Here is a 71698-nt window from a genome sequence, read left to right on the forward strand (position 1 = left end):
GCTTCCCCACCGCCCTTTGCCATCGCGCTGTGCCCCTCCTTGCTCTGCCACGCGCCCCCGCCGAGCCCAGAGCTGCCCGCGCGGCCGCCACCTCGCCGCCGTGGTGGAGAGCTCGCTGCAGAAGCTGCCGCCTTCTCCTAGCGCGCGCACGGGCACTACAAAAACCCCAGCGCTCCATTCCGCTCGCCCTTTCGCTTGCTCCTCGCTCCCACGCCACAGAACGCCGCCGCTCCGCAGAACGCCGGCGAGCTCACCTCGCTGTCAACCCGCCTTTCCAGAGCAGCTCCGCCCACACCAACACCGCCAATCGCTCCGCCTCACCCTCGCGCACCTTCCCGACTACTTCCCGTCGACCAATTTCCACCGGAGCCCCCTCGCCGTCGTAGCGCGAGCTCCACGCCGCCGTCGAACCCACCTCTGCGCAGCTCCTCTGCCCGCGCTGACACCCTAGCGAGCTCCACCATGAGCCCGCGCAGCTCCCAGACCACCTCCCCTCTCCCAACCCTCACCGGAGCACCCTCACCATCGTTTGTCTCCGCCGCCGTTTCCCTGTCCGCCGTGGACCGCCCATCTCCGGCCATCTCTTCGCGAACCAAGGGTACCTAGAGCTCCGCCTCGGCCTCCTCTCCCCTTTCCCCCACCTATTCCCTCGCCGCCGGCGAGCCTAGACGCCGGATTCGCCTGTCAAACCACCGCCTCCGCTCTCTGACCCAGCCAAGGACCTCGGGTTGAGAAGAAACAAAACCCCAGGGGGTTATTTGAATAGCCGTAGACTCAGATGAATAGTATCTTCAGGGACTCCTCTGTAATTTTTGCAGTGAATTTGAAATTCCATAGAAATTCATAGGAAATTCAGAAAAATATAAACTTTGATGTTTTGGAATCCTTGAGAGTATCTCTTTGCAGTAGAATCAAAATATGGTGTATGTTTGTTGCAAGTTTTTGCTGTACAAGTTGTTTTGTGTCACTAGGTACATAAAGACTAGATGTTTTATCTTTTTCTTAACTGATGATTGAATCCATGTCTTGTAGTAAAATTTTTATGGTAATTTGTTCTTATGACACTAGTATTGCTATAAAAATTTTGTGGTCAGTTATCATGTGTTGCTATTTCTTTGATTTAATCCTTGTTTAGTAGACTTTAATTATGATAAATAGTTTATACCGATGAGAAATCATGAAAATATTTCTGAGTGATCTCTCTGGATAGTTTAGCTTGTACATAAAGTTTGAGCCCCAGTTCCTAACGAGAACAGGAGATAAAAATGAATCTTGCTAATCTGATGTCTGTTTTGTTTATTTTCTCAGAATTGATTATGTGTAGATAAAATCATGAAAAATTCACAGTAGCTAACTCACCCTTGAGTAGGTCTACTGTTAATTTTTGAGCTTCTGTTTTACTTTATCTTAACCTGTGTAATTCAATCTTGTTCTAGGTGAGGTCTGAATGATTGAATTGTTATGAATAATTGGCTACATGTTTTGGCATGATTTTTACAGAGTAGCCTATTCTGTTCATGTTCTGTTTAGGGTATTTTTTCTAAATTTATTACTTTTTGTACTCTGAGTTGTTTATTTATTAGCAAACCTTGATTTAATTGCTATAGGAATCAACCCCCACTTACTTTATGAAGTTAGTATAACTTGCTTGTGCTGTTGATCATGATGCCTTGAGTAGTTAGATTTGTTAATTAACTACTCTATAAACGATTGCCCATGTGTGTTTATAATACTGTTCTTGCATTACATATAGATACGACTGCTTTGTCGGACGGGACGTACGAGCTGATCCCGGATTCCGAAGGAGGTGATCTCGAAGCTCAAGCGAACACCGCCGTACTAACTGAAGCCCCGGACCAAAGTTCGGAAGAGCCTAGGGCTGAAATAGTTAGCGACTACCGAGAAGGCAAGCCCCGGACATAAACTATATTTCAAATTATTATCTTTTACTGTTATTACTTACTTATGCATTTACAGTTCTTAGGATTTGAATTGAAACCCTAGATGCATGATCCTAGGAACCTATGTACTGAACACTAGACTTGAGTTCGACTACTTGCTAAGCTTGTAGGACCGGTAAAAGTCGAGTGATTGCCTGTCACTCGCGAGCTCTATAGGAATTGCTTGTTTACCTTTCTTTTATCAATATAAGGACGACGGACGGGGTTGTGTTCGATATCATGACTTTATGTGAGACCCCGTCTGTGTTGATGAACTTGCTAAGGTCGCGGTGTGTGGTAGCGGTGGTTAAGTTTTTGAACGTACGAGCCACATACCGTAAATATGGTACGTGGTAAGCCTAGTAACCGATTGGACCGGGGAGTGGATATACCTTTCACTCTCTCTTAGAGATAGGTTTTATTTATGTTTATGTTGCGCAACACCGCGGCTGCAGGGAGGAAGTTGGTGCCCTGTAGTCGGGGAGAGTGACCCTATCCACAAGCCGGAAAGAAAGGTAAACGGTTGTTTGGGAACGACCCGACAGTGTTCCAGACGTGTGTGTTAGGTCTACCTAGCCAGGTTAAGAAATTCGATTCGAATCGTCTGCTTCTCACAGTTTGGGACTGCTTGATCCCTTTGCCACACAGAGTAATAAGAGCAACAATATTATGATCAATCTTGATGTTTGCTTAGAAGATCTACCATGTTTGGATAGTAGTTGCTTACATAGAATGGTTAATCAACTAGAATCTTGAAAGCTAAAACTTGAAAGTAAGGACCTACTCTTTATTGCTTTTCAGCAAAAGTAAAACCAGAGCCTCACAAAACCTTGCATAGTCTAGCTAAAGTGGGCTACATATACCCATTGACGGTTAAGTCTTGCTGAGTATTAGAATACTCAGCCTTGCTGTTGAAACCCTTTTTCAGGTATGAGTTTTGAGGAACAGATCGCTAGCTTGACCTATCCTTGCTCTTTGCCTCCTGGCTGGTTCGTAGAGTGGGATACGTCTTCGGCCGGCAATGATCATGACGAGTGATACCATGCTTGGGCTAGCCTGGTATACTTTTGCGATATGTTGTAGCTGCCATGTTTTATCTTCCGCTGTTTTAACTCTGAAGTTTTACACTTAAGGCTTGTATAACTGTTTTACTAAAGTTGGTTTTGTAATAATGGTTTGAACTGGTTTGTAATCATTATTATGCCTGTGTTGTAAAATTGTGGTTGTAATATCTCTGGACTCGCCTTCGTGCGGGGTATGCTTGTTCGATCCGAGAACCGATGGTTGTATCGGGACGTTACCCGACTAGACCAAGAATTATTCCATTTGAAGTGTGTATGAGCTGGTGTTGGCTTTATGGTGATGGCCTGCGCACTTGAGCCGGGATAATTCAGGTGGTTCTGCCATAGGGATGGCATGGTGGCAGCGGTCCAAGAGGATCCAGGGGTCCCATGATCAGCTGCTCGATCTACATCAAACACTTCGAGCGATGCCTATGCGATCTGGGGGCAAGTGTAAACATAATGCCCAAGGTAATATATGAAGCACTTGAATATCCTGCTCTTTCCCCCAACAACTATGCTCGTACAGCTTCAAGATTTAACCATTCGGTATCCCGAAGGGATAGCCAAACATGTCTTTATATGAGTACGAGACTCCTTCATCCTTGCCGACATTGTGGTAATGGATATGGAGGGCGACCTCGGAGTCGACCTCATGCTTGGGCGACCTTTCCTAAGGTCCGCCAAGGCAAGGATCGATGTCGGAAAGGGAGAAATCCGCTTCCACATCGGAAGGGAGGATATGTTTTTCAGGTTCAAGAAGAGGGAAGAGCAGCGCTTCATGATCCAACAAGATAGTGCAGGGCAAGCACTCTAGGGTGCACCAGAACCCCAGCCAGAACACCATCCCGCTGCACCTAAAAGAAAGAAGAAGGCAAAGAAGGTGTGGCGGAAGGTCTAGAGTTCGGCCTCGTCCAGTTCTCCAGGATGAGCCAATGAATGGTAAGAATGATGGAGAAAAGTTGTGCACATCGGACTATAAACGACGCGCCCTTGCCAAAGGTAAATTGGTATTTATCTCATATTTGTTTTCTCCGCCTTTACAAATTTTCTTTGCACCTCATTTGTTTTTCCCCACTGCATGTTTGAAATTTTCAAAATTGTTTTCTGCACATTGGAATTTTTCTTGCACTTTTCTCTTTATACAAAAAAAAATATACCAAAAATATTTTCTGAGTTTTAAAATCCTTATGGAAAAATAATTTGGACATCTTTTTTAGCAAACTTTTGGCCGTGCACCATATTTTCAAAGTTTTTGACCGTTGAGGAAGCACCTGGCCAAAGGGGGGCAGCAGGGGGCCCATCCTGGGGCCGGCCGACCCAGGGCCAACAGCTCCTGGGCCCCACCTTTTCCAATGGCTACCTGACTGTTGCGGCTTGTCTCTCCTCGGGTGCACTCGTCCAGTTTCTTTAAATAGAGGCCGAGAGGTTTGTTGAGCTCTCTCATGCTCACACACTCACTCACACTCCCTCTCACACATTCTTGCTCGGGTTACCTTTGGATTTTGACTCAAGTTTGATTACAAGAACACTCTCTCTCATTTCTTTGCAGCAAGATTGTCTACACACTTTGCGGAACAACATTCGGGTAAGAGTTTCATTTCCATTTCACTAACGTAACCCGAATCGAGTTGTTCTCGTTTGTTCTTGTTCGTTCTTATTGCAAGCATGAGAGGTGCAGGATGGAAGATTTCTGGAGCTCTCAAGAGGATGATGAGGTTAGGCTCGTCCCGTTCACAGGGTGAGTCGAGCTCTCCTCATTCCCCCGAACCTGCACCAACACCGACCACGATGGATTTTGAGCAAGACGAACAAGAATAACAATTTGAGGAGCAAGCTGCAGAGCCGCAAGCCGAGGACATAGAGATACATGAAGATGATGCACCGTACCTCGACTTGCGAGATGACCGCGAGCGTCAAGCCTACGCCATGATAAAAAAATCGAAGCTTTGGTCATACCAGAGCCTTCGATTCGGACATTCTCGAGAAAACAGGTATGGATGTTGACTTCGCTCGTGTTTGGCATGCGATTGGATGGGATGGTTTTGTGCCCGTTGAGGAGAATGGTTCTCGTCTCCTCACCATCCAGTTTCTTTGCACTCTTCGGGAGGTGGATGATGGTGTTTCTTTCCGACTTTTTGGAGTTGAACGCTATTTCAATTGGAGAAATTTCAGGCACCTCCTTGGTTTTAGCGCGTGCTTGCCAGTTTCCCTTGCAAGAGCTTGCCGCGGTTTTGATCGACATGAGTTTTGGGGTTTGATTTCGGGACAAGTTGTTCATGGCAAATTTGCACCTCGGTGCAATGACATTCAAAATCCGACTCTTCGTTTGATGCACAAGTGCGTGGCTATCACTCTCTTCCCAAGAGATGATCCATGACCAGTGCGGAATGATGAGTTGATGATATTATATGCCATGGTCAACAAGATCCGAATCTCCCCCTGCACAAGCAATGGTTAAGCAATGGCTCACAAATTTTCAGATGATGGGTCCTATTGAAAGCATTTCTTTGGTTACCCGCATCGCATCAAACATGGGAATCTTAGATGGGAACCCCGTTCCCTTCATTGAGGAGCCCCGTGTTATGATCGATGAGGCGTATTTGGTTCAAGGCCACACGCTCAAGAAAGGCCCGGATGACTCCTTGATTTTCTTTTCGCTTGGTTATGCAAATGAAATCCCATTGCCAAACGCGGGGTATCATTTGTATAACTGCCATTCGCTAACCATCCCTCCTGTTCTACAAGAGGAGAGCCGCCGGCATAGTGTTTCTGGTCTTCCTGGCAGGGTTACAAGAAGCAGGGCCAAAAGGGAGGAATTCATGCAGCAGCAACCTCAGCCTCAACCACAGCAACATGAGGCCAGAGGTTCGTCATGGCAGAGTGCCAGCTCCACCGAGTGGGCACGACAGGCCTTAGGCCACCGGTCCACCAGCTCCAGCTCCAGTGGACCCCCGCGACGTACAGCTTCGTCCAGAGGTTTCGCCACTCTAACTCGGCAGATGGGCAAGCTGAACATGCGCACCACCAAATCGACGAGTCGCTGGGCCAGCACATCGAGTCAACTCAAAACTAGCGGCGATACACAGGCGAGAGGATCTGCAACCTGGAGCAGCAAACCCAGGAGGAGTGGAGGGCCTACTACCGTTGGGCTGGGTTTAACCCCAAACAACAGCAGTGAGCCTGAAGCTAGCTTGGGGGAGGACCCACATGAGAGGTACCTTATATCAAACTTTACCTTTACTGCTTTCAAAACCTTGCATGAAACCAAACAAAAATTTGCAAAATTATGAAAATCCATAAAAAATTGCATAACTAAAATCAAATAAAATTTGGCAAAACCTATGAAATCACAAAAAAATATTTACTTGCTTTCCAGTATGTGTAGTAAGCATGTGTAACTTTTTCCTTGTTGAGATGATGAATAGTTGCTCTGTTAGTTCCTTTCATATTCCTAGTTACAACCTTGTGCTCTCCCTAAGTTCTGAGTTTGGTGGCTAGTTGTTCAAACCTTAAGCTTGAAACTTGTGGGTAGCAAAAAAGCAGAATTCGAATCTAGGTTGTTGTGGGTTATGATATGATTAAAAAGAGTTACTATGATCTTCTCCTACGTGATGCTTGATATCCTGGAGTTGTTTTTTTCAAAAAAATACAAAAATAAAATAAAGTTCCTCGGTGATATGCAATTCCCATCCAAAGCCATATGAGTTACAAGTTTGAAAAGCCTTTCCACATATGCAACTTGTCTTCTCATTGAGTTTTGTCAAATTGTTGTGACCCTTTCAGAGAATCACTTCATACGTCCATGATCAAGATCACGTACACGTTCACTCACATGCTATACTTCTACACTTGGAAGATAGCAAGTACATCCATCCACCCACAAATAAAACTCCATGTTGTACCATGTCTAACTCTCTCCAAAGTTATCATCATAATGTATGGGCTATACAAAAAGAAATAAAAGATGCATACCCAAAGAAGGTATGCCACATGCCCACAAGGCATGTCAAAAAAAAAGAGAAGAGAAAAGATGCATATCCAAAGAAGGTATGCCACACACCCACAAGGTGTGTCAAAAAAAGAGAGAAAAAGAAAATAGAGCCCATACCAAAAAAAAATTACAAGGGAGAGAGAATTCATATAAAGGAGTTCCATCTATCATCCACCAAAAATATCCACACACTTGCACATCTTGATCAAGGCTTATGACTTGTTTCTCCTTTGGATCCGGTCTTTGACTTAGCAAAATATGAGAAGCAAGTTTGCCATCATATCCTCCATACCTACAGATCCACCAAAAAGAGCCATTAAAAGTAGGATGGAAAAGAAAGGTGCATAAAAAGGCATTGGTGAGGAATGAAATACTTTTGAGCGATCCGAGAGATCACCCGAGGAACTTACAAATTTCTTTTCAAAACTTTATAAAACCTCCGGATTGACGGTTGAACAAAGGAGTGGTAAATGGTACTCTACAAGCCGTTCTGACTCTCATCTGCCAAAGATGAGGATCATGCTATAAGCCCCATAGGAGTAAGGTAAAAGGTGCGAGCAAGGCCAACTTATTCAGAATGAAGGTAAGAACACTCGGTTGTGCCTTGTGCATAAGTCAGGAATGCGATATTGTAGCAACTCCTGATCAACAACCTAAGTCTAAAACTTTGCTCGGGACGAGCAAAGAGCTAGCTTGGGGGAGTTGTTGACGGTGCTTAAGTGCCATTTTCACTAGTCAACTATACTCAATAATAAAGGAAAACTACATACCTTACTCACATATTTGTATCACTAACCTTGCTCCACAGTTGTTTTCGAGTTTTGTACATTTCAGATGAGCAGGAGCGGAATAAGACAAAAACACGCAGCAGACGCCATACAACTACGCAGAATATCGCATCCGGCGTCACACCCTTACAAAGAGGGCCCACATGTCAGAGGAAACGGGGCCTCCACGCAAGATGCACCAGAGGATAAGGATAAGGATCAAAGAATATACCATCCAGTAGAAGATCAAGCCGAGAGGCTGTGAGGTGGGGTCGGCCGACCCACTGGGTCAGCCGAACCTGGCCTGGTTCCCGTCCAGGTGCACTTCGAGGAGGAGTAGCTGCCAAGGCACCTGATCACCTTCCATATGTGCGTTGGTGGGAAACCGACCTCTAGAGCAATAAATAGGGCCTCTCCCCCCCCCAACACACACACTCTCATTCCACCATTCCAAGAAGGCTCTCCTCTCTCTTGCTCTCTTAGCTAGGTAGTGGAGCTAGGCTTGTTCTTCTTTAGCGAGCAAGTCGTCCTCGGAGTCGTTAAGCGATCCTCGGCTCCCGGTATGGCTTTGTATCCGATTTGTCAGACTTCTATTCATAATATAGAGATATGTCATGGTTGCTTTACTATCTTGATAGTTTATCAATTCATGCTTAGTTCGTTCATGAGTTATGCAAAGGTCTTGATTAGGCCAGATGATCCGGGTACGGATAGTGGTTCATTGTGCTTTCGGGCTTACTCTAGTGTTTTACTCGTCCATCTGAGGGGTGGGAGACCTGGGGGCACTAGAGTAGTGACTTCATACACGGGCGTGGTGCTCAGGTATGCGGGATCCTTTGGATATGACCGTGCTCCATGGTGTGACTGGGGTAGACGGTAGATGGTGACAGCCCTTGTCCGTCCAGCGTAATAGCTGTGTTGCGTTTAGCGTACTCTCCGACGTTCGGGTTCGGTGTAGGAGTTCATGCAAAGAGGTAATGGGACTGGATGTACTCCGGTGCGGGTCCTTCTCCCCGCTATCTAGGCACCTGCAGTCCTAACCATGTCCTAACATAACCCCAGCTTTGGATAGAAGCACTAGGACACCTAACCTAGCCTAAGCTCCAGCTGACTTAACGTAGAGTAGAGTAGTTCCTATGTTTTATCATTTCTCTCTTTTATTCCTTCCTCTTGGAGTTTGGATGTGTGCTGTGTCGCATTACCCTTGCTTATTATTTATCTGGACTCACCCCTGTTAGAGTTTTGCCTATTGCTTGAGGCACAATGTCATGGTTAATGTTAAGTGCAATACCTTTGCCGCCGCCATCCTTTGGGACACAAATAAATGATGATACCCTTACTCTCCGGGTGAAATGCTACAACAGTATATCCGTGCGCTTGCGGATCCATTTGTAATCGTATTGATTATACCACGAGAGTGTCACCCCTTGGGTGCAGTTGCTAGGATGGGTTCGGCGCCCTCATTTCTAGTGATTGCACTAAGGACCGCCAACAGACAATTCCGAGGTTGTTACCGAGGTCATCGCAAACCCGGTATCGACTTAAGAAATGCCAACAGTAGCTTCCTCGTCCTCCACCATGTCAATGACTACTTTAGCCGCCACTTCAAGATCAGCCAACTGCTGGGATAGCTCCCTGATCTGCTTCATATCACTGACCGTCTGCTTGTCAGCATCAGCTTTGATCCTGGTCAGCTTCTCCATAGCATTTGCGTAACGATACATAATATTGGTCAGATCAGTCACCTCGTTATTCTTTCGCAACAACAAGCTTTCGAGCTCTGTCAAAGCAAGGAAAACATGAGAACAGAAGAAAACTACTCGAGGGACATAGAAGAAAGAAGAAAATACATTTCTTCTCCTTGGCAGCAGCCTTGACCTTCTCCTGCAGCTTGGAGGCCTTCTCCTTCAGAGCAGAATTGTCCTGCTCCAAAGTCTCCACCCGGGCTTCCAGCAGCTTGACCTTCTCCAACTGCTCTTGAGAAGACCTCTCAAGAGCAGCCATCGTTTCAAGCTGAAGCGACTGGTCAGCCGTCAGCTGGATATGCTCCCCAGCCCGCCAAAGGAACTCTGCCTGCTCTGCGACTTGTTTGGCCAGATTCTACCAACAAAGCATGATCAACACAAAGTACTCGACAACAACACAAAAATCCGAGTACAAAAAGCAACTTACAATGAGAGCAGAATGGTAGCTCAGGATCCCCTGGGCGACAGCAGTCAACTCTCCGACCGGTTTCTCCGCCTCCCACTGCGACGAATCCAATGGAACCAGATCAATGTTGGCGGCAGAAGGAGGACTCTTCGGCTGGTCCTCAGTCTTCTTATCCGAAATATACAAAGATAGTCAGCAAAAGCTCGACGGAAAAAATGAGTCGACCACATCAAGACTCTCACCAGTACCAGCGGTAGGAGGTTCCTTGAATGCTTCCTCAGCCACGGGACTCCCCACCGCACCGGCAGCAGAATCGCCCAACTGATCATCCCCCCGCAGCGGGCTAGGAGACAACTGGGCAATGTTCTTAAGGGAATCAAAAATCCCCTTCTCCGACTAATCAATCCCAAGAGCATCAGGATTGCTACAAAAGGAAGAAGTACTCGACACTTTAATCACAAAATCAAAGAGAAAATGCAATCGGCCAACAGCCACACTTACTGAAAGGAGTGCTTCAGCACGAATTTCTTCGGCTTAATAAACTTCGGGACCACGTTCTGTCCCGAAGCGCTTTGCCCCTTAGCAGAGCCGCTCCCACCGGACTCAGCCGCACTGCAGGAGGCAAGTCCGCAGGGCTCACTACAGAACCCACTGTCTGCCTCTTAGAAGAGTAAGGAGGCCTGAGAAAAAGAAAAGCCATCAAGAGAAGGCAACAATTCAGAAGGGTACCAAGCTGTACTCACCTGTCGCTACTCCCAGCAGAGGCGGCGCTTCGCCCCGCCCGCTCCTGGACGTCCGACACCGGCCGACATGCCGAAGGACCTGCAAACAAGATTCAACTACGATCAACACAAGGATCCAAAGGCAATTTCAAATCAGAATACAAGGCAAAAGAAGTCAGATGCACACTTGAGTCAGTATGCGCCAAGGGCACATCTTCAGGCAGCGGAGGACTACTCTGATAATTTTCGGGATTAATCTGCACAAAAGATACCGAATCAACTCGACTACTCGACAAAAAGTACTCGAACTACACTTCAGTCGACTATTCGAAATAGTACCTCCCGAGGAAGCCTGAAAGCACTGAAAGTCCCAGCAATATTGGCCGTCCCTGGCACGTTCTTCAGCAGTTCCAACACCTGATCCTTCAGATCATCCTCAGAAATTTTGGTTCAGGTATAACGGGAAGGATCCGCCTCTCCCGCATACTGAAAGCCCAGATTGACCCACTGCTGCAGTGGCTGGATCCTACGCATCGACCAATGCGCAATCACAGAAGCACCGCAAATCTGGTGGTCTGCCTTCAACCTCTCAATCTCCCCGAGAAGAAAGTTAACCTGGTCCCCCCCCCCCCCGCTCCCCTTGGAATTCCAATTCGACTTATTCACAAGGGGGCCAAGAGTGCGAAGAGGAAGGGAAGAAGAAAGATTCCTAATATAAAACCACATCGACTTCCAGTAGATGACCTTGCCACTCAAATCATAGGGGATATACTTGGGTTTCCTCCCCTTACAAAATTGCAACCCCCCCAACTACATCCACCTTAGATTCATTGGGATGAGGTTTCAGATGAAAGAAATACTAAAACAAATCAAAGTGGGGCACGATCCCCATAAAGGCTTCACACAAGTGGACAAAGATAGAGATATGAAGGATGGAATTAGGGGTCAAGTGATGCACTTGAACTCCCCAGTAGTGAAGGAGGCCATGGAAGAAATCAGAAACGGGAAAACTGAGGCCCCGAAGAACATGAGGAAGAAAAACAATAGACGTGTTTCCTCCCTCACAAGGAAAAGACTCCCCCACGGATCCACGCCAATGGATCACCTTCCGAGGTTGAAGAAGATGACTCTCAACCAGATTCAAAAGATGGGAGTCGGTGCACTTACTCGACTTCCACCCATGGACCTCCGTCTCACCAACGGCAGCCTTGTCCACCTTCCCCTTCGCAGCAGACCTCTTCGGGCCATTACGATGAATCTCTCTCACTTCACGCTCGGGGGCTAGCGGTGGCTAGTTTCTCACAGCAATCGAGGGCGAGAGCAGATGAGTTTTCGCGGCAGCGGAGAAAGAAGAGGAAGCGTGCTAACCCTAGATTTACTAGAGCGGTTAAATAAACAGAGACAGGGGCAGTACGGTAAAAAACTGGAAGGACAAAAGGCGTGAACCAAGTTCTCAGAATTATCTCAGCAGCAACCCCTGGACTCATTCCAAAGGAAATACAATTACAAGGATTACATCCCAATAAGAAAATACACAGATCTCAACGGTTTCACCACTCGAAACCACTCAATCTCAACCTCAAGGAAAACAGCCCAAGGGCTGATAGAAAGATACAAAGCTTGTTACTCCCAGAAGGAAGCAACCAAGATACATCTAGGGAGGAAAAGGCTTGTTGTAAGAAGATATGGATGGATCCAGAACATCGCAAATCCTCTTCTTGCACCTGCTCTTCTCCCTGATATGTTTTGCAACAAAAACGATGCCATCTCTCCAGAGGCCATCGGGGGGGGGAGACAACCACAGTTCCCACCCGAAAAAGCTTCAGACATGGATTCCACCAGCTCACCACAAAAACAACCAGGATGGCTACGATGTGAGGAGCAAAGGCGGCAGCCTGAGAGAAAACAAGTGTTTGTGCTGCTCGCAAACACTCTTCTAGCACCTACAAGGACAAATCAAGTACTCTCATCAAGAGGTCGAGTACTCTCCAGTGATGAACTCCACTTGGAAACCATGTCTGCAACTGCAAGAATGAAGATTCAAGCGCAACTGACCCTGCTTAAATAGAAGAAGCAGCAGAGCTGCAGCTCAGCCCGTGACATCCAAGGACAGGGAGGCTCACGGGCGAAACAGAAAAGATTCTACAAACAGTACTCGCCATGTGAACCCACGGGCAAACAGTACACCGCACTGACACCTTTTCAGAAAATTCGCTGCAGCCCGGATGACTTCAGAAAGATTTTGAGAGGACAAAAACACAATTCTCCTGGACCCTTAACCCCAAATCAAGGATTTGAATTCAAGGCTCGGGGGCTGCGGAATACGTATCATAAATAGCAATTTTTTTCGAAAAAAGTTCCAGACTTCAAACGGAAGGTTGAAGAACCTAGAAGACTGAGCTCATCCTCAGCCCGATTCATCGAATCGATCTAAGGCTCGGGGGCTACTCCTTATGGAGCGCGAGTCCATCGCGCACCATATATCAAGACTGATTCGGGGCTTGAGCACCTCATAGCCACGATGCAGCCAAAGAAGCACTCGGAAGACTACACAAAGCACTTGATGGACTCCGAGGATGGACAACCTACTCCAAAAGCACTCGGAGCGCTCGGCTACGCAAGCGGAAGTCCAGTTCTCGAAGTACCCGATAGATGTCTTCAGGAGCACTCAATGCCTGCAAGCCTCAACTACGAAGAGCTCGTGAGAAGAAACTGATATCGCCAACAATCGTAACTCCATCGACTACCTCGAATACCAACCTTTCTTTGTTCACTCAAAGTCAAAGGCACGGCGAATCGAGTAGTCGGGGCTAAGGGACATGTGCCTTGCGGCCCTAGAGATAAGCTCTCTACAACCACCAGGAGTCATGAGTCCACAAAATTCCCTCATCCATAAAACGACGACTACTTCGACTACTGCGGTACTCGATCTATGGATGGGACAAGCTCCCTATCTCCCAAAAGGATTTTCACTCGTCCATGAGACGACTTGTTCAACTATTGCGGTACTCGATCTACGAATGGGATAAGCTCTCTATATCCAAGAGGACTTCCCCATCCATGAAATGATGACTATTTCGACTACCACAGTTCTCGAACTTCGGATGGGACATGTTCCCTATCTCCTAAATGGACCCGCTCATCCACGAGACGTGAATTAATTGACTACTACGGTACTCGATCTGAAAAGAGAAGACATCTCAAAAAGAGCTACTCGTCCTCAAGATGGAAGAGACACAATCTCTACACCCACACAAGATGGACAATCAAGAAAAGCTCTTATAAAAGAACATGTCAACTCGTCGACCCAAAATTCATAGCCACATGGCAAAGAGAAGATACAGTAGACCCTACTGATCTATCAGCTTTACAATCTGGTCGGCCACAGGTTCAGCCTCCTCTACAAACTTGACAAATTGGTCATGGTCACAAGTCAAACACATGCCATCGCCAAGCACACCTATCTTGGCCCAAGGCCAGTATGATTTGACAAGACCAAGAGCCTGCGCTACACAATTCCTAGAAGCTTCAGCCAAGCACTCGGCAATCTTCTGAGGAACCCTCTGCAGCCGATCAGCCAAACTGCCATCAGACTCCTCGGCGGAACCTACGGACTCGACCACAGTGCGAGCTGTCACCCGAAGTTCCTGCAACTCCTTCTGGTGCTCCTCAGTACTGTCTGCAGCCACAACAAAAGGGACATAAGCACCCGTATGACCAAAAAGGAAAACCTCGAAACACAGATCAAGAGGTTACTTCGGTTCTTCTGGATCACCTCCATCAGCATCCTAACCCTCTGCTCGAGCGCGGCTTTGTCTTTCTTCAAAGCAGCATTTTCTGCCTCCAGCAGAGCGATCCTCTGGCGATCCGCCTCAGTCGCTTTCAGCTTCTGAGACTTTAGATACAACCGATTGGCAATTTGCTGCAATAATGCAGTCAGTCTACAGATAAATCCCACAGAAGGAAAAACGTACTCGACAATAGTACTCACCACAGAAAATTTGGTAAATTCCCGAACAACAGACTGGAATTTCTTCATGTTCCCAGCCGTTAGATGCGGATCATCCTCAAGCCGCTCACCATGATAATACTCAAAAGGAGGAGGGGATGCCCTAATCTCCTCCAGGAGGCTATCACTCGACTCCTCGTCAACTCCTGGCGAAGCACCTACTGTCCTATCCTTGTGAAGCAGTCGAGCAAATGGAAGAGCCTTCGAACCATTGTAATGAGGTATGATGGGCTCACCAACAGGAATCTTCTTCGAAGGCTGCGATCCCGCCCCACCAGCCCTCTTCGACGACTCCGCCATATCAGGAGCGGCAATAGCAGGAGCTATTCCCTCCACCACTCGCCTCTGCTTGGGCGCAGGACTAGGGCTACAAACAAAAGCAAGGGCATCAGACAGACAGCTCAGAACGGGACAAAAACCACTCGACGAGCTACCTGACATCGCCGCTAGCCCTCCTGTTCCGCACAGCTGTCCTCAGTTTTTTGAGACAACTAGTGCCAGCTTCAGCCTCAGGGCTCTCGCCCCGAGCCAGGGACCCGACCGCCTTACCCTTCATATCTTCTGCAAGGGCAGCACCCCCGTCAGAATCGTCACCCGATAAGCTATCGAACTCAGCTGAATCCGGATGAGAATCAACAAAGGGTTGATAAGCACTTGGAGTCTGGTGAGTGGACGAGGCACTTCAGGCAGTGGAGCATCACTCCGGAACACAAGCACATCACTCTATAAGCAAAAGCAACAGTGAGCAACAAACACAAAGAAGAGAAATTGGCAACACAATTTCCAAAAAACTACTCGAAGAATCAGAAAGTTACCAGATTCGGCGGGTGCTTACGACGATACAACTTAGGGAGCTCGGGCACGGAGTCGACTCCGTCAAAAAGGTCATTTAGAATCGCCATAGCCTCATTCGGATGAATCACTCCCGAAGAAAATCGAGAGAGGTCATCTAGGCCAGAATATTCGAACCCAGCATGGCAACGCTTCTGCAAAGGCTGAATTTGTCTTCCAAGCCAAGAAAAAGCAACCATTGCGCCAGTCACCCCTTTATTCTTCAGAACTGCAATCCGTTGCAACAACTCTTCCTCCTGTACTTGAATATATCCATGATGAAACCATTCATGACAGTGCTTGGGCGTACCAGGAACTCTGTCCAGCAGCGACAGCACTTGATTGTCTATATAAAACCATTCGGCCCTCCAGTCAGCAATCTGACGACAAGGAGTATACAGAATATACTTCCCCGCCATCTCAGATCAAAGCTCAAGATTGGCCCCACCAACCATGGCAATATTCGAAAAATTCGGATAGGAGTTCAAGAAGAACAGACTCTTGAACAAATCAAGGTGCGGGTAGATTCCAAGAAAAGCCTCGCACAAATGAACAAAAATATAAATATGGAGAATGGAAGTTGGAGTCAAATGATGAAGCTGGATCCCCTAGAAAAAGAGGAGACCCCGTAAGAAGTCGCAGACGGGAATCCCCAATCCGCGTTCGACAAAAGACATGAATATAACAGTTTCCGCAACCCTTTCATACGGTCTATCGTGTCCCTCAGCCGAAAACCACTGAACAATAGACCGAGGACGGAGAAGTCGACGACCGACAAGGGATTAGATTGTGGTTTCTAACAACTTACTTTTCCTCCAACCATCCGCAATCGTCGCCTCCTTCTCGGATCTCTGGTGCTTAGACTTCTTCGGCGCCATCCGGAAGGTCACGACCCTCTTCTCACGCATACGCTCGGGGGCTGGGAAATCAAAGGAAGACAAAACACGAAGCCTAACACAGAAGACTAGAGAAATGACCGGAGGCAAGAGCAGATGAAAACACAGATCGGATCTCTGCCATTAAATAATCAGGACAGTGGCATTTCCGAAAATACCAGAAAACCCAAAGGTCACAAAAAACGCCTCGGTTTCGGAACCTTAACCCTAAATCGAGGGATTTCAAGTCAAGGCTCGGGGGCTGTGATACAAGTCTCATAAATGGCAAACTTTTTTTCAAAAATAGACCTGAAGACAGAAATGACACTCATCCTGATCCATCGGTTCAACTTAAGGCTCGGGCGCTACTCCACATGGAGCGCGAGTACATCGCGCACTATATCAGAAGAAGAAATTCAGGGCTAGAGCACCTCATAGCCTCGATGCAGACAGGGAGGAACTCGGAAGACCACTCAAGGTGCTCAAAGTACTCCAAACCTGAGAAATAGATTTCAGAAGCAATCGAAAGCACTCGATGGACAACTTCAGAAGTACCCAATGCCTGCAAAACTCGACTACGAAGAGCTCGGGGGCCTGTCAAACCCGGGGCAGCAGGACTGCTCACGGGCGTGCGATAATTCTATAGTAGGGAGTACTGCATGGGTACTTCCTACCTCTACTATAACTACTCGTACAACAGTAGAACTAGACTAAGTACAAGGAAACTACCTATTGGCGCCTACCAACGTCACCTGGCGATGACGCCCGCAGACGCCAAGTTGGGGTGGTAGTGTTTCATGAACCACGAATAAATCCGCAAGCGTACGGAATACCGCTGTAGCATTTTACCCGAGAGTATACCGGGGTGTCATTTATATTTCCGCAGGGAAGGCGATGAGTGAGAGAGTATATATATTAGTTTGTGAGCTCTATCTAGATTGGATATTCTCATGCATAAACAGGGGTAAGATAATAACATGGTAGGAGGTAGTGTGACACACACACAAACTACCCTCTCGGATAAATAAATAATAGAAAGATAAAAGATGCTTTAGGCCGGGAGCAAGGTAAAAGTCAGAGCTCGAGTCAGCTGTACTAGGCTAGCTATATTAAACTACACAATAGGGAGATCGCTATCGAAGAGACGGGAGGAGCCTGTACACCCCGGCGACTTTTTGTACCTCCTACCCCCCATACCGAACGTGGAGGATTACTAAAAGGCTCAAACAGGGCTGTCACCACCTGCCAGCTACCGCTACGAACCGTGGGTATAGTTGACATCCAGCAACACTAATCTAGACACCATGTCTACACTATTAAGGGATACTCTAGTGTCCCGCGCGGAGCCCCCACCCTCCGGATGGATAGACATCACACTAGAGCAATCATACGAATACTGGAGCAGTTGATAGAGTTCTAAGAACAAAAGACTAACCATCTCTAGCACAGGGCGATCATACAATGCAAGCATAGAATGATAACGCAACCATGACAAGAAGCATATACTCGATAACTCAGAATATACTTCAAACATATATCGGTAACCACAGTCTAATTCTATTACAAATGACCGAATATTACAAGAGAGAGCTAGAGATGAACCCATACCAGACTCTTGAGCAACACCGGCGACTCGATGACTCCTAGACATCTCCTAAACTCCACTAAGCCTAAAGACTATGCAAGGAATGCAAGAAAGGAGAGGTGAGTGGTGTGTGGTGTGTGTGTGTGTGTGTGTCCTATTCTCTACCCCCTCTCTTGTATTTATAGGAGGGAGCCACCAGCCGCAACACCCCAAACCGACCAAACGGAGCAACAGGGAGGCGCCACATGGCAAAGTTGAGGCGGTGGGGCCCATGGGCCTGGTCGGCCGACCTATATGTCGGCCGGCCTGCCCTGGCCGCCAACCGCCCCCAACTGCTGGGGGTTGGGCTTGTCTAGGCCTCCTTGTCTGATCCACGCTGGGGTTGGCCTGTCTTGATTTGTTTTTCTTCGGTTCTTGGGCTACACTTGGTCCATTTGAGCCTGAATCGGTACTCTGATATTTTTTGTGATTTTCTGCTGGGCCAAGGTGTGCTTGCAACCTGCATATTAGCTCAAAAACACAACTTGCATATTCTAGAAGGTAAAGTGTTGTTTAGGGACTTTATTGAATATAAGTACGTGTAAGAAATGCAAACTCTCATGATTTTCTGATCAAGTTGACACCTGGAAATGGTCGTTAGTGAGCAGTCAACAAGATCCCCCAAGCTGTCCTTTGCTCGTCCCGAGCAAAGTAGGACAAATCAGGTTGTTGATCAGAAAATCACTTTGACTTGTACCTTACCTGTCATGTCATAGTCTGAAGCAAAGAGATTCATCTTTAAGCTCAAATATGTTGGTTAGCATACCTTTGCTCAATTACCTTACTCTCTCATGGGGCTTTTCAGCTGTCTCCTTGTCTTGGGCTGTTGAGAGTTAGAACGGTGCATAAAGTAATACTTACTTGTTTCTAGATCTTCAATCCATCTGGAGATGCTTTTTGAAAGACTTTTGAAAACATGGCAAAGCTCCCAGGATAACTCACTCGAGGCACTCATCTTGTATCTCTTTACCAAGGCAGTGTTTGCCTTTGATCTTCCCTACTACTATAAGCCTTTGTGGAGCTCAACGTAGGATAAAAACAGGGCACACTTGTATTCTATTTATTATAAAGTCAAAGAGAGGATCCATGGAGAAACAAGTCATGCAATCTCGACCAAAAGGTGCAAGTGTATGAGTGGATGGATGGATATGACTTACACCTAATGGCTTTTCTCTCTCGAATCATCCCTATGTCTCTTTCTTCTCTCTCTTTTTTTTTGAGACATGGCTACCCCTTTTTCTTTTTCTCTCTTTTTTTTGGGTCATGTTTCTTTGGCATGCCATCTTTTCTCTTTTTGGGGCAACCATAATCTGACTTTATTTTATTTCAGGGATGTTCTACGAGAGAGATCACCAAGACATGAAGCACTTATTATGTGGAATGAATGGGTGGTGGTGCCAATTCCCAGTGTAGGAATGTAGCAATTGGATGGGACGTGTGCGTGCTTATGATCGAGGAAGCATGAAAAGCATCTCTCTAGGGTCACACAATTTGACAAAAATCAATAGAATATCAAGCAGCATATGTGCAAAGGGTTTTTCATGGAATATGACATATGTCTCTGGTAGGACTTTACATATCACTAGGGAACTTGCCTCTTTTTTAAATATTTTTTTCGAAAACAACTCCAGACTTCAAGCATCACTAGAACAAGCTTGCACAACCTTATTTACCATATCTGAACTCGCAACAACTTAGACTTGAATCAAGCATACGCAACCCATGGAACTTTCAGGTTCATTGACAAGATATTTGCATAACCAGCAGATTTAAACTCAAGAGAACTCTTATTTTCAAACCAGGCACAACAGACATGATAGAGCAAAGCAAAACTCATCCTTTCAACTTATCAGAAAGAGTTAAAACATTCTTACCGCGCATCATGAAAAAGGGAAATAAAGCAGTAAATTTTTATTTTGTTTTTGAAAGTTTTTTTTATCAAATTTTATTGAAAGCAAATAAAGGGATACAGTTGACTTAGGGGAGGGAACCTCCCCCAAGCTAGCTCTTGATTTAGGGTCCAAAAAGCAGGACCTTTTTCCATACCTGATCAGGTTGAGGTCATTTCGTCCGTACCTGGAGAAGTAGTAGCGGTCGATGACGTCTTGTTCTTCTTGCGCCACACCTTCTTGGTCTTCTTTAGTGGCGTAGGCGGCACAGGAACAGGATCCTTGGGCGTAGTAGCCCTTGGTTTACCCTTCTTCTTAGACCTTTTTGAGCTCATTGGATCTTCTTTCATAAGTGTCTTCATAAAAGGTATAAGACTATCTTTCTAAGATGGTGTGACTTCGACTTCTTTGATTTTCTGAGGATTTGGCCCAAATTTGACTCGGATCATCAAGCATTGCTCTCTGTTGGGTCGGAAGTCAAATTTCTCCTCTTTACCATTCATATGGAGTTGGATTTCTCCGGCCCCAACATCAATATGCGCATCTGCTGTATTGAGGAATGGCCATCCTAGAATGAGAGTAGTCTCTTTCTGATTATCCATATCAAGTACCACAAACTCGACTGGGACGAAACAATCCCGAACTCTCACTGGGACATCCTCAACGACTCCTTCTGGGTGCCGAACTGAAGAATCAGCCAATTGCAATTGCATGGGTGTTGGTGTCAACTCTGTATAGCTGAGTTGGTCAAATACCACCTTCGGCATCACGCTAACACTGGCCCCCAAATCACATAAGGCTTTGTCGAAGTTCTATGTCCCTATTGAACATCTGATAGTAGGGAATCCTGGATCCTTTTTCTTCTCGGGCAATTGTTGAAGTATAGCTGCACTGCATGCCTCAGTGAGCTTGATTACTTCGTAGTTGGCAGCGGTCGCTTGTTGTTGATTATGTCCTTGATATAGCGAGCATAGGTCGGAACCTTCATCGCATCCATCAAGGGTACATTGATGTTCACTTGTTGTATTATCTCAACAAAGTGGCTGAACTGCTCGTCTGTACTTGACTTCTTTGCTCTCATAGGGAATGGCAATACTTGAGTGTCATAGAATTCATGCGGAGCCGTCTTCCCTTCATGAACCTTCTCGGGTTCCTCCTCCCGAGGTGGTTCTTCTGCCACTGGGCTTGCCTTCTTCCTGTTAACATGGTTCGGATAAGGCGGGTCTTGAGTAGTTTTACCTCCTCGTGTGGTTATCGCCTTAACGTTCTCCAAATTAGGGGGCATGGTAGCAGCCACTTGAGCTAGTTGAGTCTCAATCATCTTGTTGAAACTCAACTGGTTCTTGATAGCAGTGGAGAATCCATCCATCTTGGCATGGATATTCTCCATAAATTTGTCTATAACGGCCAACTTCTTCTAAAGGGACTCATTGATCTTCGCTTGGCCGTAGATAAGATCAATCAAGGTAGGTTGGTTAGGACCGAAAGAATTCGAATTCCCATTACCTCCTTGATAGTACGGGCGTGGTTGATTCCGCCCCTGACCTCCTTGTGGACAAAACCCATTGCTGCCACTGAGGAATAGAGCTTCTTCTTGGGTTTCTGGGCAATTATCACCCGAATGTCCAACATTCCCGCAGACCTCGCATGTCATGCGAGTCTCCAAGGCTTGAAGTGTATGCAATTGAGACTTATGTTGGGAATAATCCTCAAATTTCTTGAGGAGGAGATCAATCTTCATAGCCAGCATGTCGGCCTCCTTAACGGAGTGCATACCTCGCTGGCCTTGGAAACCATCTTCTCGATCAATGATGTAGCTATTTCAATGATTAACGAGAAGAAAGCTCCACCCGCAGCGGCATCCATATGATCATGAGATGACTGTGTCAACCCGTTGTAGAAGTTCTGTAGAATGAACCAATTATCCATTCCATGGTGCGGACACACTAGAATGTACTCCTGAAGCCTCTCCCAAGCCTCCGGAATTGACTCATTTGACGCCTGCTGGAAGTTCGAAATCCGACCATGACGGGCATTGGTTTTGCCCGTCGGGAAGAACTTCGAGAGGAACACCTTGGCACATTTGTCCCAAGTATACACAGCAGCCTTGTTAGCATAAAACCATTGCTTTGCTCTCCCCAAGAGAGAGAATAGAAACAGACGGGGCCGGATAGCATCTTGCGATACATCCTTGATAACAAAAGTACTGCAGAGCTCCAGGAACTGCTGGAGATGAGCGCTGGCATCCTCATTGGCCTTGCCACAGAATGGGCTGGCCTACACCATCGTAATGAGACCCGTCTTGATCTCGAAATTTTCTCCTCCGGTGTTAACCTCGGGCCCGGTAGGGACCTAATTAGCAGACGGAGTAGAGTAATCACGGAGTGTCTTCTGGGCCATAGCTCTAGGAACTGACGATGATGCAATGACTGGATTGACTACCGAGAGTGATCTCCGAGGTGATACGAGACGAGCTCGCGTCCTCCTCAAAAGTGACTCTAGATCGGAATGAAAGTTTTGCGGCAGATCAAAACCGGTCATACACTACCCTGTTTTCATATCAACAAAGACAAGAAAACAAAGCCAAGTTAGCCTGTTTAGCAAGCGAATACCAATTTTGATTTTGTTCACAACTTTTATCTACATATTTCACTCTGTGCCATTCCCCAGCAACGGCGCCAAAAATGCTTGTTGGCGCCTACCAACATCACCTGGCGATGATGCCCGCAGACGCCAAGTTGGGGTGGCAGTATTTTATGAACAACGAATAAATCCGCAAGCGCACGGAATACCGCTATAGCATTTTACCCGAGAGTATACCAGGGTGTCATTTATATTTCCGCAGGGAAGGTGATGAGTGAGAGAGTATATAGATTAGTTTGTGAGCTCTATCTAGATTGGATATTCTCATGCATAAACAGGGGTAAGATAATAACATGGTAGGAGGTAGTGTGACAAACACACAAACTACCCTCTCGGATAAATAAATAAAAGAAAGATAAAAGATGCTTTAGGCCAGGAGCAAGGTAAAAGTCAGAGCTCGAGTCAGTTGTACTAGGCTAGCTATATCTACACTTTCTCATTGGTTAGCTCGTCAGAGATTAAACTACACAACAGGGAGATCGCTATCGAAGCGACGGGAGGAGCCCGTACACCCCGGCGACTTTATGTACCTCCTACCCCCCATACCGAACGTGGAGGATTACTAAAAGGATCGGACAGGGCTGTCACCACCTGCCGGCTACCTCTACATACCGTGGGTATAGTTGACATCCAGCAACACTTAGCTAATCTAGATACCATGTCTACACTAGTAAGGGATACTCTAGTGTCCCGCGCGGAGCCCCCACCCTCCGGATGGACAGACATCACACTAGAGCAATCATACGAATACTGGAGCAGTTGATAGAGTTCTAAGAACAAAAGACTAACCATCTCCAGCATAGGGCGATCACACAATGCAAGCATAGAATGATAACACAACCATGACAAGAAGCATATACTCGATAACTCAGAATATACTTCAAGCAGATATCAGTAACCATAGTCTAATTCTATTACAAATGATAGAATATTACAAGAGAGAGCTAGAGATGAACCCATACCAGACTCTCGAGCAACACCGGTGACTCGATGACTCCTAGATTTCTCCTAAACTCCACTAAGCCTAAAGACTATGCAAGGAATGCAAGAAAGGAGAGGTGAGTGGTGTGTGTCTGTGTGTGTCTGTGTCCTATTCTCTACCCCTCCCTTGTATTTATAGGAGGGAGCCACCGGCCGCAGCACCCCAAATCGACCTAAAGGAGCAACAGGGAGGCGCCACGTTGCAAAGTTAAGGCAGTGGGGCCCATGGGCCTGGTCGGTCGGCCTGCCCTGGCTGCCAACTGCCCCCAATTGCTGGGGGTTGGGCTTGTCTGGGCCTCCTTGTCTGATCCACGCTGGGGTTGGCCTGCCTTGACTTGTTCTGCTTCGGTTCTTGGGCTACACTTGGTCCATTTAAGCCTGAATCGGTACTCTGATATTTTCTGTGATTTTCTGCTGGGCCGAAGTGTGCTTGCAACCTGCATATTAACTCCAAAACACAACTTGCATATTCTAGAAGGTAAAGTGTTGTTTAGGGACTTTATTGAATATAAGTATGTGTAAGAAATGCAAACTCTCATGATTTTCTGATCAAGTTGATGCCTGGAAATGGTCGTTAGTGAGCGTCAACACTACCCGACCCACTTGGAGTAGAACTCTAAACGTACTCGGCTAGGACTTTCCATGTAACCCTGTTCTCCCAGACTATATAAGGGCGAACAGGGACCCCTCCGAAACATCAAACAATACCAGAGGGAATACAAACCACCACACAGGACGTAGGGTATTATGCTCCGACGACCCAAACCTGTCTAAATCCTTGTGTTCCTTGCACCATCGCGTTCTGATCTCGGCGAGACCCTACTCATAACCACTCTCCTCGGGATACCCCTCGGAGAACCTGACGGTAAAACACCGACAGGTGAGGAGTTGCTTGCAGACTGTGACTCGGATTAGGATGTCTCGTATTCGTTCCATGTTATTTCTGTAATGGACTTTGTATGACTTTCAGACTTTAATTTCGCATACAAAACTTATGTGTTAGAGACTTTAATTTCGCATACAAAACTTATGTGTTAGAGACTTTCAGGCTTTGTATGGTTGTTAAATTGGGACTTTATTTTCTTTTGTTTGTTACGCAATGCAGTGCTATCTCTAATGTTTGAACTATACTTTTACGATTTAACATTGCATGGTAGATGGATAGAGCTTTGGAGACATCTTAGATACGTACACAAAAAAAGCAATGGCAGATGGGTACATAATTCGGGATTGCTTCGAAAAGTACATGACAGCTACAACATTAATAGATAATACAAGAACGATACATGATAGTGCAACAACAAATTTCATATTCTCAATAGAAAATGGAATTTCATCTACTCTTCCAACTGGTTCTTGTAATCTTGTTCTACGGGTTATTTCAACAACCACCTCCAAACAAACCACATTTGCACGAGCTACTATATCCTTGTACTTTCTCCAATGCATCTCCGATTCCAATGTCAACAAAACATAATGTGCTCCAGCTTTACCACAATCAAATCTGCCCCTCAGAGATATTTCATCAATTCCACATGAATGTTTTGAAACCACCCGGTCTACCAAATCCTTTAGCAATGGAGGACTATCAAACAGTACCACATCCTCTATCATATTCTCAAACTCTCCATTTTCCTTAACCATACCACCGTGAAAAACCTGAACTAATTCGTCTATCTATAACAAAAATAAATCTTTGTACCTTCATCACTTATACAAAGAAATCAACTACACAAAAAAATTTTCACGGTGCCTATTATCCATGAGTGAAACCCATATTAACATCCCCACTACTGAATCCTAGAAATCATATTAATCGATGCATGCACGTAATACCTCACGTCCAAATCACAAGCAGAGTACTGTCTACGTATCATCTAAACCTCTAATCATGAGAAAACTATCAACTACGACACTATTTCTCAAATCAAGAACTAAACCCTAATCACCAAGAATCACTAATATCTACTAATGTATATGGTTAAAGGAGGAGAAAATAGGGGCAATACCTTCGGGGAAGGGTGGGGAACGTTCCCCCCCCCACCCCCCCCAACACCAGATTTGGGGGGATCTGGGGGCGGCAGCCGGCGGCGACGCCCTTGGCGGCACTCGGGTCGGGAGAAGTGAGGGAAAGAAAGGGAGGGTGGGGGAGAAGGGACTGGCGCGGGCCTAGGTCATTAGCCTTGTCGCGCCAACCCGCATGGCGCAATAGGCTGGGCCCGTCAGCGCCCCCGTGGCGCACCGCTGCCTCGCCGTACCAGCGTGGCGAGCCTGTCGCGCCACTGCATGTGGCGCGACAAAGGCTAACAGTCGCGCCAGGACGAGTGGCGCGACCAAACGGGCTATGGCGTGAAAATAGAATTTGTACCGGGTTAAACTTAAAATATTATTAAAAAAGGTTAAAAATAAAAAAAATTGATTTCATCACAGATAAGTCATGCCCCCCTTTTGATCTTGCATGGGCTCCTGCAGCAGAATAAGAATATTTCATCAATGAACCTAAAAGAAAACGACTCTGTTAGATTTCGACTAAAATGTATTTACTAGCCTATACATAGAAACGGCAAAGTAATATTTATGATAAAATAAAGTGTCCACATAACTCCCTACCACAGTAAACTTATAAAAAAAACCATCAAGAACGTTACTGCACAAGAGTACCGTACATTAGGATGCCCAAAAATTCTCTCACTCACTCTATATAATAACGTCTGCAGAAGCAAGCAACAACAGAGCACGATCACAGACTCACAACCAATCAACCATGTCTTCCTTAACCTACCTCACCATCCTCTCACTGCTGGCTCTGGCAGCCACGACGCGCTCGGACGCCGCCTCCGCCGCCGTGGCGCCACCCCCACTCCGCGCTCCTCGCGGCCCGGCCATGGTCGCGCAGTTCTTGTCCGCGATCAACGCCGCGCGCGCCGACGCCGCGGTGCTGCCGCTGTCGTGGAACACGACGGTGGCGCAGCGCGCCAAACTGTCAGTGAGCTGGCTCCGTGCCTCGGCGGGCTGCGACCTGAGCAAGAAGGGCGGGTACCCGTCAGGCTTCCATGAGGCCATGACCTTCTTCCGAGGCCCCAACGGCCACCCCACGCCCGCGGACGCGGTGGCGACATGGGTGTCCGAACGCCAGTGGTATGACCGGGGTGCCGACGCGTGCGCACCCGGCCAGGAGTGCGGGAGCTACAAGCTGGTGGTGGCCCCGGAGTGGCGGCAGCTCGGGTGCGCACTGGTGGCCTGCCCGTCCGGTGGCGCGGTGGCAGCGTGCGGGTACACACCGTGACCGGGCCAAGGGCCCAAATCACGGGAGCTACTGTATTGAATTGATCCATACGTTGGGTGGCTTGTTGGAGCAATAAAAATGTCGGGCTTCGTTTTTTCCTTCTGATGAATTTTCTCTCTATACACACACACGCGCGTAATAAAAACAGTGAAGCGTCCTGTTCAGAGTGCAGACTGAAATCAGTTACAGCGTAAGGTGCAATGGCATTACTTCGATGTTATTCAATGTTGTGTGACCAGACGAATTCCTCATAGAATCTAGTACGATATTGAGTATATTGTAAAGACCACTGTCTAACTCTAGGTCACTCATTTTGAAAAAATATATAAAACATGAAGCTAGATTTTTTAAATTCATCCTGCCGCCTTAAAATATATAATAATAGACTGTAACAATCTATAGTCTTTTTCATAGGTTGCTTGGCAGGTATGACGGTAGGCACCCTGCAATATTTGAGGAAATTTTATATTCCATGCAATATTCATGCTAATCCTCGTAGGTCCAATCTGATCCGAGCAAAAGAAAATTTCGGAACGCAACATTTTGACATCTCCTTACCCGCAAAAAAAAACATTTTGACATCTCCCCGCAGCGTTCATGCAAATAGTCATATTTTCCATTTGCCAAGCAAAGAGACAAAGAACCCGTTGCAACATGCGTGAAAGTCACTAACAAAAACAAAGAAAACTGTTGAGACATGTACTGTTTCATACTATAAAAAACATAAGGAAAAGGTTCGTATTTTTTATTTTCAAATTTGAAGCTATAAGCTCCAACATTCATATTCTATTTTCTCTAACAAGAACCAATTTCTGAAAAAGAAAATTATAGAAAAAAAAAATCTAAGAAAGCCCATACGTGCAAAAAAAAACAGAGAGCCCATATGACGCATAGCCCATTTGGCCCAACCGCTGCTACCACGCCGCCACCGTCGTCACGCTGCCTCCGCCTCCGAGCTTGAAAATTCCAAAGCCACCGTAGCCGGGCGGCCACCCCCTTCCTCCTCCGAGATGTCCTCGCCGCAATCCGTCCTCCTCCTCCTCCCTTCCTGTCTACCACCCCCATCTCCACTCGCTCGCGTCACCCCGCGCCAGCCCTCGTCGCCGCCCCTCACCGCCCTCCGATTCCCCCGCCTCGCCGCCAAGCTTTCCCCGCCGCCCCTCGCGGCGTCGCCCCCTCCACCTGGCGGCTTCTGCGGCTGTGGAGACACCGGCGGCTACGATGGAGGAGGAGGAGGAGGAGGAGGTGAAGGCGGCGGAGGAACGGACCCTCCCGACCCCGGCGACGGGTGGTGGCGCCGGTGGCTCCAGACCCTCCACCCAGAGTTCCTCCTCCTGTTCCTGCTCCTCCAGTCGGGCGCCGCGTCTGCGCTCGCCGAGGCTCTCGGCGCCACAGGAGATGACTCGGTGGACGTGTGGGAGGTGAGGGGCGGCGCGCGCACGCGGCTCGTGCCGGACCCGACCTGGACCGCCTATCTCATCGCGGGGGACGACGGGTCGAAGCGGGAGGAAGGGGATGCCAATGGCGCAGGTTCCAGTGTGGACGTGGCCGCACTGCGGAGGCAGCTGGAGCGCTCGTGGCGCCGGTGCACCGATGTTGCTGTCCAGCTGCTGCTCCCCGACGGGTACCCACACAGCGTCAGCAGCGACTACCTCAAGTACTCGCTCTGGCGCGCCGGGCAGAGCGTGGCTAGCCAGATCAGCGGGGTGCTTTCCACTCAGGTATCGGTGCACATCCGAGTATCTGTGACAATTCTCTCAAGCTGATTGGTAATGCTTAGTGTTTTTGTTCCCTGAATTGTATTGTTCAGGCACTTCTCTATGCGGTTGGGTTAGGGAAAGGAGCCATACCCACTGCAGCCGCAGTGAATTGGGTGCTGAAAGATGGGCTCGGATACTTGAGCAAGATCATGCTGTCCAAATTTGGCCGGCATTTCGATGTTAACCCCAAAGGATGGCGATTGTTTGCTGATCTTCTGGAGAACATGGCTTATGGGCTGGAAATTCTAACCCCAGTGTTCCCTCACCTGTTTGTTCCGATTGGGGCAGCTGCTGGAGCTGGTCGCTCGGCAGCTGCTTTGATACAGGTTATGGTACGAAGGGGTATATCTATATGGAACGATAAATTATTATGTGGAACGCGACTCTGATTCATCCGGGTCGATATTTTCGGGTCGATGCGTCTTTAAAAAGACAAAAACTATATATATATGCTACTAATGAAGAAACTAATCTGCACAAGCATATAAGAAACATACAAAATAGTACATTTAGATCATACTACACATACTCAGCTTATTATCTAATAAAAACCACCTCAATCCGCTATCAATAACCTTCTTATCCCAATTAAATCTGTTAGCAATGGGGCTGCGACCCCTCTCAAACTGGGACGCGATCCAACCTTGAATGGGACACTGACTCTCTTCGACCCCGACCCTCGAATCGGAACGGCGTTCCCGGGTCGTGGGACGAGGCATCGACCCTGAATTCTGTGACTATGGGTTAGACTTACTTTGGTAGAGTAAACTATAGTGGCTGTATTTAGCAGAGTAAACTATTGATTTAATTTAGAGTAAAATGCACTGGGGGTCCTTAAATTAGTTGACATGTTCTGTTTAGGTCCATGAACTTCGAAAATGCATTTTTAGGTCCACGATCTATTCAAGTGTGTCACTTGAGATCCAAAATGTCTTTGACCGGTGTTGACTGGTTACGTGGACAGTCACGTCTGATCCTACGTGGTCAGCGCGTGCCAAGGCCGCACACGGCATGCACGGCGCAGCTCGGCCGGCGCCGAGCGGCGAGGGAGGCGAGTAGGGCTGGAATGGCGCGCGCATGAGTCGTGCGGTGGTGCGGTGAGCCTCACCGGTTGGGCACAGGGCGCAGAACAGCGGCGAGGAGGCAGCCCGACGGAGGCTGGCGAGGAGGAGGGCGAACGGGCGCCGGTGTGGGGGTATGGCGAGCCTCACCGGCCGAGCGCAGGAGAAGGGGGGAGGACGGAGGCCGGCGCAGCTTGCCATCGCCGCCGCGGAGCTTGAGGGGCGCGGAGCTGAGGAGAGCTCGGCCGGAGCCCCTGCTCCTCCGATACGCCGCTGTTGGGGGAGGGAGAAGGCGTGGGGAGCAGGGGCGGCCAGCGGAGCGCGCGACGACGGTGGAGGGATTGAGCTCTGCCGCTCCCTCTCCTCCATGCGCCGGCGAGGGCTCGAGTTCCGGGCGGCCTGCGCCATGGCTGAGTTCGCCCCAGCACAGGTGGCCACCGTTGGAGCGGCGCCGGGAAAGCACAGGTGGTCGCGGAGGAGCAGGGGCCCCCGACGGCGGGCCTTGCGGAGGCGGACGAGCAGGGCCCCACCCCCGACGGCGCCGGCCCATCCCTCCCCACGCCTTCTCCCTCCCCGACGGCGGCGTATCGGAGGAGCAGGGGCCCGGCCGAGCTCTCCTCGGCTCCGCGCCCCTCAAGCTCCGTGGCGGTGACGGCGAGCTGCGCCGGCCTCCGTCCTCATCCCTACTCCGGCGCGCCCTCCTCTGACCACGCGCGCCACGGGGCCGCGCCGCCATCCCCTGCTCCCTCATCGCTGCTCCCTGTCGCGCCGCCGCGATAACCGCCTCCTCTGCGGCAAATTTCTCCCTCTCCTCGCCATCGAGCTTCGCCACCACCCGCTCCATCTCTGTGCGCCACCGGAAGCCGAAGCCGAGCCCAGTTGAGCGCCTAATCAGCGATTTCGCCATCGCCGCCGCTGGCTGAGCTCTGGTGACCCCACGCCTCACCACCGTCGACATAGCTCCGACCTCCTTCCTCTCCCTTTTTGCACGCACCGTATTCGCCTTGCCATGCCGGTGCTCTTCCTATAGCTAAAGGCGCCACTCCGGCCGTAGGCTCGCCGGAACGCAGCCCGTCGTCGACGCGCTCGCCGCCGCGCCGCCATGCGTGCGGCCAGCTCGCTCTGCTTCACGCCGCTGCCGTAAAAACGCTAGATTGGGCTTCGCCCCGTTGCCGCGATGTCATGCGCACCACGCCGGACCTCGCCATCGCCGGGAACGGCGAGGCCGCCACCGCACTGCGTCGCGATAGCTGCCACGCATCGTCAGGGTTTAATTTATCATCATTCAACTTTGACAGATTATCTACAATGCTGCTGTTATCTAATGTGAAATTGTGAATAGGATGATGCAACTGTTTTAATAGAGGAAGTTTCCTTGTCTGCAGGCTGCCACCAGAAGTTGTTTCTATGCTGGATTTGCAGCCCAAAGGAACTTTGCTGAGGTGCACTAGTCCTCATATGTGTAGAAATTTTCATTTATTATTAATTGACCATGTTAGCCCTGTTAAAAAATTTTCCTATCAAATCAGACTATCACTATAGCACTGATGTTATTACTTAATCAATGTGAAATTGTACTACAACATCATATTATCCACCTTATAGAAGAAACTTACTCACATAGATCTTGCTGATCTTCACATCCTACCAGCTTATATATAAGGAACTGGGAAACATTTTATGGTCTCCCTCAAGTATTTTGGCATGTTCCAATATGAGAGTTATCCTGTCTGCTGTCAACCCACATTATGGTGGTGTCAGAAAAGCTGCACCTACCCAGTGCCTTGATACATGTCTTTGCATTGCCTACAACCGAGTAGTCTTAATCCCTTCCACTTTTATTCATACGAAGAACTCAAGAATCACTATCACATGATGGCATGAACACTTAAGATATTATATTCAGTAAGTACGTTGCATGCCCTGTTCATTACATTTTAATCTCAGTGACTGAAATGAAATGAATATTCAGGTTATTGCAAAGGGTGAAGCGCAAGGAATGGTTAGCAAGTTTGTTGGCATAGGGCTTGGCATTGTGTTAGCTAATCACATTGGCTCATCTGTGCCATTAGCTCTTATTTCGTTTGCCGGAGTTACTGCTGTCCACATGTATTGCAATCTAAAGTCATATCAATCAATTCAGCTGAGAACACTGAATCCGTACCGTGCAAGTAATTTGATTTCTTTGCTGTTCTTTATCTCCAATCTTCCCTGACTTTTAGTGTCCCTGTATTGCCACAACTTGTGTATAGATGATATCATGTAATCAATGAGGCTACTTTGTCAGCTTTGTCTTTACTGAACTAGATATGGAATATAAAATGTTTAGGGAGTAAAAAGCAGACAGTTTATTTCTAATAATGGTCAAATGAACTGGTGAACATGAAAGGTACATTCAATGTATTTCAGTATTTCTTTAGTCTTAAAGGTGTATGTTTTATTATTCAATTGTAATGGTTCAGATGAGATTGTAGAGTATAATGTCTTTCATTTTATTTGGACACATTTTGTATATGATATTGAATGTTAGAAGCATATATGTACTATGGTAGTGATATTTTATTGAAATAATACTCCTATCTCTTCCAAATTTTATATTCTGTTTTTGTATTGGATTCCATGTGGTATGAACTTAAAATTATAGTTATTTCCTATCCTTGTATTAGTGTTCTATTCTTTGACATTGTTAGCATTCATTCTCTAGAATGTAATGTTACAGGATGTGAGTAAAGATTTTTTTCCCCTTGTCCTTTTCGTGTAGGTTTGGTGTTTAGTGAATATCTATTAAGTGGACAAGTTCCATCAGTCAAAGAGGTTAACGATGAGGAACCTCTCTTCTTCAATCTGTCACTTGGTGGTTCAAGCAAAGTAAGTCAATGTTACTTTAGTATTGTACAACTGACCATTCTTTTTTCTATCCCGACCATTATATTCTGAACTGTTAAGCCTTTAGAGCCCGCATGTACAATATTGATAAGGCATGTGTCAATCTAGATGTGTTTAGTAATGTCCAAATTATGATTTTGTCGCTCTATTGAATCCAACTAGCTTCTGATTAGGAATGCTCACGACACATAATTGTATGTATTCAACTTTGGAACACAGTCCACGTTTGTTTTATTTCATATTTCTCATTTTCTGTGGTTTCTTGGATTTTTTCAACAGGAATGCAAGGTTTTATCAGCAGAAGCAAAAGATGCTGCAGATAGAATTTGTCGGCGGTTACAATTGGGTTCTAAGCTAAGTGAAATTATTGAGACTAAAGAAGATGCATGTGCATTGTTTGATCTCTACAAAAATGAGCAATACCTGCTTATGGATTACAAGGGAAAATTTTGTGTAAGTTCATCTTGAAGCAAGTATTTTCTAAATGTCAGTTCTGTTGTTATGCATTAAGCTAATAACATTTTACCTGCTTACAGATTGTACTTAAAGAGGGATCTTCTCCTGAAGACATGCTCAAATCTTTGTTTCATGTTAGCTATCTGTATTGGTTGGAAAGATATATGGGCTTCAAACCAAGCAAAATTGCCTCGGAGTGTAGGCCAGGTGGAAGGCTTGAAGTATCGCTGGATTATGCTCAGAGAGAATTCAGCCATGTGAAACATGATGGTTCTGTCGGTGGCTGGGTGATGGATGGTCTGATTGCGAGGCCCTTACCTGTAAGAATACAAGTAGGAGATGTTACTCCTTAGGACTTGGCACGATTGGCTGTCCGCAGAATGGAAATGTACAGTGCGCTCATTATCTGATACAGGTTTTTGGAAGAGTTCTATTTTGTCTAACTGGTAGTGTGTTCGACACTTTACCCATATGCCTTCTAAACTAACAGTCTTCAATCTTCCTGAGGCACAAATAGCCTCAATGATTATCTGCATAATAGGATGGAGCTGGCAACATTTCTAGTATAGTTTTTTTTAAGAACATGATTTTTTTTTAGTTGGTTGGATTAAGAGCACTTGGGCTACTACAGAGATTAAAGACAGATGATGGAGTATTATCAGTATGCCACATTGTGTGGTTGAGAGTCAATTTTACTGATAATACTAGTCTGGTTTTTTATTTGAATAAATTTCACATTCTATAATGTTAATGCAATATGTCCTACAATGTAAACTAGTTAACGTGCCAAGTTATGTATACTGGCTTGAATCATGGCCTGGCAGCTATTTGTAGCTTATCCAGAACCAAATAACGTACCTTCGGCGACATGTACACAGGTACACAGCCAATGTGAGCTTTCCTAATGTGATGGTGTAAAGCTGAAGTTTGCCTCTTCCAGTTTGTTTTGTCAGTTCTTTCTGTTTTGTTCACTGTGTTTATATTTTATACTGATAACTTGGACCGCATCAATGCTTTAAAAATTGCAGTTGGACATGTATATTGTTGTGCCAATGCTTTATAAATTGGAGTTAAGTATCTTCCGGTTTGCAGAATGTTATGGTAACATAGCTGGCTTGCGAGAAGAGCTTCAACTATCAGGTATTCTTCAGGTTCTTGTCAGTTTTATTTCTGAGCAAACAAATGCCACATAAGTTACAAAGCGTCTATTATCCAGCAAATTTTACAACTTATTATACATACTGAACCATATAGCAATACTGCTTAATGTAAATATATGATACAAACCCAAACTAGTTTTGTAGTTTGTACATACATGTATTGGCCATTTTGCTGAAGGATTCCTTCTGCAAGAACTGTCACTGAACCCAGTTACATGCCTGAACATTAAGCACCTATGGAGGTGTGCGGCTGAGTTCTCCCATCATCACCAAGACCATGGAAAGCAAGGCTGAGAAACCACTCATTTTCGCTACTGCTGCCTTTGTTTTCACGTTGGTTGAGAACACTGCCGCCATCGCCAGCAGATATCCGATGGCCAGATTAAACCAGATAACGATGTGGCCGCCTTGCTCTGCGGCAGGTGGCATGGTGGTTATGTTCAGGAGGTAAGCCGTGATCAGGCATAGTGAAAATGTCATGTGGTTACTGGCTCCAGCAGCTCTCAGGCTCTGACCTTCACTTGCCATTTCCTCGTTGTGTGCCTCTTCCTTTGGCTCGATCAGCCACCAGGACGAATTTTCCAACAGATTTGTGTGTTTGGGACTGGAATCGCGGTGGTGGAAGGATTGTGCCTAAAGGAAACGGAAGTAAAATACTGACGAAAACAGTATTGTACATGAATTTTATTTTTAAGTGAGCGAATATTACCTTGGATTGGGATGATGGACTGCTATCCGGTGCAGACCCTCTTCAGGACCCACTTTCCTTGGCCTATTTTAGAAGCAGGTGAATATGCTGATTATTGGTTATAACTTTGAAAAAAAATTTAAAGCAACAATTTTGGAGGACGTTTTTTTCCCTCCATAAGAACAAACCCGTGGTTGGCATCTTTGTAATAGGGAAATTTCACTGCAACGTTGCACGCCACACAACAAATTCTTGTGAAATCTTTCTGCTGGTAGGGAGAGAAGAAGCTGACCGAAAACACGCAGCAGCGACAGGTTATGGCGGTCCGAAGAACTAGCAGCACTCTGTCTCATTGCCACGAGGTGCGACCAAGAGAACAGGAATGATTAGAGAAATCCAGCTCCGGGTCTTGGAATTATCAGAGAAATGAACACACAGAAGCAGCGCAATTGAGCGATTCAGTCGCTTGATGCAACAAGGAACAGGGAAGGAGGCAGTATTCCTCTACTTTTGCTCTGGATTACAGTTTCTGACAAGGATTCAGGGGAGGCCTGGCCACCAACTTATATGGATTTTACCAATGACGAGTCAGCATAATCATCTTAGCATAAGGTATCGTAAGCGCTGGCATCATCTAACCCCTGCGACACAATGACGACACTGTGAATTGTTGGCCGGCCATCCAGATAGCTCACTCTTGACCTTGAGGAAGTCATCATCAACTGAACGAGGAAGTTTGGAGGCAATAGTTCTTTTTGAAATGTGACAGATAAACTCATTCGTACAAGTGTTCATCGCGACTTGGCAGTTGGCACTGTACTTGAGTAGGACATTTAGCTTGCACCATACGATATGGGGACTGACGCAACAATTTGACTTCGTTTTCAAGTCCAGGTAGAGCTGACGTGGATCCAAGACCTCTTGATCAAATCCCCCCTTGCACTGTGGATAAGAATGTGTAGTGTTTGTCTCCTATGCTCCGGCCACCGGCAGACCAATTGTAGTGGAGCAACAATCCTTGGTCTCGAAGGCAACTAATTAACATGATATTACTAGATAGGCTGCCAAGTCGTCTCTGGATTAGATTTTACTAGGAAATCTCTACCCCGTGTATTTTAGTTAGTAGGATGTGCTCATGAAGGACAAGTCCGCGATCAACTTGAGTGATGCAGTATCTCATTCCTCACATCTTAATCCAACTTCCTTTTTAACTTCTGCAAATTCTATCATCGTTACAATGTTGTTTCTTGGAAAAAGTCTATATCACCCCCTACCTATGGGGGATGGACTACATAACCAAGTTATGAAACGGTCTATATCACCCCCTGAATTTTCCAAAACCGGTCAAATTACCCCTTAAAACAGTTTTGAAAAATCATAAATGAAAATTCAATTGTGTTGGATTCCAAATGAGTAGATGTATAATGTGAACATATAATATGATATACTTTAATACAATTTTTTACAGTTATGAAGAAAAACATAGATCTAAAGCTACAGAAAAAATATACTAAAGTATATTATATTATATGTTCATTGTGTAGATCTACTCATTTGAAGTCTAACACAATTAGATTTTTCATTTTATGATTTTTCTGTGATTTATTATGATTTTTCAAAACTGCTTTAGGGGGTAATTTGACCGGTTTTGGAAAATTCAGGGGTAATAAAAACCGTTTTATAGTTTGAGGATTATGTAGTCCACCTCCATAAAGGACGGGGTGATATAGATTTTTTCCTAATATTTTTAAATTGATGAACAGGACTGCTAGCGCTCCCATTCGCGCTTTCTTGCACGCATCGATGTGTACCGATTTGACAGGCAGCTCGTCCATGCATCCGCCCGTACTGTGCCGAGCTCGCTGGAGCTAGCCGCTAGCACTTGCCCGTTGGAGGCGGCCTAATCTACTGAACTGAATTCTAGTCGACCAAGGTCCGAACTGCCCCCCGCCCTCTGAGACTGACCTCAGCAGCCTACTAGCGCTTGTGTAAATTGTCCACGTCAGCAGTCCAAACTCTCATCAGCAGGCTAAGAAGACAAACAAATAATTGTGAAGACTCTCGCCGTTCAAATTTGGCCGCATGGCGCTCGAGTGGACAATGTACACAGACTATTAGGTTGCTGAGGTCAGCCTCAACCACCTACTGCAGAACTGCGAGTCTGCGGCTGCGACACCACATCACCGATTCGCAGAGGGCCAGCCGACACGACTCGGCCGCCTGCCCGGGCGACAACATGTGGGGCCTACCTCGGTGCAGAAAGAGCCCCTCGGGGTTCTCGCCGTCGTCCACTGCAGAGGAGGTCACCACCGGCATCGACGGCTCCGGTCTCGTCGCCATCGTCACTGGTTACTTACTGCTCCCCCCCCTCCTCGCAAGTCTTAGTCTACTCAGCCTCTTTAAGTAGCCGTACCTGCCTTTCGACTCCTGTCATCCTGTGACACTCGATTTGTTCCTCCTGATTATTTGACTACTAGTTCTAGGGTGAGGAATCGTTTCTATTAATTGGCACATGATCTTTGTGATTATTATTACCTCTCCTAGTCGCTTCTTGCCTTAACTCCCTTATCAGTACTAGCTTTTTAGGCAAAATAGATTTGTACTATCGGCCTTGTTTAGTTTGCGAAACTTTTTGAGTTTTGATACTATAGCATTTTCGTTATTATTTAATAATTAATGTCTAATTATAGACTAATTAGGTTTAAAAAATTTGTCTCGTCATTTACAGTTAAACTATGTAATGAGTTATTTTTTTCAACTGCATTTAATGCTCTATGTATATGTCTAAAGATTTGATGTGATGGGTACTCTTGGAAAATTTTTGGAAACTAAACATGGCCTGTCTAACTGACTGTCAGGACAGGCCTGGAGTTCATCTTCCTTATGTATTCTTTCATGATTAATTGTGCTCCAATTCGTTCAAAAAAAATAATTGTGCTCCAGTTCATACTCAGCTACTCAATTCGTGCTGACTCTCTTGACAGAAAAGCTTCTTACATACAGGTGCATCCAGTGGGATTGGAGCTGAAACATGTAGAGTTCTTGCACTGCGTGGCGTGCATGTCGTGATGGGGGTGAGGAATCTGTCCACTGCCTCACAGGTGAGGGAGAAGATTGTGGGACAAGTACTCACGGCAAAGATTGAGATCCTTGAGCTTGACCTTAGCTCAATGTCATCCGTGAGAAGATTAGTCGACAATTTTGATGCGCTGGACCTCCCACTGAACATTCTTGTGTAAGACTATGCTGTATGCTACACTGGGAAATCTTGATACTGTGGCATGGCATGTCAGAACATCAGTGATATGCTGGGCTTCAAGGGCCAGTTGATAGGGAGGGTTGCTTTGTGAAACTTAGGTTCAGATTCAAACTTAATCTAAGTCATAAGGATTTGAATCCCAATTCTGGCTGTACAACTAGGATTAAGAACTGTGTTTTGGTACCCATGTTTGTTCGCTAACTCTTTTACGCATCTGCTGCAAAACATATTGTATTAAACACTTTTTGGTACTATCCAGACTGATTCAATTGCGCTCTGTTTCAAGTAATAATTCAGGGATTGCATTTGTTCCTTTCGAGCTTTCAGAGGATGGCATTGAGCTGCATTTTGCAACGAATCACCTTGGTATGCCACACTTGTGGTGCTACTCTTATAGATAACCCTTTGTATGAAATCAAAACGTAATTTTTTATGGGAAAAACATAATTTTTTTACCCTGCTTTATTGTTCCTCAAGGAGAAAAGCAAATTTCTACAGTTTCAGTTACTTGAAGGCACCAAGTATTTCTACAGTTTCAGTTACTTGAAGGCACCAAGTAAATTCTATATGAAATAAAATTATTCGACTGCTGATGTTACTACCCATGCTTAGTTAATGTAAAATTTCAGGTTTCATAAAGTAACTGTCCTGTTGTGCAGGACATTTTCTACTGACTGATCTTTTACTTGAGAAGATCCATGTTGCGGCTAAAGAAAGTGGCATAGAAGGAAGGATTGTGATAGTTTCTTCTGATGGCCACAAGCATTCATATCGAGAGGGAATTCGTTTTGATAAGATCAATGATGAGTCTAGGTACTGTTTCCTCCAATACTACATATTTTCTGTCATTTTCCATGTCCATCGCTTTTTAACATGTTTTATGATTCATGCCAACTTGAATTCATTTGAAAAACTTCATATTTCTTTTGTTTTTATACATCGCAAGAAATTGAAATTTTGTCTTTGTTGACAGCTATAACAGAATATTAGCTTATGGCCAGTCCAAGCTTGCAAATATATTGTATGCAAATGAACTGTCTAGCCACTTGAAGGTACCCATTCTTCTTTTTTTTCCTCCTTCAAATGATTAAGCTGGACTTGCTTTCTGTTTGTCTGGTGTTTCTGTTATGGGCTTGTTTTATTCAAGATCGGAGGGGAGGTGGAGGAGGCAACCGGCGGAGGCAGACTCGGTGGACAGCAAGATAGGAAGAGAGAAGGATCTAGGGTTTCCCTTTTTACTTTTTAGTTAAATGATAACATGAGGCCACAATCATATTTATAGTCAGCTTCCAAAGGATATACTTCCATATTTAGAGATAAATTTCCTGTATTACTGATTCTTGTAACTTGGCGTTGACGTATGGTAACTACCATCAAGGCCGGTTTACTGACTCTTCATCCCTGTTTGATAATTGGTTGTCATGAACATTTATAAATGTGGAAGACTGAAATGGGGCAGATTTGACATAGCACCATCTTTTAAAGCCTTACATTTTTGATTGACGTTAACTCTATCTATGGTCAGGAACAAGATGCAAAAGTGGTTGTCAACTCCCTTCATCCTGGAGATGTTGTCACCAACATTGCCTGCTATTGGGGTTTCCTTAATGGTGCGGATATGTCAGATTAATTTAATCCAGTTCAGTCCCTTAACTGATTTGCATGGTTAACTCACCCAATAATTATGAATATTGACTTAATGTATTATTATCTAGTTAATATTTATACTCTGGATAAGCTATTTGAGGTATTATGCATATAATAGTTTGATGCAAATGTAAAAACTCTAGTTTTAACCTGGTGAAGGTGTACACTTGTTTTATTGATAATGCCCTGTTTCTTTCAATTGCATCAAGAGTATCTCAAGAATTTTATTTTACTATGTGCACATATATTGACATGATGATATTTTTCTTTAGAATAATTAAAATTAATCTTGAAAATTTTTTGTTAAGGCAAACTGTCATATTTTTCCTGTAGGGTCATCTAATCTTATTTCACTGTGCATGCCCATTGTTTCAGTAGCTACATTTTATTTGTACTTTTACATGGAAGCTAAATTGCTACCTTTCTCTCCTGTGTTATGTTTATTTCAGGTCTTGTTTCCTCATTTGGTAAATTTGTACTAAAAAGTGTTGAGCAGGTAAGTCTGCGATCATGATCTATCCCTTCATAAACAAATGTGGACGCTTTCTTTTCTACTGTATGAAACATTTGAATTGGTGTATTTTACCATGCACAAGCATTGGCGTTCATACCATTTCTGTCACCAACCTAAAGCTGAGTGTACATTGTCTTGTTTACATAGTATAGTTCGATTAGCTTGTCCTGGCTCCAGCCTTCAGTGTACATTGTCTGCCAGTGTCAATTTTTAGTTCAGTGGTGCATAGACCTGGAAGTATGATGTGGTACATTACCATAAGAAATACTAAAGGGCATTTATGTTCTTGCCCCTCTTTAGCATGCAGTTGTGATTTTACCATCATTTTCCTTAAATTCATAATTTTGCCCTTACTATTCACAATTCAACACAATTTTGCCCCTAGTCAATGGTCGAAACAGGGACAAAACTGTGTTGTATAGGGGTAAAATTACATTGACTAGTGAATACTAAGGGAAAAATCACAAAGGAAAACAGGGGTATAATCACAATTGCACTGCAAAGTAGGGGCAAGATCATCAATTTCTCTAGTAATTTTGTAGTACAAAGTTGCAAATGCTTTGCATGTTTACAAAACTAAAGGTGCTGCAGACCATGAGTTATTTAACAGTTATAATCTGATTTAGCAGTAATGCGTCTCTCATGGTTCTCTGCTTGCAATTAGCAGTACCATTAACTCCGTAATGCTTGATGTGGATGCACCATATTTATGTCAGCAAAAAAGAAGAAACAACTTGCGCTTCTGTTCCAGTGTCTGAATGTAGCCTCTTGAACAATCTTTGAAACCCATGGAACCACTATTTAATCCTTTTGCAGGGTGCAGCCACAGTGTGTTATCTGGCATTGCATCCTCAGGTTGCTGGAGTCACGGGCAGTTACTTTGTGGATTGCAATACTGTTCAACTGAAATCTCATGCGACCGACAAGGAGCTCGCAAAACGACTTTGGGATTTTAGTATGAGCCTACTCCGTTGATTCAAGTTGGTATAAAAAATGTGTCGTATTATTTCTGAAAGAGAAGTATATAAAGAAACAAATAGTAATGTTTGTCTTCACAGATCTGTACAAAAAAAAATGTAAAAGGGTGTGTGTACATTTGGCAGAAAACCTAGATTCCAAATGAATGGTTACATGGGTAAAATGTTACCCAGCAATATAATAGAGTATTACAAATTCTTAGAAGAGAGTTGGAACTAAATGGTTACGGTTGATGACCAAAATTGACATGACTAGTAAAACCAGCATGACTGGTGTCTGACTAGTTTAGGCAACCGTCAAAATGCAAAATTGATTTCACTGTTGTGTAGCTCTGGTTGAGATGATCAAAATGTATATATACATCCGATTTAAAGATTTATATTTTGGATGGGACAGTTAAGTTTTCATGAAGGCGTGATGCCAGAAATTAGGTCGGACCAGTTTCTGGCCAGACCCGTTTTTACCTATATAATCCGAATAGGAGTTGTATTTTGATATGAATTTAACTCATAATAGGGAAAAACCTCCACCAATCGGAAAGTAGGAATAAGTTAAGTCCACATAATAGGGAAATACTAGCTTGCATGTAGCTACGACCTGCTCGCTGGCAGGTGTCTCGGATGCGTGTGCGCGTGCATGTAACTACGACCTGTTCGTCGCAACAGCCTGCGGCGAATGATCGCCCGCTAGCGGCCCCACATCTCCCCACCGGTAACCTCCTCACCAGCCCCCCTAATTGGGATTTAGTAACTTTGCCTCAAGTATGTCACAATGTAACATGCGCTAAAAGACGCTGCGGCGGTGATAATGTAGCAGTCACTGTTGCACGAGTAATATTTGACATCCAGATCTAGCCATTGATCTTGTGATGAATGGCTTCCACATGGTGGTAAGTCACCGCTATAGTACTCAGTGACTTGTCTTCAGCGGTGTTTTTACATTTTTACCATTATATCGGATCACAATCATTCGAATCTCACTTTTAAAATGACGCCTACAACTTACTATTTTTGTTTCGCGGCTCTTTCATTTTTAACACATTTGCCTATATGGCACGCCACGGCGGCATGACAAGCTGGCGCACAATCAGCAGGGGCACGCGAAATATCGTAACTGCCCCTCACCTGCTTCTCTCTCTGACAGTTGGGTCCCGCGTAGCTCCTCTCCCTGCCAGATGGGCCCCACTAGTCAGCTTCATCTCCCACCTCCAGCACCGCCATCCGCGTCACCCGCAGCGCCTCCCGCCGCCATGTCCTCCTCCGCCTCGGCTCCGCGCGCACGCAGTCGGGCTGTGCCAGTCCCCCTCAAAGTGCGCCGGCAAGAACGTCGTCACCACGGCCAGCTTCGAGCGGCGCTCCCGCTATTGTTGTGCCTGGGCGCTGCGAACGGCGAGTCTAACCTACAATAACATGATGTGCAGACACTAGTACAGAAAGTATTTTTACCACCGCCATTTTCATCGCCGGTTCCTAACGGACCGGTGGTGAAAATCTTCACCGCCGGCCCTAAAGTAGTTTAGGGGCGGCGGTGAAAACCATTTTCACCGCCGGTCCGTGTCTAGGGATGGCGTTGAAAATGGTTTTCACCGCCGGCCCTAAACTCCACTAAGCCCAACGACTATGGGGCCGACAGTGAAAATCATTTTCACCGCCGGTCCGTGGCTAGGGCCGGCGGTGAAAATGGTCCCCTTTATAAACCCTCCCCCTCCTCCTCCTACCCAAGTTCTCCATTTCTCCCCACCATTTTTTCAGCCGTTTCTCACCATGGTGTTCAAGATTTTGGGCCTCTTTTGAAGTATTAATATCAACTACTTGGTTTGAGGTTAGTAACTAGCAACCATTAAATTCTTTGCTTGTTCCTTTAGGTAAATTTCGAATTTCAAGTTTGAATTTGATGGATGGAGGGGCTTTTTTCATTGTAGATGCAAAATCCATGTCTTGTTTTATAGTGATTACCTAGATGCACATGCAATTCATATCTTGTTTCGTTGTATTGATTTTGATATGAATTTTACATTGATTTGTCATTTATAGATGGAACGAGGGTGGATGTATAGTTCGAAGGCTCTGGATCCCAAGTTTGTGCATGGTGTTGATTCATTTGTGAAGACCACTCGGGCATATTGTATCAATAGGTTACAGGATGATGACCATGCTGCCCATGTGTTGATTGCCGCAATCAAAAACAATTTCACAATATCGAGCAAATTCGTTGTCATCTATTGGTTAGGGGTTTTATGGCAAACTTAAGATTTGGAATAAGCATGGAGAAGACGGGGAGAACTTACACCATGATGCTTCATGGCATGATACCGTCCAGGAAACCGCACATGAGAATATCGCTGAAAGAGTCCATGAAAGAGTCGAGGAAACCGTCAATGAAGCCGGTAATGATATGTTGGCTGATGATGAAGTAAGTGATGATCCAGATCAGATGATACGTGATGGGATCCAGAATTCCTAGATGCAAAAAATCTGAAGAAGTTAGAGCAGATGAGAAAGGATGCGAAGACACCACTGTATATCAGAGTTCCAGTGTGACTAAATTGGAAGCTGGCCTGTTGCTGTTAGAGCTGAAATCAAGTAATGGTATGATGGACAAGGGTTTCGACGATTTGCTAACTCTTCTGCAAAAGCTTCTTCCGAACCCCAATGAGTTGCCTGAAAACACATACAAGGCCAAGCAAATGATTTGCCCAATGGGACTCGAGGTACAGAAAATTCATGCATGTCACAATGATTGCATATTATATCGAGATGATTACAAAGATTTGGACTCGTGTCCTGTATGCAAAACTTCCCGATACAAGTGTTCATCTGCCACGATGATGAAAGGTGATAGGAATAAAAGGCCTCCCAAGAAGGTTGTGTGGTACTTCCCAATAATTCCTCATTTGAAGAGATGGTTTGCGAACGCAGAAATGGCCAAGCTGATGAGGTGGCATGCCGAAGATCGTTTGGTTGATGGAAAGCTTAGACACCTAGCAGATGGTTCACAGTGGAGGGCTATCAATTCTAGATATAATACCTTTGCAGGCGAGATCAGGAACATAATGTTTGGGTTGAGTACGGATGGGATGAATCCCTTTAATATGGTTAGCAGCAAACACAACACTTGGGCCCGTGACTGTTTGTATATACAACATTCCGCCATGGCTGTGTATGAAGAGGACATACCTTATGATGGCTTTACTAATCCAAGGACCAAAACAACCTGGAAATGATATAGATGTGTATTTGGAGCCATTGGTGGATGATTTCATGACACTGTGGAATGAGGGTGTTAGGGTATGGGATGAGTACAAGTGAGAACACTTCACTTTACGAGGAGTACTATTTGTAACAATCACGGACCTACCAGGCCTTGGTAGCGTATCAGGACAAGTTACAAAAGGATATCAAGGATGTGTGGTATGCTTGGATGATACTAATGCTAGATGGTTGGCCAATAGTAAGAAGATGGTTCACATGGGTCATCGTAGGTTTCTTCACCAATATCATCCATATCATCGAAACAAGAAATCCTTTGATGGGACAAGGGAAGATCGCTCAGCTCCGAAGGTTCGTGATGGGAGGCAAATATTTAAAGCAGTGAGCAAACTAAATGTTGTCTTTGGCAAGGGTGAAGGAAGTGTACCCGCACCTGCCGGATCTTTGTGGAAAAAGAAATCTTTGGTATGGAAACTTCCTTATTGGCAATTCTTGATTGTTCTCCACGCACTTGATGGTATGCACCTAACTAAAAATGTGTGCTAGAGTATGCTTGTAATCTTAATGGCCCATAAGGGAAAAGGTAAAGACTCGCTTGAAACTAGACAAGACCTGCAAGAGATGAATGTTAGGAGCGAGCTACATCCAATAGTTCAAGCTGATGGGAAAAAGAAGCTTCCAGTTGCATCATGGACCTTGCAGAAGGATGAGAAAGAGAAGATCTGTACTTTCTTCGATGAGATGAAAGTGCCTACAGGATACTCCTCAAACATCAAGAGGCCAGTGAACACAAAAGAATTGAAGTTCAACATGAGCTGCATGAAGGCCCACGACTGCCATGTTATCATGACCCAATTGCTTCCAGTTGCAATCAGGGGTGTTCTCCCTGTAAAGGCTCAGGACCCGATCATAAAGTTGTGCTCGTTCTTCAACTCAATCTCACATAAGGTCATAGATTTGGAAATGCTAGACAAACTTCAGCAAGACTTGGTCCATGCAATAAATAGGCTTGAGATGCATTTCCCTCCAACATTGTTTGATATCTCGGTGCATCTCCTAGTCCACCTTGTCTCCCAGATAAAAGCACTGGGACCAATTTTCTTGCATCAAATGTTTCCGTTCGAGCAGATGATGAGCGTTCTAAGGAAGTATGTTCGAAACATATATAGACCAGAAGGATGCATGGTGCAAGGATGGTCTACGGAAGAGTCTGTTGAGTTCTACACATACTATCTTGGTTTTGATCGAATTGGCATTCTAGTATCTTGTCATGAAGGAAGGCTTATTGGTTGAGGTACGATCGGTGAGAAGTCACTCCATGTTGATGACCTTGTTGCTTTCAAGCAAGAACATTTTGCTGTTCTTCAACAAGCTGCCATAGTTTCACCATATATCGATATGCACAAGGAAGAAATACTATGGAAAAACCCTGGCAGGTCAGAGGCATGGCAAGCAAAACAACACAGGTTAACCTTTGGTGACTGGCTACACCATATGGGAGTTGATACCGGTTGTCGTGAGCTTGATTTGTTGGCCATCGGACCATCTGTTGGTGGAGAGTGTCTCCGGGAGGGACGAACACTACAACAGTAGGGAAGCGCGATGCGAAGAGAGTAACTCGCAAGCAAATACGTAGGCTTCGGACAAACTGTCCGGAATTCTCTCTCACTATTCAATGTGTCCCATCAATGTACAATGAGCCAGGTATTTATAGGCGATGGTTCACCTTCCGATCCCCATAATTTACACCGTGATGCCCTCCAACGACTAGATTCTTGGAATATTCCTAGGACAAGGCCGTATTTTTACACTACTCAATGGACTACAGCTGGATTCCCACTTTGCTTTTTGGGCCCACTCCCGGACATCATCATCTGTTTACGTGGTCTTCACCATCTTCGCGAAGCCACTCAGAAGGCGCATCTTCGCAGCTCTTTGCGCATCCTTGCCCGAGGTCTTCTCCATCCTCGCCGAAGCCACTCATGAGATGCCGCTTCGTAGGCCTTAGCGCCTTGTCCCATGATGCCTTCGCCTTTCCTCTGATGCCAATCGGATTGAAGATGCCTTAAGAGCGAAAGCCTCATCGGCGAAGGCATGGTCGTTGACGATCTCCGTCTTGACTCCGCCGGTCCACTGACCTTCGGTTGATGGCCGAAGGTGGCGTCCCCAACAGTTGCCCCTCGGGGTCGTTGTCCCTCCTTGGAGGGGTGAAGACCTCGACTTCTTCTTCCGAAGCGCCACCCTTCGGCCCTCGTCTGATCGCTTCGCAGTCCGATTGAGGGCTGAGTCCCGTGCCGTTGAATTGTCTGTTCAGCACTGTGCACAAATTGAGACATCATTAATGCATTATTTACAAAAGAAGATTTTGACTTTAACTGATGCGTTGAACGAGGCGCAGGCCCGTGCGATGTGTTTTTGTTTTTTGACTGCTAATGATGCCCTCCCGCGCGGCCTTATCCTGTATATGACATGGAGGGGTAAAAAGGACTTTGCATAGCTTCCCCCCACCGCCTATAAAGGTGAGGGTGCGCGGGCGCTGGAGCAACGCTCCCTTAGTTGCTTGTGCTGAACTCGCCTGTTCCCTTTGTCTTGGATTCTCTTCGACGCAGTCCAGCGAAGCCCCTGCTCCGTTTCTTTCGCTAGCGCAACGGCGACCCCGACTGACTCCACCATGGCCCCGAAAAAAGACAAGGCTCCTCCCTCTTCTTTCTTGGGGCCGACGAAGATGTCTCCGGCTATACTGGAGGACATGGAGAAGCGAGGGGTGATTTCTCCCGGGCTCGGACGAGTTCCCCCGAAGATGGAGGTGTATGCGAAGCCCGGCGGCGATGAAGTGGTCACATTCAAGGACTTTTTCTTGGCCGGGCTTCACTTCCCCCTCGACTCCGCCGTTGTTGACACCTTCGCTCGGTACGGTGTCTCCTTCACCAGATGACTCCGAACTCGTTCGTTTGCCTCAACCTCTTCATGTGGCTGTCGAAGACCTGCCGAATCACGCCGACCCCTGAGAACTTCGCTCGGGTCATGCGGGTTCATTATCAGCCGAAGACCATCTTTGTGCGAGGCCCGGACGGCAAATCGTCGGAGGTGGTGCCCTAGTATGGTTGCTACACCTTTGTTTTCCAGCAGAGCACCCCAAGCCCCATGGGCGCATCGAAGAACAAGTAGTCTGATGATTGGGCCTCCTTTTGGTTCTACCACAAGGTTCCCCTCGATCCTGCAATGAAACGCCACCCTTTGGTGACTTGGAAGATTACCAACCTGGGTGAGACTCCGAAGGTGGACATGGATCACGTGGCCGCCCACAAAGCTTATCTGTCGATCCTTCGTGAGGTATCGAAGGCGCTGGGGATGCACGATATCATGGAGGAATTTGTGGCGTGTGGGTGTTTTCCTATGAAGGAAGGGTGGACCATGACTTTGTGGGCTCCAGAAGAGAAGGAAGTATATGGGCTTTCGATGCCCAACTTCAGCGAGGTCTTCAGGCTTCGGAAAGAACGTGAGTTTTTTTTACGAAGGTATGAGAATTTTGCCTTCGGGTTTGCAGTTATTGATGCCAAAGAGGTGGAGGCCCGCGCTGACGAAATTCTTGGTCCCGTATCTGGGACCGAGTATGACCTGCCGCTGTCGAAGCTTGCTGGCACACGGGGGAATCGAGTATTCTCCTTCTTTGGGGTCGAAGCCTCGCAGCGCACCGCTGAAGCTCTGCTCGCCGCTCAGAGAGCTGCGAGCAAGATTGGGGGCATGGCTGGCGCCACTGCAACGCTTGAGAAGAGGAAGAGGAAGAAAGGGGGCGATGGCCCTAGTGGGGCGAAGCACGCAAAACTGCTGAACATTTTGATTTTGTCGTCCTTTCACAGCATTGGGGATTCCAAAGACGATGGGGGCTGAGGGAGCCCCGTCGTCGCCACTCAACCTCTCTCGGCAGTCGCTCCGGCAGCGAAACCGTCTCCCCTTTTGGAGTATAATGCGATGGAGCCGGAGAGCGATGATGAGCTTGTTCGCGAGGTCCAGTCCATGCTTGCGGCCTCCGGACTCCCCGAAGGCACCACTCCCGCGGCCCCTTCTTTGGCTACATCGACGTCTTCGGGTTCGTCATCTTCGTCAAGCGGCGAGGATGTCGAAGGGCGTGGGTCGGGGTCCATGGGGCAAATCGCCACCTCGGAAGCAGGCACAACAGTTGTTGCCGCAAGCAAAGGTGCAAAGTTCCCCGAGGCCGGGTCACCTAGTCGAAGGCCCGCGGCGTACACTTCCACGGAGAGCAGCAACTATCATGTAAGCACCTCCAACCCTGTCGAGGTGGCTGCTGCTCTCGGGATGCCGGAGGCGAAGCTGATCGGGGGCAACATTGTTGGTAGCCTTCGATTTTCAAGTAGCGACCGGGAAAGAAGATTTCTTGCCGAGGCCGGTAGCTCCTTTGGTTTCCCGCTCATGGAGAGGCACCTGATTGCCTCTGGGGTAAGTTAGATTCTCCAAGACATCGAAGACCTCACCCTGAAGGCCTTTGTTGCCTCAAGACAATTACGGGCCGACAGCGACCGCACTTCCCAGTTGCTGGAAGCGGAGGAGCGTGTGGCGAGCTTGGAGAAAGTTAAGGATGCTCTAGAAGAGGCCTTTGACATCGCCCGTGCCGACTCAAAAAACAATGCCAAAGCTGCTGAAGCCGCCCGCCTGGACGCCCGCGCAGCAGAAGAGGCGAATGCACACGCCGAGAAGGCCAAAATAGAAGCCGAAGAAGCCCAGAAGCTTGCCGAGGACATGCGTGCCCGCGGGAAGGAGACTATTCAGCGATGGCGCATTGCTATCAGCTCTTCCTCCGATCTGGTGTAGGCTGATATGCATGGCCTGCTTGAAAAGTTTGGTCTCGAACCCCTGGAGATGTCGCAGGAGGAAAACGTCGAGCTGTCCGAGCTCTTTTGCTGGATTCATGCTTGTTTGGCGATGACTGAAACATGCGCGGATTTCAAGTGTGGGCTAAGTGCCACAGTGGCAGCACAGACGCTCAACGCAGCTGTCTGCAGCTTGCTTCCGGCAGAGAGCAGCTCTTCGACGGGTATTATAAAGGCTCAGTTGCGGCTTCTTCGGGATTTGTCTTTTGAATGGCCTTCACTAGACTCTTTATGCCTTGAAGCCCTTCCCGTGTTGCCAAAGAATATCGCGAAGAACTTCGCCAAGTACTTTCATGAAAAAGGCCAGGTACTAGTCAGACTAGAGCTGAAGCACATGAAGGATCAGGTTACACTTCGCTATTTTCGAGATTACTTGTTTTCTCTTCGCAATGTTGTTTGACTTGTCCCTATTCTCCAGATCCAAGACAAGGCGAAGGCCTTTGCTCGTGCTTCGCTTGGTGACACGGACGCCGGTAATCTGCGCGGCGAAGCCACCGGCGAAGGTAGGAAAGAAGCCCCTGGTCGAGACGAGAGCGGAGCTCCCGGAGCCCATGGTGGCGCCGGACTGGAGACCGAGGAGGTGTGAAAGATGGAGTGTTTTCTGTGGTCTTTTGTTCTTTTTGGGGATGTAAAAAACAAAAATTCTTGTATCTAACGCCTTCGGTGTCTGCGCAGGACCCTGCATTGGCCTCTACGCAAACTACCGAAGGTATTGTTCCCTGGTGTTTAAACCGTGGGAATTTTTATGTTGCTGGCTTATCTTGGGCGAATGTTCATGCCCGTCACCCTTGGCTTTCATTAGAAGACTTCTGGTCGGACAAAAAGCGTATCTATGAGCATCGGAACACTGATACTAAGTGATTTTTGCGGTTCCAGCGTGATCCTAAGAAACACACAAAGATTCTTGTAGAGCGTAGACTTCGGCATGAGACAAAACGGCTTCTAGACACCGATAGGCCCTATAGTGCGCCTATGGGTCTTTTGGAGCCGAAGCGGAGCCCGTGGATGAAGAGCCGATGCCGCATGAATTCATGTACCACCATAGAGGCATTTTCGACAAAAATTCTGCTTAATGTTGCGTTGCCTTGTGTTACAGGGGTTGAATTCGAAGCTTTTCTTCGTCAAACCGCCGAATTGATTTTAAATCATGTGGTCCGCGAACTCATATGTGAGGCAGACGGCATTGTCTTCGAGGAGTCCTCCTCCTCCTCCGATGTAACTGCTTGATATAACCCTTCGGTATTGAACGATATGTGTGTACTGTAATGAATTATTATTATGTCGATGTGATGGCCGGAAGTTATTTTTGTTGCGTTGCCTCTTCGATCGCACAAAATCTTATGTTGCGAAGCGCCACCCCCCTTTCTGTTCGGGTGAAGAGATGAACGCAGCTTGTGCCTTGTTCGATAGCACGACAGGCGTGGGAAAATAGTTTTGCGAAGCGCCACCCCCTCCTTTGCTTGTCTGGCGGGGTCAGCGAACTATTATTTTGGGGTTTTGCGAAGTGCGCAAGTACCACCTTCACTCGTCTTGGAGGAGGTTCTTCGGCTTTCTAGTGCCATATAAAAATTCCTAGCCTTTGGCTTTTGCACGACAAGGCTTTCCTGCCTTAGGCTTTCGCTTTCGCTCTTAAGGTCTTCGTTAGGTGGTTTCCAGCTCTTTAGCTCGAGAAACTCATACCTAGCCTTCATCTTTCGCATGATAGGACTTTCCTGCCTTAGGCTTTTCGCTCGTAAGGTCTTTGTTAGGTGGTTTCTGGCTCTTTAGCTCGAGAAACTCGTACCTAGCCTTCGGTTTTTTGCACGATAGGACTTTCTTGCCTTAGGCTTTTCGCTCGTAAGGTCTTTCTACTCTTCGCATTTCACGCGAAGGGATTTCTGCTATTTCATCGGAAGTGAAGCTAAGGGGGGCAAGGCGCCAATTCTGGCTTGCGCCCTGTGTTTACTTCTTTCAAGCGTTATCGCTTGCTTTTGTGCCGATGACTCCCCTCTTCGCTTGGTGAAGAGGGATAGATGCTTCGGCGCCCTTTGCGATGTACCTGTGCTGTGCCGGTTTCTATTTTTCTAGGGGCGTTGTTTATACTTCACAAGGGGTTACACAGGGTTCCGCCTCATCAAAAACCTCACACCTTCGGTGACCATCGCGACTGCACGAAGGCTTCCCCTGTGAGGAAAAGAGTATAGACCCTTGGATACAATGTGCGAATCTTTGCAAGAGAAAAAGGAAATTTGCGAAAAGAAAAAACTACTCTACGGGCCCCTTAGGTTATTTCCCTCTGGTGACCCTTACACAAGTCCTACACATAATACTTTTGCAGCATATCCTTGTTCCACGAGTATGGGTCTTCGGTACACTCTAGCGTGCGAAGTCTGCAGGCCTCTGGCCTTGCCATGGATGAGACGATGAATGGGCCTTCCCACTTGTTGTACATTTTGCCTTTTTGCTTGGCCTTCGGGATTCTCCGAAGCACGAGGTCCCCTTCTTTGATATCCCTAGGCTTCACTTTCTTGTTCTTCCACCTTTGAGTTTCTTCTTGATTTTTGCCAAGGTTGATTGCAGCTTGCATCTTGCCCGCCTCGATTGTGTCGATCGAAGGCTTTATGTCTTCCTCTATTGTGTTTTCCCCTTTGGTTGTTCTCCAAGATTTGAGCTTGATCTCTTCTGGCATCACTTCCTCTTCACCGTACAGTAGCTTGAATGGGGTAAATTTCGTGGCCCTCGACTGTGTTGTGTTATGGGACCATATGACTCTTGGCAGCTCGTCCTCCCACTTTCCCTTCGGCAGCTCGGTGATACTTTTCTTGATGCCTGCGAAGATGATGCCGTTGGCCCTCTCCACCGAGCCATTTGATTGCAGGAGATAGACCGAAGAGAAACAAAGGTTTGTACCCAACTGTGTGCTGAAGTCTCTAAAAGTTGCGTAGTCAAACTGCTTGCCATTGTCCACTGCAACCTCTGTTGGTATTTCTTAACTCTTACAGAGAAGTCCGCAAGCGCACGGAAATACCGTTGTAGCACTTCACCCGGGAGTATTCAGGGTATCGTATTTTCCATGAGGAACGAAGGTGTAATGGTCGTTGAGCTAGTTCACCCAGTAGAACAAGAGATAGGATAGCCTAGGAAGCATGGTTTATCTAAGGGAAAGGATCAAGGTAGTCTATGCTCTGCTGCTATTCGTTTACTTTGGGCACTGGTCTGACCTTGGTCTGCCAAGGACCTCCGGCTACTAGCTCTACGCCGAACCCAGGCGGGGGGGGGGGGGGGGGGGGGGAGGGGACTACACTAACCACGCAGACTATCTCCGTAGCAGACGGACAGGTCTGTCACCACCTGCCGTCTACCCCACAATGCCAGCTGAGCTCGAGGCAAACAAAGGCAATCTAGGGCCTAGACACCACGTCTAATCCTTCAACTACTACTCTAGCGATGATCAGGGTTTACTCGTCTTTATCAGGGGCCCTCTACTAGAGTATCCGTCACAAGAACGGACGATGAACCCGCAAACGAATAACAACAGAGAATAACTTTACCAAGAACATAACCAAAAGATAAACTCAGGTACTTACTCAAATGTTTCGTACCTGTCAAGGTACAAGCAGAAGAAGGATGCCGACAAGCCCGACACTCCTCCACACTCGATTGGGCCCAACAGGGGGTCGGTCGAACCCTTTCTGTGGCCGTTTGGGCTCATCTTCGGTCGGTGTGTTCCTTGTGGGGATTACGGGGTGCATTCCTGTAGATATGTGGGTTTGGCATGTCATTTGGGCCCTAAGATCCATGTGCGCACAGCTTGTGTTTGTCAGAAGTGTCTCTTCTCTTGGGCTTGGGCTATTTTGCTTCAGGATGTGGGCCCTCTAATTCTCGTGCTCGCGTAGAATGCTCTGATGTGTACTTTTCCCTTTGTTTGAGCATCGTTTTCACCCGTATGCAGACATGGCTTCCTGTAAACAATGATTCTCCAAAACTTGTGGAAATGATTAGTATCAAAGTCCTAATTCTAGTTTGATGTTTGTTTTGGCACAGATCTTTGCAAGAGTTGACGGTCAATTTTAGCACTTAAGGACCGTCAACAAGACCCCCACACTTTGCCCTTTGCTCGTCCTCGAGTAAATGTTGAAGGACTAAGGTGGATGCAACTCCTTTGAATGCAACATGCATACAATTTATTCCAAACTTCTTCCAATCCTTGTGAAACTTTTGCGTGGCTACCATGATATCTTGGGTAATTGAAGAATGGAACAACATAGAATTCAGGTTCCTAGGTCTTCCTGCATAGAAACGTGGGTTTTTATTTTTGTAAAGAAAGAATTGTCTTGCTCCTCAAATTATTCTCTCGAATCAATCTTTTTGTTTCAAATCCTCACCAAGGCAATGTTGTTGCCTTCTTTTCTCCTATCATTTAAACTGGCTTATGTGGAGCTCAGGATAAGAGTAAAGAGGCATGCTTGCTTTGCTTGTGTTGTTGAGTCAAAGACTAGATCCAAAAAGAAACAAGTCATAAACCTTGATCAAGATGTGCAAGTGTGTGGTGATATATATATATATATATATATATATATATATATATATATATATATATATATATATATATATATATATATATATATATATATTCTTTTTGGGTGGATGGTGTATGAACTCCTTTTCATGAACCATCTCTCTCTCCTTTATTTCTTTTGGATGTGGACTATCTTTTTTTCTTCTTCTTCTTCTTTTTTTCTTTGACATGCCTTGTGGCCATGTGGCATACCTTCTTTGGTTATGCATCTTTCTTTTTTTTATTGTCATGCCTTGTGGGCATGTGGCATACGTTCTTCGGGTATGCATCTTTTATTTCTTTTTGTATAGCCCACATCATTGATGATAACTTTAGAGAGAGGGAGTCATGGTGTGACTTGGAGTTTTTTTTTGTGGTGGATGGAAATAATTGCTATCTTCCAGTGTAGAAGTATAGCATATGAGTGGGCGCGTATGTGATCTTGATCATGAGTGTATGAAAAGTTTCTAACATGGGTCGTAGAATTTGACAAAGGTCAAAGCAAAAGGCAAGCTGCAAAAGGTTTTTCATAATGCTCAAACTTTGGCTCTGGTAGGATTTCATATTAATTTGAGGAGACAAGCTATTGCTGATTTTTTTTAAAAAATAAATCCCAAGTTCTTTGCAAGGAAAAACATGGTTCCCTTCATCCAATCATATCACATTAGTCAATTACTTAGATAGCATGGGTTCCCTATGAAGATATTGGTTCACAAGAACTAGAAGGAAAGCGAGGAATAAAGAGTATGCAATATTATTCATGGAAGCGCATGGAGTGCATAGGGAGGATTAGCAAGGTTCATTGAGTTTAGTTTTTATGATCGGCAAAGAAATTATTTAAACTCAAGAACTCAGGGAGTTTGAGGGAGTTTGTGAGGGGTGAGTTGCACGTACCATCGCTGCAGGAGGAAGAAGCACGAAATGAAGGGAGTCAGCGGTGGCTTGGTCGAACCAAGGGTTCGGCCATCCCTCCCTGGATTCCTTTCGTCCTGTTCTTCAGCGTGTTGGATCATCAATGTTATGCACCATATTTGGGGGAGAGATCTCGAACAGGTTTGCAATTGGTGATTTGAAGAGATCTCCCCCACACCTATTCTTGTACCTGGCTCTATTTGAAAGAAAAACAAAAGTGAAAACAAGAAGGGACTCTGCCGGGGTTGAACACCGGGGAGTCTAACTTTATTGAATAAAAGAATGCTTTCATTGGGAATACTAAGTTTTTTATTCATTTTAATTTTTCTTTATTTTTTCTCTTTTTTATTACATTAATATGTATATATATATATATATATATATTCTCATAGCAAGCTAAACATGATGGGTAACTTGACAGGGTGGATACATGAGGCATTGATGCACAAGGTGTGTGGGATACTTATCTGGAAGAACTCGCCAATCAATGAACAAAGATGTAAGAGTGAAGCTTTATCATGAAGCAAAGCTTTGCATTTGTTCAGCTTGGTTCCTTGTGCATTTACCTTCCCATTGGACCATGGAGCGTCGTGTTTAAGTTGGAGTAGTTATGTACGCTGCTCCTAGTATTTTTTTTTTATTTTTGTTCCTGCAAAAGGTTAGTGGACAACAAGTACTCGAGAGATGCATGAAGGACTTTGTTTTTTTTGATTTGTTGTTCACATCTATGCTTTAACAGAAATTCAAATTCAAAAGATTTATTTGGGATGGATCCCAAAGTGCTTGCCATCAAGTTATTTCATATTTTTTTTTTCAAGAGAGAGAGATTTTGGAAAAGTTTTTTTTTCTGTTCACCATTTTTAATGACCTAGAGCAAGGCCGAGATAAAATTGCGACAACATACTCACTGTGATCCTTGAAAGGTGATCGGTACCTCCTTTGCATGTCTTACATTCTTGTTTTTGTGTTGAAGTGCATCCCAGGCCTTGTTTTATCTCTAGTATGAATTTAGCTTGAGGACTTACCCATTTGTTTTGAAATCTTCCTGCAGGGGTTAGTCTACAAAAGATATACATCCAAAGCCTATGATCGTATTAACTCTGGCAGTTCATTAATCAAACTCGACACCATGTCTTATTTGATCAAAGAAAGCTATTTTAACCTAAGAACCATGCTTAATTTAACAAGCCTATGGATGTGTCTCTAGGAAAGACATCCAAACCAGAGCATACGAAAAAATATTAAGGCCGCATGAATTTATAAGAACAAGCTAAGCTCATGAAGAGATAAACATGAATAAATGACAGGTGAACATTTTCTTACCTTTGCACGTACCTGAGTGTTCTTACCAGCAGACATATGTTATGGAAGTACTGAAGTTGCTGCAGCGGTGGCGTGGTCACAAATGGTTATCAATTATTCATCCATGTTGATGCAGGCTGAAGCGGAGGAAGGCACATAGACCACGCCGACTCAGGTGGACAACAAGGCCAGATCTTATGCACGGGAAGTTTGTAGTAGATCATGGGCCTTGGTGTCATATTCGTGGGCACAATGCTCCAAGATTGGGGACGCAAAGTATACCAGCAAGTGCCAATTGGAATGGAGCAGCGAAGGCCTGGAAGCAGAAGAGGAGCAATTCCTCTTGCTTGAATGTGCACAAGAGCTGCTAAAGCGAGGCTATGCAAAGCATGAGCGAGAGCTACGCGGTGGGGTGATATCTATTAGCGTGTAATGTAATGGTTTGGAGTATAATGCAGCCTCTGTCCATGTGGAGTCTGCTAGCTCACTCTTCGTCCCTCTCTCTATCTCTCTCTCTCTCTCTTTCATTTTTTCTTTTCTTTTCAGCAAGGCAGAACCAGCACCATCCTTGATATGGAATGAACCTGTTGCGGGGTGCTAACTGATCTCCTCCACACTTGGACTTTTGTGCCTTACAACACCAAAAGCCAAGTGTGTGATGTCGGTATCTCCAAGTGTATTCTGCCAATTGGAGGTACCAATTGTGTAGTTGGTGCAGTTCTCATGTCCTCGTGCTTCGCATGCCCCTCATCCTGATAATGGTTAGTGACAAAGAATACCCGAGGGTGCATAGAAACCGACAACATGTTCTTGCTTTTATTTGTTTAGTAGAAGAGATTTTTTTTATAAGAGTCCGGGCTATCTCCCGGCAGTGCTTGTTTATGGTCACAAGCTCAACCATGGGGGGGGGGGGTTTCTTGTTGCAGCCATGATAGGTGATGTAAACCCCAGCTACACCACCGATTGTCGTTCCATCGATTCTAGCTGCAAGGTTAGTGTCAAAGTGCAAGAAGATGTGCAAAATTTTTGATAACCATAAGTATTTACATCCGGCCATAATAACATAGATTTCTAAAAAGAATGTAAAACTTGTTGCACTTTCCTAACAGAAGGGGGTGATGACTCTGGAGATTTATGAGAGTGACTTTGGGATTTTTTGAAAAGAGGAACTCTCATGCTCATGAAAAAGGACCTCGTCTTTATGGGACTCTAGATTCGATCACGAAGATTGTTCATGGCCCTTGAGTTACCTAAAGAACATCAAGATAGGAGTTTGAGGGCCAGAGGAACAATGTTTAGGAGGTGATGGCTGGAATAGAAAGGGAAACAATGGTGGGTGCAAGGACATCACCTCCTCGTGGTGTCACCATTGGGAATTTTGGTTAAGATTGTTGTGACACCTGGTCTCGATCCCCTCTGAGATCGCTCAAGAAGGTTTAGTTGGTGCTGAAAACTTGTCACCAAAGAAGGTGAAAGCAAAAGGTCTGGGTGAGGACTAGCACTAGCAACGAGATCATTCAAAACATCCACTTCAGTTCCTTGAATGCGGCATTGAGTGGTTTAAGAATGGGTGCGAATCTGAATTTCTTCAGAAGAAAAACTCCCCATCTTTTGACCACTCTTTGCACAAATGGTCGTTAAACCCCTCGAGTTTTCTTTCTAGAAGCACTAAGGTCAGGAGGGATCTCTGGAACTGGTGGTTTGTTCTGGCAGGGATATTCGAGGTATTTTCTAAATTTTCAGAGAACTTCACCTCGAATTTAGAAGGGAACTCCGAACAGAGCGAGAACGTTCATGGCCCCATAATGAAAGAGGATGTGTAACTCTGTGAGCCATATGAACAATTCTGAGTTCGGGTCCCGAGGGGAATGAGTTTCAACTCATCCCTTTGGAGAGAAACTTCGCATGGCAAAGCAATCCGTTCTAAGCTTCCAATAGAAGTTCAATAAATTACAATTTTAACTTCTATTTGGCATCAATCAAAATCAAGGAGTAAGATGTGAATTTTGAATCATTTGACTTGATTGGCATCGATCAGTAATCGAGGATATGAAAGTGAGTTTGGTTTCACCCAATTCGATCAGCATAGGCCCTATGATCCCTTGACCAAAGATGAGTCCTACGGACTAAGACACGGTGGTCAATGTCAAGGCATATTCCTTGGTGGAAACACCTTGGATGTTACCTCGACACAGGAACACGATGGGCTTTCTCTCTTTTTTTTTGGTGTAGTTCAGGAGAGGGCTTTCAGTAGAATTTTAGATATATTTGAGATGAAAGCTCAAATTCTACTAACGATAAACCTCGATTGCTTAATGCACTCTCCTCCTGATGGGGCATCATCATGTAGATCAATGAGGGAGTAGTTTCTCAGATAAGATCTAGGATTTCCTTCTCTCGAGTCGGATCAAAATAAAAAATGAGCCTTCGGAGAGAGCATCAAGCTGTAGGTAAGCATGACCAAGCTCATGCTATGCCTAACGATTCCTCCTTGTGAGGGTTCACTTAACCCTGAGAAGGAGTTTTTCCTGAACTAGCACTATGAGAGTGGGATGAATCTCGTAGCCGGACGAGGAATGAGTTCCTGAAATGATGGCTCTAAAGATTCTGTTGTGGGGTTTCTAGGGGTACCCACAGCCGGGTGGCGGAACGCACCCGCCTATTCCCAGTGAGGGAGTACTCGGGGAAGTACTAGGCGATGGGGCTGAATCTACGCTGAGACAAGGACTCAAGAACACACGATTTAGAGTGGTTCGGGCCGCCGGAGCGTAATACCCTACGTCCACTGGGAGATGTATTGTTCTTGGTGGTGTGTATGAACCTATCCTCTGCTGGCCTTGGCTCTTGCCCAGCCTGAGGTCTTCTAGCGGCGCCCCCTCCTTTTATAGATCAAGGGGGAGCGGATACATAGGACGTTGATGCCCCGACAGGTGGGCCCAACGTGACTATGGCTACAGTGGTAGCGAATCTTTCCTCCGATATGCGTACTGCTGCTCCTCTGACTCAGGGGGGTCTTCTCTTGTCCCGTCAGTGAGGCGCCCGTTGGAGTAGCGTAGCTTGCGGCGTGGCCTGCTGAGGCTATTATGTAGCGTCATAATGGGCGAAGCCGAGCCGTCGTATCCATCTGTTACGGCAGGCTGGCAGATGCAGTATGGGCGGCGCCAGCGGCTCCACTGCCTTGGTAATACGCGATCAATAGTGTCCCCTGGTCAATGAAACGCCTCAGCTTCTGCCATATCAATGCAGACGTCCACCTAACGCAATGAATGCAATGGTGGGTGAACGTTAGTATGGAAACCCAAACGGCCATATCCTGCAGACACGTGGCGTCTCCAGACCACCCCGACGCGGGGTGCCGATTTCTTCCCTTAGTGAGGGGTCCGGTTATTATACAGGGGGTCCGGGACCCCACGAGGGGTCCGGGACCCTGCGGGGGTCCGGTCTCCTTGGGAGATCCGTAGCCCCGGCTGCTCGCGCATGAGTTCCTGCCTCTTCTGGGACACGTGGTGTCTCCGGACCTTTCCCAACTGTGGAACGGTCCGGGCCGTTGCTGGGAGAACAGGACTCCGGACCGCAGGGGTCCGGCTGTTTGGATGTAGTCAAGGATAACTACAAGATCCTTTCCTAGACACAGCAAGAGGGGGTACCCCAGTCCTGGGGTACTGACAGATTCACCCCGTAGGGTCAAAAGGTTTGTACAAGGATAACCTTTCTGGGGTAGCAGGGGTAAATGTAGAGACAAGAAAAGAAAAAGGAGATGAGGATAATTGGCTAGCAGGGGTGAAGGCAGAGGTAAAGAAAACAAAAAGATTTCTTTTTAAAGATACGGGGGCGAACTAGGTTCGGAGATAACTACACCCCGCAATCCCTGGCAACAGCGCCAGAAATGCTTATTGGTATTTCTTAAATCTTACAGAGAAATCCGCAAGCGCACGGAAATACCATTGTAGCACTTCACCCGGAAGTATTCAGGGTATCGTATTTTCCACGAGGAATGGACGTGTAACGGTCTTTGAGCTAGTTCACCCAGGAGAACAAGAGATAGGATAGCCTAGGCAGCATGGTTTATCTAAGGGAAAGGATCAAGGTAGGCTACGCTCTGCTGCTATTCGTTTACTTCGGGCACCGGTATGACCTTGGTCTGCCAAGGATCTCCGGCTACTAGCTCTACGCCAAACCTAGGCGGGGGGGGGGGGGGGACTACGCTAACCACGCAGACTATCTCCGTAGCAGACGGATAGGGCTGTCACCACCTGCCGTCTACCCCACAATGCCAGCTGAGCTCGAGGCAAACAAAGGTAATCTTGGGCCTAGACACCACATCTAATCCTTTGACTACTACTCTATCGGCGATCAGGGTTTACCCGTCTTTATCAGGGGCCCTCTACTAGAGTATCCGTCACAAGAACGGACGATGAACCCACAAACAAATAACAACAGAGAATAACTTTACCAAGAACATAACCAAAAGATAAACTCAGGTACTTACTCAAATGTTTCATAGCTGTCGAGGTACAAGCAAAAGAAGGATGCTGACAAGCCCGGCACTCCTCCACATTTCTCCTCACACACTCCCTATTCTAATCTACATCTTTTACCCACCAAAGTGTATCTTGTGTTGTGTTGTTGTGTTGAATGGGGGGCTCTCCTCCTCCTTATATAGCCTCTCCAAGGATGGATCCACGGTTATACTAGCGAGGTGGAACTATGCACGTCCGGGATAGATGTAGGGGAGCCGTGGGAGTGTCCCGGAGAAAGTTGGGCCTGATTGGGCCCAACAGGGGGTCGGTCGAACCCTTTTTGTGGCCGTTTGGGCTCATCTTCGGTCGGTGTATTCCTTGTGGGCTCCTTGTGGGGATCGCGGGGTGCATTCCTGTAGATATGTGGGTTTGGCATGTCATTTGGGCCCTAGGATGCATGTGCACACAGTTTGTGTTTGTCGGAAGTGTCTCTTCTCTTGGGCTTGGGCTAATTTGCTTCAGGATGTGGGCCCTCTAATTCTCGTGCTCACGTAGAATACTCTAATGTGTACTTTTCCCTTTGTTTGAGCATGGTTTTCACCTGTATGCAGACATGGCTTCCTGTAAACAACGATTCACCAAAACTTGTGGAAATGATTAGTATCAAAGTCCTAATTCTAGTTTGGTGTTTGTTTTGACACAGATCTTTGCAAGAGTTGACAGTCAATTTTAGCACTTAAGGACCGTGAACAACCTCCTTCGGAACGCCCAAGCGACAGACAATGTTCTGCCAAAAGAACTTCTGCAGGGCTCCGGCCGTGATGTCCCTGAGCGCCTTGGTTTCGACCCATTTTGAGAAATATTATACTGCAACTGCAGCATACCTGTAGTTTCCTGGTGCTGTAGGGAGTGGCCCAACAATGTCGATACCCCATTGTGCAAGGGGCCATACCGGAGGCAACAACTGCACTTCGTCGGGTGGAAATTTGTTGTATGGGGCATGCCTTTGGCTGTTTGGGCATGTGCGAACCACATCGTGTGCGTCTGCTACCGCCGAAAGCCAATAGAAACCTTCCTGAAAAGCTTTGCCTACTAAAGCCCTTGTTCCAATGTGTGAGGAGCACATCCCTGCATGTATCTCTTCGAGTAACTATTTGCCTTCGTCGCGCGAAATGCACTTTAGGAGAGGCGCGCAGACCCCCCCTCGGTACAGGTCTTTGTTGATGATTCTGTAATTTTGGGCGCAGATCGCCATCCTTTTTTCTTCCTTCTCATCCTCCGGGACAAAGTGTCCACGAAGATAGGCCATGATGGTAGCCCTCTAGTCTTCGTTGGTTATGGCATTGATGAATTTTGTAGGCTCTTCGACACAATTTACGAAGCCCTGCCTTAACATTTCGAAGAACACATCTGGTGGCAATGGGTCATTTTGAGCTGTTGCCTTTGCCAGTTGATCGGCCTGCTTATTCTGCGACCTGGGGAGCTTTGTATGCTGAACCCAAGGTAATACTTTTCCATGCTTCGCACTGCTGCTAAGTACTTCGCCAACTCTGGCTTCAATGCTTTGTTGGATTTGTTGATGTCGCCTGTGATCAGCTCAGAATCGGACTTGATGGATAGTCTTCGCACTCCCAGCGCTCTTGCCATTCGAAGGCCCAAGAGTAGGCCTTTGTACTCTGCGACATTATTCGTGCACCCTTTGAAGTCGAGCCTGACTGCATACTTTAGCTGCATTCCTTAAGGGGCTGTCGGGATTGCCGAAGCCCCAGCTCCATCTCTCTGATATGCTCCATCACATTCACGCTGCCATATAGTTTCAATCTTCGGCTGTTCATGCGAAAGCGTAGCTGGAGTCCAGTCTGCAATAAAACTTGCCAAGACCTGTTACTTGATTACTTATCTAGAAATGAAGTCTATTGTGTGCTCTGCTAGTTTAGTGGCCCACTTCCCAATTCTCCCGGAGGCTTCTCTGTTCTCAAACATGTCCCGAAAAGGGAAAGATGTCGGGACTTTTATTTTGTGGCTTTGAAAGTAATAGCGAAGCTTTTGCGAAGCCATGATGACTGCATACGCCATCTTCTCCATTTATGAATATAAGAGCTTCGAGCCATTCAGGGCTTCAGAGACAAAGTAAATGGGGACTTGTTTCAGTTCACCTTCAACTGAGCGCTCTTCCACGAGAGCTATGTTAAACATTGCGACTGATGTGACGATGTATAACAAGAGCTCCGCCTTCTCCGAAGGGCTTGACATGACTGCCAGGTTTTCTATGTATGCCTACAGAGCTTCGGAGGCCTTCATTTGTTCTTTACCCCACTGCATGTTGCCCGATCCTTTCAATGCCTTGAAGAATGGGAGACATTTCTCTGCTGACATGGAGATGAATCTGTTCAGCGAAGCCAAACAACCAGTTAGCTTTTGGACTCCCTTTGTCGTAGTTGGCGATTTCATCCGCCTGATGGCTTCAATTTTTTCTAGGTTTGCCTCGATCCCCCTTTCAGTGATCATGCAGCCTAGTAGCTTTTCTCTTCAGACACCGAACAAACACTTCTCTGTATTCAATTTCAGCCCGTGTCGGCGAAAATTTGCGAATGTTTCGTGAAGGTCCTGAATGTGACCTTCCTTTTTCTTGCTTCGGACGACTACGTTGTCAACATATGCGAAGATATTACTGCCAAGCTGGTCTCCCAGGACAATTTTGATCATTTTGTTGAAGGTGCAGCCCGTGTTGCGAAGGCCTTCTGGCATTCTCACATAGCAATATGTCCCAAAGGGAGTGGTGAAGCTGGTTTTCTCTTCGCCTGCCTTGTTTGTGAAGATCTGGTGATAGCCGAAGAAACAATCCAGCATGCTCAGCATCTTCGAGCAAGCCGCCGCATCGACCAGCGTGTCAATGCATGGCAAAGGGTATTCGTCCTTTGGACATGCCTTGTTGTGGTTTCTGAAGTCTATACACATTCGCCACTTCCCGTTCTTCTTTGGCACCATGACAACATTTGATAACCCGAATAACACCTGCGTCTAGCAATTTCTGTACCTCGCCTTGCGCTGCTTTCTGCCTTTCTTCGGACATTGGCCTCTGGCCTTGCTTTACTGGTTTTGCCTTTGGGTTTACCGTGAGCGTGTGTTCAATGACTCCTCGTAAATCCGACAAGCACCATGCGAAGACATCTTGATTGTTCCGCAGGAATTGAACGAGTCTTGCCTCTTCGGCCTCTTTGAGCCCCTTGCCAAGGATCACCATTTGGTCGGGCACATCTTCGCACAGCGGTACTTTCTTCGTGTGCTCTGCTGGTGACACCCCTTTTGATCTTTGAGTGCCCTACGTGTCTTAGCTAGTAGCTGCTTTGGTGTCTTCTTCTGGTGTTTCAATAGCATGCATAGTTTTGTTGGCGCTAGATGCATTGTCTTCGCACCTCCGCGCCTCTTCTTGGTTGCCGAAGACTGTGACAACTCCTCCGGCCGAAGGCAGCTTCATGCATAAGTATGGCTGATGAATCATTGCTGCAAATTTTACTAGTGTGTTGCGGCCGAAGATGGCGTTGTAGGGGTAGTTGATGTCCACGACATTGAAGGTTATTTCTTCAGTTCTCTGTGTGGCCCCTTCGCCGAATGTGATGTTGAGCTCTATCTTGCCGAGAGCTTCAATCCTTTTGCCTCCGAAGCCAATGAGTGGGTACTGTGACTTCTGCAAAGCTTTCTCAGTGAATCCCATCTTGACGAAGCACTACCATACCAGGATGTCTGCGGAGCTGCCATTGTCGACCAGGATTCGCCCAACATCGTTTCATACGAAGTGTACAAAATTCTTGCCAATGTTGGCCCTGATGATGAGGGGGTCGTTATGTGGGTAATGTTGCAACCGAAGATCTGCCTGTGTGAAGGATATTGGGATATGCGACCATGGGGTTCGAAAGTGTTTGCCTTCGCTCACGTGAGAGATGGTTCGGAAGTATTCTTTGTGCTTCCCCTTCGTCTCATGCCCTGGCTCATTGGATCCTCCAGAGATGGCATTGATGATGTTGACCATGCTACCGGAGGGTATATCGGTTTCTCTCTCTGGTTGTTGACTCAAAAATCAACACACTGGAATCCGAGGGCAAGTGTTCGCCGAGTCACAGAAAGTCAACCAAGTGTGCCAGTCAATTTGATCTAGAATTGACAAGGGAGAAAACAGAGTCAAATTCGAGAGCGTATCGGCTGGGATTCCGAATATCTCTCAGATGGGCGTATCGGCAAGCTTTGCCGATACTATAGATGACAAAAATATATTAAATGCAAGTGCATAGTAAAGAGCGCTTCGGCAGGATCAGCCGATGAACTAAACGACAAAACCGGCTTTTGGACAGCCGATCGTGTATGTATGGTAAGATCTAAACCACGAATGTGTAACTTAGATGATGCAAAGCTAAAAACAGATCTAAAACGGCTCTTGAGATAACAAAAGTGTCACTCCAAAACCTAAATCCGATCTAGTATGTTTTTAGGTGTGATCATGGCCAAAAAGCATAGGAAAACCTACAAATCTAGCCGATATCGATAATTGGTGAATAAATCTAGACGAGACGACAGCGATGCACCCGGAAGTCAAAGCCTAGATAAATTCGATAACTTTTGAATAAATTTGAACGAAGCCACAGCGATGCGCCCGGTAGCTAAAGCTCAAATATACTCGGTAAAACGAAAACTCACCAGCAAATCAAATCGCTCGAATGTGAGGCGTCCTTGATCAACTTGAAAGAACTCGACGAAAAAGAAGAGAAAAGGCGAAGTCGCCGAAAAAGTGCAAAGGAATTGTAAAGTTTGTTGTATTGGATGTGTATCAAGTTTTTCCGGTCCCTTACAATTGATATATGTAGCCTAGCGCTATCAAGTCCTAGCCGATTACGGCAAACATTACTTGACTAAAAAGAAAAGACTTTCTAAAAGATAAACTACTTTAAATACTACAACCGAATCATCAAGATTCTTGCAGAGTCCGGATCCTCTCCTCCTTCCTTGACTTCATCGGCAATTATCCATCGACCGGATACCAAAGCTATCAGATCAGCATCTTCAAAGCATATTCTTCTGGCCCATCGGACGGACTTCATCGGCCGATTCCAACACTATGCAACTTTTTGTTTCTTCTAAATCGGCCATCTCCTCTTCACAAAAAACCACCTTCCTTGACACGTGTCAAAAAATGGTGTCAACACATGCCCCCCAGTTTCGGAGTAATAGATCTGTTGCTCCAAAATTCCTGTTAATCATTACTGCCAACATTCAAATTTATCTAAATCCCCCAATCAGACAGTGTATCGAATCCCCATTTTGCCCTCTAGCAAAGGTTATAAATATCTCCATCTTCTTCTCCGCTGGCACTTCTTCTGTAGCACCTCTGCTTCCTTCTCTGTTCAAGAACACACTCGCTTTGCCGCCGCCACTACAGCTTCCTAGGGTTTCAAGGATCCAAGTCCAAGAACTCCCCCTCCAGCAATGGCTTCCATCTCCGAGATCCCAGAGGTACGTCTCTTTCCTCCATCTGCATCTTTGTCCCCCCCCCATTCTTTTTCCGATTCCTTCAGTCGCATTTCTTATTTCCGCCTTTATTTTTCAGAATCTTAGGGGTAACGCAATCATCCCACTAGAAAACCAATCCGGCATGGTTTGCTTAGGTCCCATGGGAGATCCAGATCCAACTAGTAAAATTAACCGGGAAACCAGCAGGATCCCTCTTAAGTCCTCCAACATGAAACTAGATTGGACTCCAACCTTCAAATCTTGGCCGAATGTTACTCCCGGATGGAGAAATTGGTTCCGCAGAATAGCGAGTTCCTGAAGGACCAATTGGGAACAGTACGATATTAGCCAATGCTTGAACCTATCTTTATTGGAGATGATCAGGAACGAGCCGATGCTCATATCGGCCTCTTACTTTTGGTCTGATGCCCTCAACGCATTCATGTTTAACCATGGACCAATGACACCAACCCTGATGGATGTTGTGATGCTCACTGGCCTGAATATTCATGCTGCCGATAGACCTTTTCGTTTGTTAGAAAAAGCATCTTTCAAGATTGAAACCAAAAGCATTGGTGGGTGGAAAGGAAATATCGGCAAGAACATGAAGATTGGATCAGTATCTGTTAGAGAGCATACTGCATTTCTCAACATGTGGCTTGAGAAATTCATCTTCTCTGGCAAAGCAGTTGGTCCAACAAACAATAATCTCAAGCTGGCAGAAAATCTGGCTACTGGCAATCTTGTCCCTCTCGGCAAACATCTTCTGGGGTCAGTTTACCACCTGCTTCATCAAGTATCATCCAGACTCGGAAAGAATCAGCTGATCACCAACTTGGGAGGCCCCTGGTGGTTTATTCAGTTGTGGCTGCACATGTACAAGCACAAAACTATGATAGTCGAATTGTCAGAGATAGAATTCCCATCAGAAAACTTCTCTGAAGAAGAAGAAACCCTCACTCGCCGATGCACATCATTCGGTGGAGCAGCTATCATGATTGCCAATGATCCCAAGACCCTTGGCATTACTGACTTTTTCAAGTCTTTCTACAATGGGTTCCCAGAAATCTCCACTATCTGGTTCGCATATCAGGATGAAAAAGTCATGTATAAAAACCCCTTCAAGTTCCAACTCAACTCATGGAAGACCGATGAAGAAGCCACCAAGATCATGAAGGAAATAATTTCCCCAAGAATTCTACCAATTAACTTCACAGCTGGCAAAGATACCCCTAGCTATGAGTTTTATAATCCATCAGTGGCAGCCAGACAATTGGGATTTGGCCAAGTGCCCCCTTTTCCCTTATTTGCTAGCAAAGTTTAGTTTAGAGGAGCCCTTGACAATAGGTCTCTCTCTTACAGTCGGCTAAAAGACCTGGAGCCTGACGTAGATATGACACTTCTAGCCGATTGGCAGATTGCACGTTTTGCTACTACCCCTTTCATCCAAAGGTGGTCTGAATGGCAAGAGCGTATCTTCTGCAAATCGGCCAATCTATACTGCATGGCTCTGGATAACAATTATCAATCAGGCGAAAATGAGGTAAAAATTAAAATACCTCCCATAATATCTCTTAACATCTTTTGCTTGCAGTCTTTAACCTCTACTCTTTGCAGGATGATGATCGGAATCCTCCAACAATCAGCAGGAGTGGGCAGCCGATCAACTATGCCTTACTAGCCGATAAGCCAAACATCGGCTATGGTGCCCCGACTCTGACAGATGTGGCCACTGGGAAAAAACACAAGGTATCTTACACTAAGGTAACAACCCGTAAGAAAAAGAAATCTCCAGGCCAATCTTCAGCAGCAACAGCACATCAAATAGATGTTCTGGTTGATCTTCCTTCTTCCTCTTCAGAAGGTAAAAACCTGAACTCTTATGATTTCACTTTATCTGAATGACTGATCATATTTTGCTTCACAATTAAGATATTCCTGAACATCAATCTGGAGGGGAAGAAGATCCTCAACGCACACCTCCTCCTCCATCACCCACCATTCAGGTATGATTCTATTTACTCAGTAAGTATCTAAGTCTTTCCATGATCTTGAATTTGGTATTATTTCCTTTTGGTTTATCAGGTACATCATTCACCTCCAACTCCCAGGAAACCTAGGGCAGACTCTCCATTGATACAGGTACGATTTCAGAACTTGCTCATGAACATATTATGTATATTTCTAATAATCATCCTTCAGCTTGCCGGCCATGCACTATCTGAATTACTTGGCCAGCCAAACACTGCAATTCCAAGCTCTGCAATTCCAAGCTCTTCATCGCAACCCCTCGTTTTTGCTGGCTCTAATCTAGAAGAAATATGCCTGAAGCAGGTAAACCACTATTCTTTCTGTTGGCCGATTTCATCATCCCTTTGCCTCCATCGACCATCCTAACTTTATCTTCTTTTCAGACACAGGATTCTCCGGACAACAGCCTATTCTCCTTCCAAATAGGAGTTACTTCTCAGGAAGAGGGAGAAGAAACATCATCGGCAGATCCCATTGTACTGTCGGATGAAACCAAGGCCAAACTCCAAGAATCCCTTCAGTTTCTGAATCAAGACATCGGCCAACTAATCAAGAATGCACAGCTGATCCGAGCCATCTTGGAAGAACTGGAGGGTAAGCTTCCAGAACCGATTGAAGAGACGTTAATTCCTGCAGCCTTTATCGAGAGTCATCGTGCAGAATTCAACAAGGCCCAGAAACAACTCGCCGATCGTCTTCAGCAGGAAGAAATCATCAAGCAAAGGGAAAACTTCAAAGCTTTAGCAGAATCAGCCATTGGTGAGATCAAATCTCTGAATGATACCCAGGCCAGCATTCTGAGAAATAAGGCAGCATTGGAAGCTGAACGGGTCGTCTTCTGTAAGAACTTAATCGGGTAAACAAAGCAATAGACATCGCAGATCACGATCTTTCTCAGATTCCATCGGCCATTTCCAAACTCGAGGAAGATAAGCAAAAGCATGCCCATCAAGCATTTCAACTTCACAAGAGTTTGCGGCCGATTTCTGGCTCATCAGTAGATAACAACCAAGTAATTGAAAACATTGATCAAATCTGCCTGCGCGCGATAAAAGTAATCCGGGAAGCTCTAGGATTACTGTAAAAACATCTCGTGTAATCTTCAGAATCGGCAGGCAAATTAATCTCAACCCAGAAACTTGTCTTTATGATTTATTGCTCTAAGGGTGACTCATATCATGTCGGCCATGTTACAACTGATGCATCTGACTTGCAAATCGGCTTTCACATATTTTTTGCACTAAAGGCAATACTTTCTAGTATTGGCTATAATTTACGAAATCCGGCCGATACTACAATCGGCCATTCCCCTCTTTGATCAAGACTCATCCGAAGAATCTCCTGACTTAACCGATGTGACTTCATAATCAGCCATCCGAAACAAAACCTTCTCCCATCCTTGACCAGAAAGACAATTCATCCGATCATAACTAACTATATGGGCTTCAGCCGATGCCACGCTGAATGACGAATCGGCCGATAATAATTCAACAATATTGTCAACCCACTGAATCAAACATTGATGCATAGTAGATGGAATGCAACAATTGGCATGTATCCAGTCCCGACCCAACAGCAAACTATATGAACCTTTGCCATTAATAACGAAGAAAGTGGTGGGAAGGGTCTTACTGCCAATTGTGAGATCGACACATAATGCCCCTAAAGCAGGAGATACGACTCCTTCGAAATCCTTAAGCATCATATCAGTCTTCGTCAGATCATCCTGATTCTTCCAAAGCTTGTGCAACATAACATAGGGCATTATATTCACGGCTGCACCTCCATCAACCAACATCTTCGTAACAGGCTTGCCATCAACGAATCCTTTCAAGAACAGTGCTTTAAGATGCTGCCTCTTATCATCTTCAGGATTCTCAAATGTTGCTAGCAATGCTTCCAAATTTAACTGTGCCATGGCTTCCTCTAATTCTGGTTCATGATCTTCGTCATCTGGCACCATAAACTCTTTCGTCATTATGAAAACCATAATAATTGGCACAGCTGATGATCCAAAATTTTGATCACTATCGGCTCTGGGTTTAGCACGCCAAACTTGTGATCTGATCCCTTTCTTGTGCAGATTCTGTTCTTGTTCTTCCTCAATAATCTCCAACTGGCGTAACCTCTAAACACGTCTCTTTTGAGACCTGGTCAAACCCCCTAGACACCATTGGGATTGATCCGTGAGATCAGGCTCACATTTTGGATCTCTCCGCATCGGCTGATCATCTTGTACTCTGTCATCGGCCATCTATTCTAGCCGATCGTGTACAGGCACTCTTCTCCCAGCAGGATCACGTAGCATTGTCCTGCCCACCAGTCGATCATGCACCGATACCCTTTTTCCTAGCCGATCATGCACAGGAGTGCGCTCACACCGATAGGGCTCATGACGCGACCTTTCATATGATCGGCTGTCTTGACCATTGCATTCTGGACAATCATATGCCGATTGCAATGTCAACCCATCTTCCCAGCAGTAGACAAAGAAATGACACCTCCAATGATCTTGCTCGCGTCACTCCTCTTCTTCTCTATGCTACCGCCTTTCATGATCACGCTGAAACTTGTTCAATAGCATTTGAGACGTTACACGTCTACGTGGTGCCGATGAACGTTCAGCATCCCTCATCGGACCCTTTTCTTTGACCTCATCGGCCGCTATCTGCGCTTTAGGATCAACAGCTCCAGATTTCTTGGCCGATGATGACGTCAGAATCTTAGCTTGAGAAGTACCTTTATCTCTGGCCACATCAACCATGTTCGTGGCGAAAGGATGTCCGTTGATCTTCACCGTCTTCTTGGGAGCCTCAAACTTCAATCTCCCTTGTTCGAAAGCCATCTGAATCTGCTGTCGGAAGACCTTGCACTCATTTGTATCATGTGACGTGGCATTGTGCCACTTGCAGTACTTTATATTTTTGAGCTCGTCCTCCGATGGAATTTTGTGATATGGCTTCAACTTGATCAACCCTTCCGACAATAACAAGTCAAAGATCTTGTCGGCTTTGGTGATGTCGAACCCATACGACTCAGGCTCTTTCTTTCCAAACGGACATGTAACCGGCTTCTTGCTGTTCTGTATCCACTCAGCCGATGCGACCGTTTCTTGCTCCTCTTCAGACTCATCATTAGCAGTATATTCCACATAGTTGATCTTCTTCTGAAAAGGCTTCTTGGACTCGTAGGATCGAGTCTCTCCTGTCATCCGACTTGCGATCTGGCTAATACTTTCAAACTCTTGCGATGCATATTTATCTTTAATGTGCGGCAAGAGTCCATTAAATGCTGCATCAGCCAACTGTTGATCGGACAGAACCAAATTGTAACATCAGTTCTTGACATCTCTGAACCTTTTGATAAAAGCAGCAACCGATTCATCGTTTCTTTGTCTCAAGCCGGTCAAATTGGTCAACTTTAACTCAGTAATCCCAGAGAAGAAGAACTGATGAAATTGTCTCTCTAGATCGGCCCAATATAATATGGAGTTTGCTGGCAAAGTGGTGAACCAAGCAAAGGCCGATCCAGACAAAGATAAGGAGAACAAACGAACTCTGAGTGCATCCTGGTTGTCTGCTTCTCCTAACTGTAGAAGGAACCTATTAACATGTTCCATCGTAGAAACTTCTCCCTGTCCTGAGAACTTCGTGAAGTCAGGCATCTTGTACTTG

At 46.1% G+C, this 71698-nt stretch overlaps 3 protein-coding genes and 1 long non-coding RNA gene across 4 annotated transcripts; 3 read left to right on the top strand and 1 right to left on the bottom strand.

The window, feature by feature from the left end:
- The first annotated feature begins 26371 nt into the window (after window positions 1–26371).
- On the top strand, window positions 26372–26773 carry LOC120639982 (pathogenesis-related protein 1B-like). Its single transcript, XM_039915886.1, has one exon. It carries the CDS (start codon window positions 26372–26374, stop codon window positions 26771–26773), a length of 402 nt encoding a protein of 133 aa, XP_039771820.1.
- Window positions 26774–27701: 928 nt separating this feature from the next.
- On the top strand, window positions 27702–33869 carry LOC120640436 (protein root UVB sensitive 1, chloroplastic-like). Its single transcript, XM_039916254.1, has 7 exons — window positions 27702–28494; window positions 28584–28859; window positions 30980–31036; window positions 31567–31765; window positions 32356–32462; window positions 32760–32933; window positions 33017–33869. The coding sequence occupies exons 1-7, from the start codon at window positions 27784–27786 to the stop codon at window positions 33287–33289; spliced, it is 1797 nt and encodes a 598-aa protein (XP_039772188.1). The 5' UTR covers window positions 27702–27783; the 3' UTR covers window positions 33290–33869.
- A 201-nt stretch (window positions 33870–34070) lies between these two features.
- LOC120640438 lies at window positions 34071–35476 on the bottom strand. The gene is made up of 2 exons (XR_005661788.1): window positions 34806–35476; window positions 34071–34729 (listed from the first exon to the last, which is right to left on the bottom strand). It is a non-coding gene; the product is annotated as an uncharacterized LOC120640438 (long non-coding RNA).
- Window positions 35477–36544: 1068 nt separating this feature from the next.
- LOC120640437 (short-chain dehydrogenase TIC 32, chloroplastic-like) lies at window positions 36545–41386 on the top strand. The gene is made up of 8 exons (XM_039916255.1): window positions 36545–37132; window positions 37788–38019; window positions 38330–38409; window positions 38703–38856; window positions 39017–39095; window positions 39569–39653; window positions 40140–40186; window positions 41021–41386. The coding sequence occupies exons 1-8, from the start codon at window positions 37021–37023 to the stop codon at window positions 41177–41179; spliced, it is 948 nt and encodes a 315-aa protein (XP_039772189.1). The 5' UTR covers window positions 36545–37020; the 3' UTR covers window positions 41180–41386.
- The last annotated feature ends 30312 nt before the right edge of the window (window positions 41387–71698 follow it).

The sequence above is a fragment of the Panicum virgatum genome, chromosome 7K (genome assembly GCF_016808335.1).
Source record: "Panicum virgatum strain AP13 chromosome 7K, P.virgatum_v5, whole genome shotgun sequence".
NCBI classification, from domain to species: domain Eukaryota; kingdom Viridiplantae; phylum Streptophyta; class Magnoliopsida; order Poales; family Poaceae; genus Panicum; species Panicum virgatum.

Coding starts and splice junctions, on each gene's coding strand:
- LOC120639982 (XM_039915886.1), top strand. CDS start 26,372: ATGGTCGCGCAGTTCTTGTCCGCGATCAACGCCGCGCGCGCCGACGCC.
- LOC120640436 (XM_039916254.1), top strand. CDS start 27,784: ATGTCCTCGCCGCAATCCGTCCTCCTCCTCCTCCCTTCCTGTCTACCA. Junction 28,495..28,583: donor GCGGGGTGCTTTCCACTCAG/GTATCGGTGCAC, acceptor TGTATTGTTCAG/GCACTTCTCTATGCGGTTGG. Junction 32,463..32,759: donor CACTTGGTGGTTCAAGCAAA/GTAAGTCAATGT, acceptor TTTTTTCAACAG/GAATGCAAGGTTTTATCAGC.
- LOC120640437 (XM_039916255.1), top strand. CDS start 37,021: ATGTGGGGCCTACCTCGGTGCAGAAAGAGCCCCTCGGGGTTCTCGCCG. Junction 38,410..38,702: donor TTTTGCAACGAATCACCTTG/GTATGCCACACT, acceptor CCTGTTGTGCAG/GACATTTTCTACTGACTGAT. Junction 39,654..40,139: donor CTATTGGGGTTTCCTTAATG/GTGCGGATATGT, acceptor TGTTTATTTCAG/GTCTTGTTTCCTCATTTGGT.